This window comes from Mus pahari, chromosome 5 (assembly GCF_900095145.1).
Source record: "Mus pahari chromosome 5, PAHARI_EIJ_v1.1, whole genome shotgun sequence".
NCBI lineage: Eukaryota > Metazoa > Chordata > Mammalia > Rodentia > Muridae > Mus > Mus pahari.
In genome coordinates, this window is record NC_034594.1 from 104,990,118 (window position 1) to 105,049,506 (window position 59,389).

The following is a 59,389-nucleotide window of genomic DNA, read 5'->3' on the forward strand; positions in this document are numbered from 1 at the left end:
TCCACCAGTGAACTCCTCAACTTGATAAACAGCTTCCGTGCAGTAGCTGGATATAAAGTTAACTCAAACAAATCAACGGCCTTTCTCTACACAAAGAATAAATGGGCTGAGAAAGAAATTAGGGAAACAACACCCCTCACAATAGTCACAATAATATAAAATACCTTGGTGTGACTCTAACTAAGGAAGTGAAAGGTCTGTATGATAAAAACTTCAAGTCACTGAAGAAAGAAATCAAAGAAGATCTCAGAAGATGGAAAGATCTCCAATGCTCATGGATTGGCAGGATTAATATAGTCAAAATGGCTATCCTGCCGAAAACAATCTACAGATTCAATGCAATCCCTATCAAAACTCCAACCCAATTCTTCACTGAGTTAGAAAGGGCAATTTGCAAATTCATCTGGAGTAATAAAAAACATAGGATAACAAAAAGTATTCTCAACAATAAAAGAATTTCTGGGGGAATCACCATGCCTGACCTTACACTGTAGTACAGAGCAATTGTGATAAAAACTGCATGGTACTGGTACAGTTACAGACAGGTAGATCAATGGAATAGATTTGAAGTCCCAGAAATGAAACCACACACTTACGGTCACTTGATCTTTGACAAGGGAGCTAAAACCAGCCAGTGCAAAAAAAGACAGCATTTTCAACAAATGGTGCTGGCAAAACTGGTGGTTATCATGTAGAAGAATGCAAATTGATCCATTCTTATCTCCTTGTACAAAGCTCAATTCTAAGTGGATTAAAGAACTCCACATAAAACCAGAGACACTGCAATTTATAGAGGAGAAAGTAGGGGAAATCCTCGAAGATATGGGCACAGGGGAAAATTTCTAAACAGGACAGCAATGGCTTGTGCTGTAAGATCAAGAATTGGCAAATGGGACCTCATAAAATTGCAAAGCTTCTGTAAGGCAAAAGACACTGTCAACAAGACAAAAAGGCCACCAACAGGTTGGGACAGGATTTTTTACCAATCCTAAATTTGATAGGGGACTAATATTCAATATATACAAAGAGCTCAAGAAGCTGGACTNCAGAAATTCAAATAACCCCATTTAAAAATGGGGTACAGAGCTAAACAAAGAATTCTCAGCTGAGAAATACCAAAGGGCTGAGAAGCACCTGAAGAAATGTTCAACATACTTAATCATCATGGAAATGTAAATTAAAACAACCTTGAGATTCCACCTCACACCAGTCAGAATGGCTAAGGTAAAAAAAAATTCAGGTGACAGCCAATGCTGGCAAGGATATGGAGAAAGAGGAACACTCCTCCATTGCTGGTGGGATTGCAAGCTGGTACAATCACTCTGGAAGTCAGTCTGGTGGTTCCTCAGAAAATTGGACATTGTTCTACCAGAAGATCTAGCAATACCTCTCCTGGGCATATACCCAAAAGATGTTCCAACTGGTAATAAGGACACATCTCCATTATGTTCATAGCAGCCTTATTTATTCCACTATGTTCATAGCAGCCTTATTTATAATAGCCAGAAGCTGGAAAGAACCCAGATGTCCCTCAATAGAGGAATGGAAACAGAGAATGTGGTACATTTACACAATGGAGTACTACTCTCCTATAAAAAACAATGAATTTATGAAATTCTTGGGCAAATGNATGTATCTGGAGGATATCATCCTTAGTGAAGTAACCGAATCACAAAAGAAGTCACTTGATATGCATTCACTGATATTAGCCCAGAAACTTAGAATACCCAAGATACAATTTGCAAAACACAAGAAAATCAAGAAGGAAGACCAACGTATGGATACTTCATTCCTCCTTAGGATAGGGTACAAAATACCCATGAAAGGAGTTAGAGACAAAGTTTGGAGATAAGTCGAAAGAATGACCATCCAGAGACTACCCCACCTGGGGATCCATCCCATAATCAGACACCAAACCCAGACACTACTGCATATGCCAGCAAGATTTTGTTGAAAGGACCCTGATATAGCTGTCTCTGGTGAGGCTATGCCAGGTCATGGCAAATACAGAAGTGGATGCTCACAGTCATCTATTGGATGGAACACAGGGCCCCCAATGGAGGAGCTAGAGACAGTACCCAAGGAGCTGAAGGGGGCTGCAACCCTATAGGTGGAACAATAATGTGAACTAACCAGTACCCCCAGAGCTCGTGTCTCTAGCTGCATATGTAGCAGAAGATGGCCGTAGTTGGCCATCACTGGGAAGAGAGGCCCCTAGGTCTTGCAAACTTTATATGACCCAGCACAGGGGAATGAGAGGGCCAAGAAGTGGGAGTGGGTGGGGAGGGGAGCAGAGTGGTGGGAGAGTATAGGGGACTTTCGGGATAACATTTAAAATGTAAATAAAGAAAATATCTAATAAAAAATATAAAAGAAAAAAAAGAAAATTTCACTGTACCTTTTAATAAAAAATAACTTTATTTTATTACAAAAGCAGTATATGTCACTGAGATATTTCAGCATGGTTTTACTTATCGAAGAGAGAACTTTTTTCCAGAGAAATACATTTCTTGGTTTATAATAAAATTTATGAGAAAAAAATTAAAAAGCTACAATCATAACATAGTTACTGTTCTTTGACATATACAGACATTTATGTTCTACAAATTTAACTTAAGGTAATACTATGGACATTAGGCTCAAGGTTCAAGCCACCTACATTGCTAGCAGAACACAGATCAGAAATTGCATTCTGATTAAATACATGCAAACACACAAAATAAATAGCTTCCTAAAAATACCATCTGATCATCAGAAAGGAGTGTACTTCAATGCAGAAAGCATCCTATACCACAAGAAAAAAGCCCCGTAGTACAGTATGCTGCGATCAGCCGCGGAAAGAACACCTGCCCTCAGCAGAGGAAGGAGCCTCTCCAGGTGACATGCATCCATAGAAAGTCAGCTGCATCCTGGGAGTCACTGAACCGCCAGCAGTTCATCACACCCTACGTAGGTAACAGTCTCCAGGATTTTACAGTATAAAAGAACTATTTAGAAAAAGCACTTTTCTTGCTACTTATCTTTCTGCCCAACAACTGTGCAGCTCCAGTAAAAAAGAAATGAAAATAAAATGGGGGAAAAAAACAGTAACACTGAATTCTACTGGTAAGGTACAATACACTTTGTGGCTTCTGCACTCTTCTTCAAAAATACCACAGCAGGGGTGCATTCATAGTCACAGTGTGGATGCATCAGACACTCAGAGATCTTTGAACAACAATCTGATTCTTCTAAAAGAGACACCCACTCACTGATGCCCCAAGGCTATGTTGCAGTGGTGGGAGACCAGCTGATCACAGTAGTGACAGCTGGAACAGAGGCACCCAGCATGGGACCACTGCCCCTGCAGTTACAGCCACAGCTTTCCAGAGATCACATCAATTAGACAGATACAAGGGGCATAGCTGCTTCTGCCCATTTTGAAATTAAAAAAAATAAAATAAAAAACCAGTGTAATTTATTCCCAAGAAGTCACCTTTATTTCCTTATGGGTTGGAGATAGTCCCACCTAGCCTTCATTCCCAACCCCTCAGTCAGGAGGCACTGAATCAGTCCTGTCCAGTGTGTGAGGTACGAGCCTCCGAGAGAAAACAGTAGCTATGAGAGAATGTAAAGGTTGGTCCCCCTTGGAGAAGTCTAGCAGCCAGACCCTGTACCACAGAGCATGGAACAAGAAAAACCTCTCTCGATGAAAAGGGAGCCACGGATACTACACTCCTGCCACCAGAGAAGAGCACTTGAGAGCTTAGTTCCTGACACCCTCCATTTGCCTGGTGGTCTGTCTCATTTTCCACACTGCAAGAGGTGACCACTAGCATTCATATTGCACTTCAGCCTGCTCTCCTCCATCAGATGGGAAGAGCAGCTTTCAGTGAGCACAAGAGGATTCCTGCAGCTCATCCTCACCTAGAAACCAATTCTGAAACAGTGTGTTCGCACATTAGGCAGATCTCCAGCTAAGGATGCAGTCAGCCAGTCATAGGTAGAATACTCAATGCCTAAGTAGAATGGTATTTGCAAACTTGGTTCAAAAGAGACAAGAACTAACTTGTTCAGGCTGTTGAAGACTTTCTGAGGCACAATGTAGTACTATTCCTGTTAGGCATGAGGGGAAGAAATGTAGTGAAGGTTTTCCAGGCTGCATTTTTGGTAGCCTCAAATGAGAAGCTCCCACTTAACTTCCTGCTCTAGCCTCAGTGACGCTGGCATCCCAAGCTTTTTAGCAGTTCCAGTTCCTCGGAGAGGTCTGGCCTCAGCCTCACATCAGGAGAGCAAAGTGAGGGATGCCATTGAGGGGTGTCTATGCTCAGCCAGCAAATTCTCCACTTCCTAGGAGTCAGAAAGAGAAGCAAACCTGTTATACCACAGCCAGATGATGAGCAAAGAAAAGTTAAAGCAATCCATCCCCAACCCTGCCACTCTTACCGCATCCCCACATCCAAACGCATGTGAGGACACACTGCTGTGCCTGCACACACCTTGACTGTGGGGACTCGGGTAAACTTTAATGGCTTCTTTCCCCAAGAATGTGACATTATGACAATAATGGGGCATGAGTCTTTTTCAGAACTGGACCATAAGCTACGTGCCTAATATATAAAGCACAGGTGGGTTGGATCTCTGTGGTAATGCAGACTGCAACACCCTAGAGACCACACACACACACACACACACACACACAGAGAGAGAGAGAGAGAGAGAGAGAGAGAGAGAGAGAGAGAGAGAGAGAGAGCAATGAAGTTATGGGTCATATCGCTTCCAAGAAAGGTTCCAATGATATGGTTACCTTAATCCACCCTGACATCAGTAGATCAACTTCTGGTTGATCTACTTCTGGTTGGTCAATCTTGAACTGGTATTTAATGTTTACCTTGTAAGAAATTCTTTACCTTATAAAGTTTGTTTCTAAAGTATTAAATATACTTATGGATCCAACTACTTAGTAATTAATCCTGTTAAAATCCTGGTTTAGTAGTTTTTGGAGGAAGCCTCTGACTCTATATTACTAATAAGCTCTGGGTCCTTGCTAGCGCACTGTGGAATGAGAAAGAACAGTGGCCAGCCATCTGTCTGCCCCAGGAGAAGTCTCATACCATCAGCTGAAGTCTGCTGCTGAGAAACAGGCAGAAACAACAGCACAGTGAATTCTGAAAAGTCTTCCAATTTCTTCTTCACAATCGATAACAAGCTTAAGTGTTTTATGGTCTATTATAATTCTTATTTCTTGCACAGGTACCAGAAGGTGCACATGGCTACCAAAGTTGATATATTTACTACCAATAATGTCCTTCCCATCTTCCCCCAGAAGGTGGTGAGAGAGCCATGCCTATAACCCAGCACACCAAGCATTCTGAGAGCTTATGTTGCTTTGCTAATATCAGCTTGTCAGTTATGAGGCAGTTTTAGAAGACAGTAGATGGAAAGTATAACTGAAAATACAAAGCAAAAAAACGAAAAAAACAGAAGCCTTCCAATAAGTTCAAGTTACTCAACAATTTTATTAACCCATTCTATACAGACATGCACATAAAACACAGTTCAAATACAAATATATACACTTTAAATGGACCTGTTGCAATATTTCATTATCAATATCACAAGAATAAATCAGAATGCTACTAAGGATTAACATCTTCACTTTTCGGCAGAGCAGTGACTAAGAAATCTGCAATAAAACTCTGTTACTGGGCTTCCCAATTCTGCCCATTTCCATGCAAACAAGGACTGCTCAGCAGCATCTTTCCGCATCACACGCCACTTGTGATAAGCCCTTTGCATTTGCCACAGAAAACCTACATCTGACTAAGTTGACTTTGTTGCTTCAACAACAAAAAAACTACACACAATTCTGAATGTTTTTAAACCGAGTCATATGCGTATTAGTTACCTACCCAGTGAAAGGCTTATGGGAAGGAAAACCCTGACTCATAATAGGGTCCTATTTCCCTTTGTATACGATTAAGAGTAAAGGCTAACCACACAACAGATGGAATCAGCAGCCCTCTCTGTGAGCATGCGACAGCCCACAGCAGGGAAGCGGAAGGATACCGAAGGTTCAGGAAGAGATAGTAAAAGAAAAGTTCTACCCTGAGGCAGGAGACTGGATGAAATGACTTTAAGTAAAATCACAACTCTTCTGGCATTACCTTAGCTCAGATCACAAAATGCCACACAAGTAATCTACAACATCATCTTTTGAAAAGTAAGGAGAAATTGAACCACTACTTTACAATATTGTCTGTGAAAAGCCATGGTGTACAGAACTTTTCCATAAAAGAAACATAAAAAAAATGTTCAGTTTCTGGTAGAAATACTAGGCAAGGAAATATAATAATGTGCATATCCTACCAGTCAGCACAATGAGAAAGGATGGACTATATTGGCAAAAAGATCATTAGTCTTCTGGACACTACAAAACTAAATTCTTTGGCACACTTCTGATGTGTGTCCATCACCTCTAGGGAATAGCCAATATCTTGCATAGCAGTCCTGCTTAACTGTTAGGTACTTTTAAAATAAAAATGCCTTAAAATACAAACAAGTCAATCAAGGAAGGAAAGCTGGGTGATTTACTGAAACTTTTGTCAGCAAACACAACATTCTTCTGAGATGGCAGGGCAGTGGAAGGTATATGAAACCCATCACTCAGAGCTGCCTCAACTACCTGGCATGTCTCTCCTATCACCTGCCACTCCAAGCACTAATGAGCTCCTCTGGGACTTAGATCACACCTGTCCCCACAAGAATCATCAGGCAGATTTATTCCCTAAAAACTATACTCTTTGTTTTCTTAAATGAGATGTGTGGAGATCAACTGCCAACTTCAACAAGGACTATGCAGATCTTTGTCTGAAATGCTCAACCATTTGGTCTAAGAACAGAAGCATGTTGTATCCCTAACGCTGCCTTCGTAGGAACCAGAAATAATGGCAAGCACACAGCATAATGCATGCCTAAGAATGATTAAATGATCCATTTACCAAGAGAAAAAGCCCTACCCCAATGATCAGAAAAGGCTAAATTCTAGTTTGGAAACAAAGCAGGACAGTACTGGTTCTCTAAATCTCCTTTCAGTTGCTCTTTCAAGTCCATTCCCTGACTTTCTCATTCAGTGTTGTTTTGTGTTTTGTTTTTGTTTTCCCCAGTACTGGGGATGAAACCCAGGGATTCCTATAGACTAGGCAAGTACTCTACCACCAAACTATATCTCTGGGACCCCTCCCACCATTTTTCAGGGTTTTATTTTCCATTCAGTTGTGTGTTAAAAAAATAAATAAATATAAATAAATAAGCAAACTATTATTTTCTCTTCCCTGTTTTATACAGGTAGATTCAAGTCTTCACTTATTTTCCCCATGAGAAAACTGAAACTCTCAACTCCAGGTACTCTAGAAGTTAAATTCTCTTTGTGGGGTTTGTGGTCCAGAGACACAAGCACAGCCAGGTAGACCTCCTTCGGGTAAGTAACAAGGGCAAAGGGAAAAGGATGAATGTGGAATCACTTCTCTAAACTCTGGAATAAGTTCTCTCTACTCTGTGTCTCCCTGCTGCTCCTGCTCAGCTACTCTGAAGGACTTTGTTCTAAAAGCTGAAGGATGTTGAGACTCCTGCTGCTTTTCAGCTCCAACTTTTGTTCCTTGTTATGCAGGGGTAACAGGACTTCCTCCTATAGAAGTCCTCCTATAACATCCCTTCCTACAGAAGTGAACGGACACAGTGGGAATGAGAAGAACAAGCATAGACTGAGAGGCCACTCCTACAGATGGCAGGTACAACAGGCTAGCTCAATTCCAAGTGGTCAGAAAAGTCTCCTCTTACAAGCTAGGTCCTCAGTAGCTCTTGGATCAGTGTTCTTCCTCTTCCCACTCAGTAGCTCTGGACTACTCTTACCTTGCAGCAGAAGAAAGACTGAATGCCAATTTGGACCAGAGTTGCAATAACTAAGCAGTAGACAAGGCAACTGTGAAAAAAGTGCCAGACACCCCAAGCAGGCCGTATCTCATCCTCACGCTGTGATAAGAGGACATGCCACCCCCTTGGGTCTCACAGACACAGAACAAGGAAACAATCAGAGGACAAGCTATACTCTACTCTAATGTTAGCTCTTCTAGAATATTTGATTGTTTTTCAAATATTCATCTATCAATTTTATCTCCTGTCTTTTTTATTTTTGACAGAACACACACACACACACACACACACACACACACACACACACACACACTGTATTCTAGGCCTCCTGCTCCCCATCCAACTCTTCCAAGGTTTCTCCCACTCTCCCTTCTAGTTATTGTGGCATGTACATGTGTATATGCACACACACACATGTGGGTTTTTATAAAAATCCACTCTAGATGAAGAGCCACATGCACTCAATGGCTCCTGAGAGGAAGATGCAGTCTTCTCCAGGAACAAGTCCTTAGATATCTAACCTCAGCCTTGAACACAGGTACATGCCTGACCGCTCAAAGGTCATTTGGTGGTGGTCTCCTGTTTTGCTTGTAATCACCAGGTCCAGGAAACTGAATAATTTTGTTTTGTCATTTTACATGTGTTTTCCATACCATACCCAGAGCCCACCATCAAAGGCAAACAGGGGACAGTACACACTGCCTGACTGGATTTCCCAGTTACTTTGTCTTGGATGAGTTTCAGGAAGGTAGGCAGCATCTGTATGGATCAGTTGTCAGCAGCCTGTGATGAGAGCCCCCATCAGGCCATGCATGTACTCAAGGTGAAATGCCATTGCAGTGCACTTCACCTTGAGTATATTTTCAGTGCGCACCAAGATCATGTGTTTAAATAAGTAATTTGTTGCATATCCCCCTTGCAGTGCCAAGGATAAAAGATGGGACTAGAATCTAGAACACCTAACAAAGCAGCCTGCCTTTGAAGGGGTGACTTCTGTCAAAACTGTTCTGCCTCAGCATCTTTTCAGAACCAAGAATTCATAATTTCCAGTCTGATACTTTGTCTAAGATACCAATAGACTGAAATTTTTCTATTCAGCTTCATAAAGTAGGACTGAAAAAAAGATTTAGTTTTAGTGTTATTTATGTGTATATGTGTGCCTATGTGTATATGAGCTACATGTGTGAAAGTACCTGGAGCGCCCAGAAGAAGGCATCAGATGTCCCAGAGCTGGAGTTACAGGCTGCTGTAAGCCACTCAATAGGAATGCTAAAGACTAAGCTCTGGACCTCTGGAAGAGCAGCATTTGCTGTTGTAACAGAGCCATCTCTCCAGCTCCTCAAGTGGCCTTCTTAACCTGGGACTAACTCTTAAGGAAGTTATTTAAACACCCAAATATCAAGACCCCAATTCCATAGAGTTTGGAGGCAGCACTCAGTCTATCTCAAGGGAACCGAGGTATGTATGTATGTATGTATGTATGAATGTATGTATGTATGTATGTATTTCAAAAATTCTATGGCACAGTCTAAGGAGTGTTTCTGGATAAGAACCATGCAAAAAGCTTTCTATCAAAAGACAAAAACAAAGAGAATTCCTAACTTTCTCTCACCACCTGACTCCACATGACAAACTGAGAGGTAGGGAGTCAGTCACCTGTCTTTTCTGAAAAATCTCATGAGACCTTTAGATTTGTCCCTTAGAAATATGTACCAGAGTGGACTAGTATTGAGCTTGGCAGCAGGGTGCTTCCTTAGCAAAAACAGGCCCTGGGACAATATGGAGAATCCCCTTTAAGCAAGAAATAGATACAAATAAACTTTCAAGAGCCAAACCCCAGAAGACTTCTTAGAATACTGTGATATTTTCTTAAATAAACAAAATGCCCTCAATAAGTGAGGTTATAAATTCATCATCAAAACTTTTTTCATGACCAAAGAATAATTTTTCATGTAAAAACTTAGCTTTAGGAAATTATTCCAAAAAGTACTGGTAAACAATGAGCAGCTTTACTGAACTTATTGAAGACCTTCACTTTGCCTGGAGAAACTCGGGGCTCAATGGTGCTTTTAAAAAGCCCCAAAGGTCATGGGCTGCAGGAAAGTTACTGGACTAGCAAAGAAAATGAGAGCCATAGGACAAAAATTCTGAACTGTAAATTTCTAAGACCTAGACTTTACCCGAGCCCAGCCCCATTTCACAGCCAGCAAAGGACTGTCCGGCTCCTCAAGTTAGGAATAAAAACCAAGACACATCCACATTCTTAGAGCCAGCTCTCCAGGGCAGCAAAAACTTAGGATTGTTTCTCATGAAAAGAGGCAAGAGCTCTCACCCTATGTCCATTTGCAAACTCCAGGGTTTTCTGTGGATGTTCTGTAGCCTGGGCTGACCCTTGTTGGACCTGGCTGGAGAGGAAGGGAGAAGGGAAGGGAAAAGACTCTCCCAGTGCAGATCCAGACCCGAGTGCAGACAGCACCAATGGGGCTTAGAGACTTATCAACAGACCTTTACTTTAAGACATCATAATGCCATGCATCACACCAGACAACCCAAAGAGAAGCTATAGGACAGGGAAGTTAAGGATATAAGGACAGACTTAAAGGACACATGTGAAGGACAATTAGGTTGTTACATCTCACACTATCCAACATTCCCTCCCAACAACCCCCCTTCCACACCCACACCCACACCCACACCCACTTCACAGACTGGGTCAGACATCAGGTAACAGAAGAACCAAGTCTATGACTCATGCTTGGCTCCTCTTCTTTCAGATCATCCCATCTGGGGATATGTCCTAAAGACCCAACTTGCCATCTTGCCCCCGGGTGAGGTGTTTACACTAGAGAATGGCTGAAGCTGCTCTGCACACGCATGAGCTCAGATTCCGTTTTCAGATTAACATTGGGACAGGAGTGGGGGAAAGTTAAATGACTTCTTGGTTGATTAGTGGCAAGGGCAAGAAGCCAAAGCTGGAGGGAAACACACAGTTACACCACCGGAATGCTGACTTGGGTCTTCGGCTGGTCCGTCCCTTCTTGCATGTCCAGGGCACGGAGAGGGCTGAGGGGCTTGAGGGGTCGGCTCCCAACACTGTAATTTCTTGGACGCCTTATTGTGTTCGAACTGGACAGAGGCGTAAAGCTGTTCCTTCTCATCCTTACAGGGGTTTGGCTCTTGGGGAAGTTGTGCTGATTGGAAATGGAGGGACACCACATACGTGAAAGCCACACCCAAACCTTACCCATAGAGGTCAAACAATGCTCCTGAGCGTAACTGCTCTTCCTTCTGCTCCCCTGCACACAGGACTGAGCAGGTCATAGGCTGGGCCCCTAGCCCCCAGAGGAATAAAAGGTTTGTCACAGGGGAAGATCCTGGCCATCACGTTGGAGAGCAGTAAGGGAACCAACAAAGGGGTTTACTTGACCACACAGATTGCCAAGAACAGACCCTGGAGGTGACCTGCATCTGCTGACTATACTGGCAATGCCCTCTGGATCCTCTTTTGTAAATGGAGGCTTCCTTAGTGGTACAGCAGAGAATTTGTACATTTCACTTCTGCAAACACTTTCTATATTGAGCTCAATTCCCAGTTGCTAACTTTGAAGGCTAAGATTCCTAGAGAAGTATTCATTTAAAGGAACTAAAAATGGCTTCATCTTTGCCTCTTGGAAAGAAAGAGACATACAGGACATGAACTCTGGATTTGTTTTTGATACACAAAAGAAACCCAAGTCTCTTGATCCCAAAGATTCCAAGATTCAGGATGAGCAGAAAATACTTACAGCTGGCTTGTCACGATGCGTGTCTACAGCATCCACATTCAGTGTAATTGTTTCCACTTTGCAACCTGAAAAAACAGGGAAGAAAAGCCGTCAGGCCCCAGCATCATGGCTCACTCCCTGAAATCCCAGTGCTTGGAGGTGAGGCAGGTGAACTGTCATGAGTCCCACACTAGCTGGAGTTCCAAGCAAGATCCAGCTAGTATGAGACCCCCATCTCAAAGGCAAAACAAAATAAAACCAAGCACATGACATAAACAACCAAAGGGGGAAGGTTAGAAGGAGAGGAGGAGGAAAAGAGAAAAAAACACCAAGAAGCAGCTCAAAAGGAAACTTTAGTCTAAGCAGAGCAAAGCATACGCTGGGGCATGTGTGTACTCCCAGACTTGTGCACATGCCATTTCCACACAGAAGCAATGAATGGGACATCCCTTAGACACAAGTGACAACTTCTGTGTCCCGACAGTCCACAGTCCCCACCTCTCACCAGCTCATGCTCATAGTTACCATAGGCCACAGGAGTAAGTTTGAAGATGATGTGCAGGGGGCACCTCAAGTATGGTAACTCATCTGAAAGAAGGAAGACCCAGGGAGGAAGTCTTAGTATTACAGAATAAGGTCATGTGAAGAAGAGAGACTATAGGGGTCTCAAGAGGTTTTTTTTTAACCCAGACCATCACCACTTCTTCCCTAAATTCAGGAAACTATCAAGTCCAAAAGAGTCACCCATACTACTGAGTGATCAGGAAGGAAGGGCAATCTAGATCTGAAATGCAAGCAAAAAGGGAGGAGATGCTGAAGCCAAGGCCTCTTGGAAAGAAGACTATGGCCCACTGAGTGCTCAAAGCCAGTCAAAGGCTTCAAGTGGCCTGAGGACTGGGGAAAGAAAGAGCCAGAGTAGCACTTCCTACTGCTTTCCTAAAACAACTGCTCTACTCCCAACCCAAAGGGTGAAGACTGTTCTACTAAACCATCTGCAATAGCTAGAGAGACAGACTGACTGTTCAACCACCAGCCTTGATGCTGCTAGGAATGTCAGCTTGAGGCTGGCCCTTTAGGCAGATCAGGCAGCATCAAATCGGCCATCCTCCCTTGCCAGCTTTTGTGGCAGCAGACTGAAGGGAGTAGTGACTAACCAATGGCTGCTGGGAGCTCCTCACTGCTGCCTGAAGAATGTCTCTAATATGAGTGGAAGAAAGGGAGAGCCAGTAGTCAAGAATCCCGCTGCAGCAAGTCCAGCCTATCCCTTTGGATGTGCTCCCCGCCTCCCCCATTCCTTCCCTCAAAGGGCACCTGCGCCTTTATCCAAGAAGTAGGCCAGGAGGCAGCGCATGACAGCCTGGTGGGAGATAACGAGGATGTTGCCTTGGCGCTCTAGCTCCATGATGACAGGCTCCAGCCGCTGCACCAGGTCCTGGTAGGACTTTGAGGGGAAATAAGGAGAGCTGGTAAGAGGCCAGGAGCATGCTGGCAGTCCAAGTTGGTGGCCAAGTTCCAGAGTCAAGAGACTACTCATAGAGTGCTTCTATGTTGCCTAACTGCCCCAGCCCTGGTTTCTAAAGAATACTCAGATCTTTCAGAAGTAATATTTAGATCAAACACCACAGTTCAAGAAATGTTAAGTGTGAATTCAATTTATTTTTCTTTTCCTCACAAGCACTAAAAGAAGCAGTTTGTGAGGCAATAAAAGAGTTGTGCAGATTTCCTGAACCTCTGCCACTTCATTTATTTACCTTTGCCACACACATTTCCCTACAGTAGGAAACCACATCAATAGGACAGTGCCTCAAACATGGTGAGGAAGTAACTTGTCCTCACTCGGTGACTCTATCTGCTTTGAAGTAGAAGGCGCAGAATGGAAAAATGTAAGGAGATCATGTTCATTCTACAACATTCTCAACTCAGAAGATAGCTTCTCACCCTGTTCCCTAGAGATCTTAACCAATTCATAAAGTGTAAGGCACTGGTTGTCTAAGCTGAATTCAACAGTATGACCAAAGGCAGGATAGCAAATGATTCCTAAGTCACCCTTTCTCCTCCCTTTAAGGTCAGTGCCCAGCAAACCACTAGGCAACTACTCGGAGTGAAGACTCACCTCCCCACCGGGATAGCGATACAGATACTTCTCTTGATCTCGAAGCGCAAATTCCTCTGGATACCGTTGCTCAATCTCTGAATATGTCATCTCCTCACACACGCCCTGCAAAGAGCCATGCCAGAGTTGGGATGTAGGCCTCTCTCCATCTCAGATGAGGAAGATGACATTTCAGAACACCAGTGCTTTACTATGTGTTGAGGCTATGTGCTAAGTCCTTCCTTGTACTGTACCTATCTATGCCAGGATGTCAGGGTGTTACAAGGGGCCCTGGATAGGATAGGAGGTACTGTAGAAAGAGATGGTTCCTCTAGCTTGAGCTACAACTCTATCCTACTGCTACAAGGGAAGTCACGGGACAGGAAGAGTCTACAGGACAGCAGGAGCAGGAATCAGAGGAGAGGAGGAAACTGAGGGGAAGAGAAATCCCGTGGGAGGGATAAAAGCATAGAGAAGAATGGAAAGAAAAACGTCCAAGCTGAGCATGGTGACTCATGCCTGGCATCTCAGCATCTGAGACACTGAGGCAGGAAGGGCATGGGTTCCAAGCTAACCTGGGCTGAGAGTAAGCCCTGGTATCAATAAAACAAAAACAAATATATATCTGGAATAAGTGACAAGAATTGCCAAGAGAAATTAGAAGGACTTTCTCAGAACTGCTAACAAACTGATTAAAGCAAGTAATACAGAACTGAGTGACTGGCATTTCTTTTTTCAGGGAGGGAAGCAGAATGAGTCCTTATTAGCTCTACTCTCTGCAAATGCCAGAATGGCTCACATAAAGACTGGCTCGGGTCTCACAGTGGGTTCAGGTTCTAGAGAAGCCAGGAAGCCCTGATGAAGGATAGTTATCCCTTCCTCCTAGCCTGTGGAGTGGCAGGATTCAGATTCCCTGGTTTCTCACTGATGATCTGGTTTCTAAGTTATATAAATTAGGACTCCCTGATGGGAAATGCCCACTCACAGCATCAATCTCATTTAGGATCTTCCACTGCTCATAGGTCACCCCAAGAGACTCAGCAGTCTGAATTGTCCTCTTCAACTGGCTCGTCCACACTTTAAGATCCTGGATCTCCTGTTCCTCCAGAAACTTCTTCAGAGCATGAGCAAACTAGGGTTTGGAAATAAAAGCTAAACAAAGAAAACATACCACACCACACATGCAATACGCAAAGAGACTACTAGGCATGGCCAAATTATAAACCCAAGAGGAAATAAAGGTCAGTTAGAGTCCTTTCACTCTTATCACAAATGGTGCCCAATAATTTTCTGATGGCTGAAGGATCACAGCAGAAAGGTCTCAAACGACCCAAACGTTAATCCAGAGCTAGGAGCAGTAAGCAGAGAACATCTTTAGCACTTGCCTGGCTGTGTGAAACCCCAGCCTAAGCCCAAATGGGATTTAAGCAAGAGGGATAAAACAGATGACCTCCAGCATGCCCTTCTAACTCTAAGCTTAGGAAATCCAGCCTGCTGGCTAACTACTCACCTGCTTTCCTCGCAACGAAAGGCCAGAGTCACCCCCAATCTTTCCCAAAAGATTGAACTCGCTCTCTCCATGCCGGCAAAGGTAGATGGTGCGAGGATGGACATGGATATTCATCAGGTAGTAGACAATCTTACTCTGGATGTAGTCCTGAACTCTGTTGACCAGAAATCTCTGGCCTACATTTATCACCTTTATGAAAGAAAGATCCCTGGGATAGGGGAGGAGGAAATTTCATGGTAAGAAAATCTTCAAGTAGGTGTGAAGTGGGTGGGGAGCAAGGCTATCAGCACCTGCACTTAGGAGGCTAAGGGGGTGGGGGGGGAGGCTCCAGTCTGACACTCTCAAGACAAACAAGACAAGTCTAGAGAGAATGATTTGAATACTGTCTTGTAGGACCTCATCAATTCGTCCTCTGTCCCCCATCACTGCCACATTTATGGAACCAAATGCTAAGAGACAGTACATCTCCAAACCAAGATAGAATACAATTTCTTGAATTTCCAGCAAGAATGTACTATTTCTTCAGTGTCCAACCTGTGTCATGTAGCATATCTAAGCATGAAAAACAGAATTTCAGGCTTTCTAGGGACTAGACTGAGTGACCTGAAGATTTTGCTAAATTCAAACTTTTGTGAGACATCTGGGCCCCCCATGACAGGATCCAGACAGAACATGGCAGCTCAGGGGGAGGGGAGAACAAACCACACACTCACACTAAGGATGCCTGCTGTACCCTGACACCTAATCAAACTTTCTCAAAAACATCACTGCAAACTATCTTCTTTATAGCCATGGGGTTTTTCTTAAATTTAAATAAGAGCTTATTCAAAATAATGATCAAGGAAAAAAAGACACAAGGTAACTCATTATCGATCTCCCATCTGAGATAAAACCCTACATACATACATACATACATACATACATACAAATATAAATATCCCTCTGGAATTCTTTCCTACACAGGACTTAGAACAAACTAAAGATACCTCTTTATGCCATATCTGGGGCAGTGCCTTTCAGCCATTTATTATGGAAATGTTTCTAAATATAAGTATTAAGAAATCTAAATACAAGTATTCTGGGAAATCCATTTGAAGGAAATGCAAAGTTCTAAACATGAATGAGCTGACTGCAGTGATTTAGCACGTGCTTGCCTACCATGTCTTAGTAAATGCTCTACATGTTGCTCTTGATCATCAGCTTGACTGGACTAAGCAAGCAATGACTCGGGAATCAGGTTTGCACACCTCTGGGTATGTCTGTGACGGTGTTTCCACAGAAGACTAAATGAGGGAGAAACCCTTGCCCTGACTGTGGACAGCATCATCTTATGGCCTAGAAGGTTGTGGACTGAATAGGAGAAAATGGAGGCAGGCATGGAGCCTCACACCTCTCAGCACTTAGGAGGCAGAGGCAGGACTGCCCTGAGTTCAAGGTTATCCTAGGACACTAAGATCTTGAATCAAACAATGGGGGGAGAGGAAAGAGAAAGCTGGGTGGGCACAGCTTTTCTGCTATCTGAGCCTCTGAGATATGAACAAGCAGCAGCTGTGGGAGGACAACAGGTCTGCTCCTGTGATTTCAATGCCAAGGTTGCTGTGAAACCTGCTGAGCACTGTGCCAAAACAAACTTCTCCTGAGTAACTTATGTCAAGTGCTCTGTCACAATGGGGAGAAAACTAGTGACTATAACATCGTTTCATCAAGATACAACTGTGTAGCCAGTGTATCCAGCACTATGAAGTTGGAAGCAGGAGGACCAGGAGTTTAAGGTCATCCTCTATTATACAGTTAGTCAAAGGCCAGCATGGATTCCTTGACACTCTGTCTCAAAAACACAAAACAAAACACATTTCCTAAGGCAATGTCCCCACAGGTCTCCGTGCATGTACTCTCTTTCTTCAGCGTGGACTTAACATTTTACTATACCCCATACCAGGCAAGCCAATCTGTATTCTATGCCTCACTGTTATGAGATGCTACCACAGCCATGATGTCTAACACTGATCAGATATTTCCTCTCGAATGAGGCAAACTTTAAAATTGATTAAAACTGATGACATGTCTCCAAGGGATATCCTACAGCATTCTAGTTCCAATTTGCTAAATCTGGGACAGCAATTCTCACCTAGAGATGATTTGTGCCCCTAAGAGACATTTGGTAATGCCTGAAAACATTTCAGTCACCACAACTTGGATCTGTTCCTGGCGCCAAGTAGACAGAGGCCAGGGAGACTGCTAAACATATTATAATACACAGAGCAGCCCCTTCAACAAAGAATTCCATAGTTCAAAATGTCAATAATGCTTAGATGGAAAGCCTTGCTCCAGAGCAGAGGTTCTCAACCTTCCTAACACTGCAACCCTTTAACACAGTTCCTCGTGCTGGGGTGACTCCCGAGCATAAAGTTATCTTACTACTTCATTAACATTAATTTTGTTATTGTTATGAACCATAATGTAAATATCTGACATGCAGAATATCTGATATGTGATCCCTGTGCAAGGACCATTCAACTCCCAAAGGGATCAGGATACACACATTAAGAATTGCTGCTCTAGAGAATATAGCAACTAAATAGAAAAACTGATAAGAAAATATGGTTAAGCATGATTTAGTAAAATACATGGCCCAAATAAATATTTGTGCTGGATAGCTTTATGTCAACTTAACACAAACTTAAGTCATCTGAGAGGAGAATTATAAAATATTTTCTCAATTGATGAAAATGCTTCCATAAAAATCAGGCTCTAATCGAGCTGTAGGGCATTTTCTTAATTAGTGATCAGTGAAGGAGGGTCTAGCCCATTTTGGGTGGTGTCACCCTTGGGCTGGTGCTCCTCAGTTCTATAAGAAAGCAGGCTGAGCAAGCCTTGGGGAGCAAGTCAGTAGACAGCACTTCTCTGTGGCCTCTGCATCAGCTCCTGCCTCCAGATTCCTGCCCTGTCTGAGTTCCTGTCCTGACTTCCTACAATGATAAACAATAATGTGGAAGTCCAAGCCAGATAAATCTCCCCAACTTGCTTTTGGTCATGGTGTTTCATCACAGCAATAGTAATTCTAAGACAATATCACAATAAAAAACCCTGTTCTGTGAAATGATACAAATATCATAGGTTTAGATTACCAGAAGAAATTAGAGACCAAACAAGAAAGACAATTTTCCTTTTGCCTCAATCCTCAGATGATGGTGTTCAACCTTACTTATCATAGTTGTCTGGGTCAAGGGGCTGGTAAGTGACCTTGTAGCACTCAATCCTCTTCAGGAAGTCCTCCATCACATTCTCCCTGTTCCTTTCGGGGTAGTCAGGGCTTGACACCTTAACCTCCTGAAATCACATCAACAGAAAGGCCTGGTCAGAGTTCTGTTCTCAAGAGCCGGCCTACAAATAGCTTCTTCTAAAGAACAAAACAACAAGTCCTTAAAGCAGCTTTTCACCAGAGCACTGGCGTTCCCCAGTCACTGAACACTCTCATCCTGTCCTGTGACCCTGGCAACCAAGACAGGGAAGACAGTGGGGAGTCATGTGCCTTCCTTTGGCCAAAGGACAGAGGGAGTTATGCAGCTAATGCTGCTTCTGAGCCCAAGTCCCTTTATACATTTGCCTGTGAACACAGAATGAGCTCTAATTTCCCACTCTATTGCTACTCAGAATAGGGTATGTGACCCAGTATTTGACTTAGGAATCACTGCCTCTTCCTCAAATAAGATAACTACAGTTCCTATGATGTAAGGGCACCTCTAGTAGAGCATTCAAAGATACCTACTTGGCACACAACAAAACACAACCTACCCAACATACTGTCTGGTGATGTGTCCATAAGACTCAGAAGTGCAATACTCAATGCTGATCAGAACATTAGACAACTGAAGAATATATGACCTTCCTATGAGGTGGCTGGGCAGGAAAAAGAAGTCTAATCTGATGCAATATTTAGGTTTCAGTATCAGGTAATATCAGAACACAAAGCCAGGACTCCCACAATCTAAGCTGTTCCCCATTCCCCAACTCATTTTTACTGTATTCCTCAAAGGCACAGACTCTTTTCCCATGGAAAGTATAAAAGTAAAAAGGTACAAAATGCTCTCGAGTAAAGATCTCTATGATGGTAAGCCTGTTTCCTTCTTTCCCTACCCAGAGTCAACACACACACACACACACAGAGAGAGAGAGAGAGAGAGAGAGAGAGAGAGAGAGAGAGAGAGAAACTAGCTGACTATGACAGGGATGACACTCACCAGAATATTGGCAGCAATGACATCAGGATCATCACAGACAGATTCTACAAAGAATACCTGGGCATGGAGAGAAGGCATAACAAACCTGTCAAAATGTCAGGTTCTTCACTGAAAGCACAGGCTCATCTACCCTACCCAGCTGCCACATCTGCAGGATCTGCTTCATAAAGTGGCCTTCAAGGCCTCATCATTTAAAAACAGCTCTCATCACATCTCCTAGCTCTAGAATATACAGGCTAACTACAGGTCAAAGAAAGGATCTAAAAGAAAACCCTCAAGGATCAGGCACACCTAAGAGGACAAGCTCAGCTATCCAATCTTGAGCTTGGCAGAGTCAGAAGTTCTACACTCCTGTCTCTCCACCCTGCTTCCCACTTCCACTCCTCTCTTCCTCCAGCATGGAGTCAGAACCCACCTTGAAGGCATTCTGCTTGGCAAAGTTCAAAATCATGTCCCTCCTCTCCCGAGTGGTATTGGTGGCATCAAACACCTACACAGAAAAGCATACAGAGTAAGTGAATCAGAAGAAACACATGAGAGATCACCCAAGGCTGACTCTAGATGGGGCTGAGTAGCCAGGATGCTGAAGAGTGAACATGAAGGAGGAAAGGAGGCAAGGCTCACCGCAATCTGCCCACTCTCTTCAGTAAAATAGGCCTTAACATCTTCCAGTGCCACCAGAGCACACTGTCTGACATGAGAACAAAGAAAATCAGTGAAAAGAGCTAAGATAAAACAAGGCCAGAGATAAACGCAGTTGGAAATCACTTCACACTCAGTATCTTCCTGGTTGTAATATTTGCCCTAACTAAATCTTCCAATTTTCCCATGGAGTTCATACACCATCCTACAACGTCCCCCTGTCCAATTCATAGGACTTATACCTCTTTAGGCATCACATGAACTCATCTTCTAGAATCCTGTCTGCTACCCACCCAACCTTAGGTGGCCTTTCAATCTAATAGCTTCCCTTATAATCCCCTCAAGATATTTCCTGAGAAAAACAGGACCCTAACACATTCATCTCACAACTGCCTAAAAACAGTTGATTTAAGTCAGGCCTTTAAAACAAGACTCACTTGCGGATCTTCATAGCCTCTTCATTGTCATGTCGAAAGAAGTCATAAGACTGATAGGACTTGACAGCTTCACGTCGATATACCCCAAGATTAAACACTGCAGCAAAAACAATACGATGGCCCCACTAGAGGGGACTTCTTGGCCTACGAGTGGCCAGTGGGATGGAAAGAACACCATGGATGTTGGGAACAATACCAAATTAAGAAAAGGTGGGTTAAAGTCCTGACCTATGAGAAGAGCTGAGGTTCTACTTCCTCAACTACTGTTTCACCAGAGTGCCATTAAGATTCAAAAATATGACACATATGCCAAGGGTTTTGAGATACCACCTTCTTAATTCTGAATACTTTTACCAATGGTATTCTATCAAAACTAATATGATCTGCCTGGGCCTGGAGGAGACAAATCTAGGGACAGGGAACACATTCAGCAAATGAAGAACCAATCTTCATTTTTATCAGAAACATTATATGACCTTGATGCTAAGAGGACTAAGTCTCTCAGAGACCTGTGGGGCCCCATAACTGATCAACTCCCTTCCCAAGGAATGGCCTGCACCTACCTTTGGTGGGTACTCCAATCCAGTTGAGGTAGCGTGTTAGTTTCTTAGACACATAAGTTTTACCCCGAGCTGGCAAGCCAATCATAACAATGAGTGTTGGGGAGTTGGTCATATAGGAAGCCCATGCTAAAAAAAAAGAAAGAAAGAAAGAAAGAAGTAGAGTCATAAAATGACGACACATCTCATGAGAGTTACACATGAAATGGGAAGTTTCACAGCCATCAACTCATTTAATCCCCATAAACCTAGAGAGGAAAGAAGGCAGACTGAGGCTATATTTGGCATATTCTTCTGAAACACAGTTAAAGGATCATGCAGACTTCCATAAAATGCCCACACTAAGGCATTTCTTTCCCAAGTCTTTAGAGAGATTCTCAGGATGAAACGAAAAAGTATGCAAGATTAGGAAGAGAGAAAAGGCCTAACAACACTGTAGCTATAGTTCTACTTACCCCAGGCTGGGATGACTTTAAAATAGTTCCCAGAGTCTCTCAATTGAGGATTCTAACCATCCCCCCAGAGCCTCAAACAAGATTCTGATGGTCTTTGCAAAAAAAAAACCTACCTCAAATTATTTTGGCCACAACACTCAGGCCATAAGCTCCTCCTTTAATTTAATTTCTAAACTACAGTGATAGTTGGTAGGCAAAGCCTACAGGGTAAAGGTCTGACTAGACTCCATAAAGGTTCAGGATCAAGCACAGGGGAATGGAGGGATGCCTGTCTCAACAGCTCATATAAAAGCAAGATGACTGGTGAGCAAGATAGTTGTTTGCTTACCTTTCTATAGTTAACTAACTTATCTCAGCATTGTTCATTTACAAATTTAAGTTTCACTGGGTTGGTGGGCTTTGAGGGCTAATGACTTGTACAACACACAAATTAGTCAAGTGTCAACCTAGCATTGGAAGTACACCCGTGCTTCCCAGCCAGTTTTTCTCCTAACAAGAGGCCTTTTCTATCTGCTAAAGGAACTGGTTCCTCCCTGTCCATGGTGCCACAGAGCAGTGGTAGAGAAAGGACCTGCATTTGTGCCTGGTCACCTCTTTTCTTTAAGTCAAGACGGAAGCTGAGGTTATCTGGAAGAGCTCAAGCTGGAGGCTCGCTCCATGGGGAAAGACTATACACAGACAACAAAGGGAAAAAAATACACGCTGAACGGCTGCTTCCCAGCACCCTTTTGAAAAGGGGCCCTCAACATGTGCCATGAGGGTGAAAATGTCACTCTAGGTTAAGCATCTCTAAAGCTGAGCTGAGACTGCTCTCACCAAGCCAGAAGCTAAGGCAGCAGGGCATTTCCCATACATGTGCACTACTAAGGGACTGCATTTGCGAAAGACCCGGATCACTGTATCATGTGCATTGCTGTTGTGATACCTCCCCTTCTGCAGGGAACATGGGAAGAAATAAGCCAAAAAGGAAACGTGGCCCACTACAATTTGGGAGGAGAAAGGCACCCACCTACAAGATACTCATAAAAGCTTCTTTAAAACCCACATTTCAGAACCCACCAGGCTGTTCCCTGCTTTGAAGAAGCATACTTCAATTTCTTTAGGTAGTTTGTTTCACTTTGCCAAATAAACTTCTGATAAATAAATGTCTCTTGACTGGATTCTTTCCTTCAAAAAGAACTAAGAAACCCCTTAGGGAGAGTCGCACCCCTGTGGCATGGGGGATATTGCTGACACTGGCTAATTTGTTCCACCAAGACAAGTAACGGAGCAGCATAAGCAGTTTTCATCTCTGTGCAAACAAGGAGCTTTGAGAGAGTAAACAGCACCATACAGCCTCTGTGGCCTAAGTCGCTGAGCACTGACACCAGCAGGCAAAGAACCCTACCTGACACCAGGGTGGGGTAGGAAAACCCGAGTCTTCATGTTCCCCGGTTTAATGCACACTCCATCAGCTGCACTTAAAGGCCTCCCTGCCACCTCTTCCAGGTCATTAGCCACTTTCCCCAAAGGTGCCATTTCCCTCACCAGCATTTAGAAAGAAAACATGCTTGTGAGCTGCTCTAGCAGAAACCAGGGAGTGGCTGCTCTATGTTCACCATACTGGCCAAAGAAAGCTAAGTACTAAAGAAAACACAGGGTTGTACCACAGGTACTGCATACCCCGATTCTTCAGCAACACACCACCAGCCTCATTCTAGAACATGCATAGAACACACACACACACACACACACACACACACACACACACACACCTGCTATAACCAGAGCTTCTCATTTTCTGAAAAAAAAAAAAAAAAGAAAAAGAAAAACTAAACTAAACTAAATAACACTTGCTCTCTCAAACTGCCACACTGGTAAAACGAGGAAGACGGTTTCCTATCTGTTAAAAAAAGCAAAAGCCCCACCTAAGTTTGAGTGGAAGAATGGAAAGTCCTTCATACTGACTGACCTGTGACACTGGGACAGAATTTCTTAACATGAAGAACCGTTTCAACCCTGAAATTCTTTTTGTATCCTGCATTTGAAATTAAACTGCCTTTATTCAGCTTCAAATCATTTTCTCTTTATGAACCTGCTTAGTCAGAATGAGAGCTTGACAGTTTCTTTCATATAAATGGGAAAACTAAAGCCCAGAGAAGGGAAGAGCTTGGCTCACAGGACCACAAAAGACAGTCAAGGTCAGGCTTCTTAGCCACACTGCTGATCTCATGACTGCCTATCCAGCCCAATCGGCTGCTTCTTGGCCATCACATTAGCACCTGACAGAGGTTCCATGGAAAACACAACTGCGTTCTCTCTACGCTTATCTGAGAGGAGAGGAATGGTTCCAGGTCTTCTCATGGCCAAGGACTTTTCCCATTACCAACATTAAATGGGCACAGCATTTTGAAATATACAATCCATAAGGCATATATCATTAATATTATCTTAATTTTTTTATTAGAAGTTTCAAAACCTGATGGCCTTTTGCCATCTGACTGATTAAGCATGAAATAAGCTCACAGAACTATAGGCACATACTAGAAAACTGGTAGTTTTGTTTGGCAGTGTAGCTATAGTCAGAAATACCCAACCTCCAGCAAATATCTTGAGGCACTGAAAATTCAAAGAACACATTGTCAATGTGGATGAAGATTCCACTGGGTCTATCACACTCCCTTTACTTCTGTAAGAAAAGCTGTTGATATGAGCATACAGAAGTATCCTGTGTTCATTGAGGTGCTCTGTAGGAGAGTGAACAGTTTCACAGTTATTGGCTGAAATTCACACAGTGTAGAAAGGTAAATCTGGATTTACCAACATGAAAAAAATAAAGAGTCCAAAGTAGAGTAAACACTTTACAAGGAAATGGCAACAGAAGAGTATGTATATCATGAGTACACCTATGCTTGTTAATGGGACACCAGAATTACATATCTAAAGGAGGTGAATCTAGCAGAGACAGGAGAGACTGGAGATATTTCACTCTCCATGTTTGCTTCGTGCATTACTTGAGCTTTTCTAAACTTGCACTGCTTCTGTATTTCGGGAAAATTCATTTGTCTTCTCCAAATCCAATAGTGATATTTTTAAAATAAATAAAAGGAACAAAAGATGAGAAAGAGAGAAAGGACTTAGCAAAGAAAGCATGTAAGACCTTACTTTCAGTGACCCCCCCAAGACCCCTCACCTGGGTACCTTAAAAGTACCCCATCCAGCAGCACCCCTGCAACCCGATCCCTGAAACAACTCAAGTCCCCAAAAGACACCTCTGAAGGTTCTGGCTCACTACGGCCATCCTTTTGCCTGAGGTGAAACCAGTCACTTCTCAGATTCAGAGTTAGCAAGCAGGTGTAATAAGCAGCAAGGGACAGGAGTTGGGCTATAAATAAAGCAACTCAGGCAACCAGGGAATCATAACAAGGCACCTTCTCCACACATGCAAACCAGGTGAAGCTGGGTTTATCAATGTAGAAGATACCTACTCTGAGTGAGGTTCCTTAAAAAAAAAGGACACAGCAGCAAAGCAGAGTAGGTGCCTATGAATCTGCTCTCCTCAGTAAGATGGATGAGAACAAGATGTCTGTAAGAATCAAACGGCCAAGTCTCTGTGCACAGCGGAGAAAAACAAACCGTATTCTCCTAAGGATCTCACAAGCTCATGGTCTAGCCATGACATAAGAAAGACTGGGTACAGAAATGACAACTCAGAGTCCTTAAGTTGGGTAGAAAAGGCAGTTTTAAAAGAGTAGAGATTAGACAAAAAAAAAAAAAAAAAAAAAAACCCTCAGAGTCTGGAGCAGAGATGAGAGTAGAGATTATGCTGCAACTGAAAGCCCTCCGAGAGCTGTGAAAGGGTTAGGAAAGCAGGCAGGAGTGGCTAGCTGAGAACAACGCAGAGCCAGAAGTGCTGATGATATGAACTAGCTTTCTCAAGTCCACTCCCACCCTTCTTTGCTGTCTTTTGGACTACATACCTAGTAACTGCGCACACTCCTTTTAAGAGGGACACACTGGATCAGAACAACTGATCAGAACACTGAAAAGATGATTCTTTGCAGGGCTCTTAAATTAGGAGACGCTAATTGATTTTAAATGGTAAGTCTACTTATATGTAATGTTTCAAAAGTAAATACAAAAAGTAGAGTCACTTGTGAAAAATGACAGCAGTTATGTCCAACATTCACCTCAGCACTTGTCTATATATACTTATTTCTCACATCATTCCTGGGAGAACGATTTACTTTGTTATGAAGTCTAGAGCATCTCCACTTTATAATGGAGTGAACTAGGTTGAGTGACAGTGCACACCTGTAATCCTAGCACTCTGGGTCTCAGGGGAGAAAATGATGAGTTAATGCCAATCTGGGTTACAGAGTGAGACACTGTCAAAGGAAAGAAGGGAAGGAGAGGAGAAGGTAAAAGGGCAGAGAAAGGAGGCTTGCTTCCTTACAGGGTAAACTGAGGAAGAGAGAGGTTAAGCAAATTGCTCAAGGGATAGCTAGGAAAGAGCAAAACCACCACTCAAATCCCGGAAGTCGGACCAAAGGGACTATAGTTAAGCATCATGCTGGAAGTTTACCTACGAGACAGTCTGCCTTGGGTGGCAGCTTCTTGCCCTAACAAGAAAGGGAGACCCTAACCACAGAGATGTGCCAAGCTCAGTATTCTAACTGCATCAATCCAGCACATGCCTCATGGATGCCAGATAAAAGAACATGAAATAACAAGAAAGAGTGTGACGCCATAATGCAGCTCTGAGATAACTGAGATCCCACACTACCCGCCTCCTTCTACCTACACACACACATAAGCACTTCTCCATAGAGGGAGAACTGGCCAGGGGGCTCCAGAAGGAAGAGTGCTAGAAGGCTCCTGAGGTTTCCAGAAACATCTGAGGACCAATGCCCCAGACTTCTAGGGAAGTGTTCAGCCTTGCTTAGGAATGCAGAGTCCAGGGGACTTCTAGGGAAGTGTACAGCCTTGCTTAGGAATGTAGAGTCCAGGGGACAAGAAATGATGCTTGATTCCCCTGCCACCATTTCTGCCATCTCTACATTAAAATGCTTGTGTGAAAGAATCTGCAAAACCCCAAAGCTAACCCTGTAAGAACTTCAAGCACCCAAAACGGAGTCACATGTCAGAGCTCATTCCCCTCAGGGCGGGGAGGAACAGGACAAGTGCTGGCTCTCACCTACAAATTGTGTTTGTTTTTTGAGACAGGTTTCAAGTAACCCAGGCTTACTCTGAACTAAGTTTGTGTGGTTGTGCACACCCTTAACCCCTCCTCTGCCTCCACTTCATCAGGGCTTAGATTATGGGTGGGGATCACCATGCTGGACTTCTGCCTTCCAAGGACACAGTCCAAGTGATAAAAAGAACTGAGAGAGTGACAGCCCCAGGTTACTTGTGTACCGTGACACTTGGCCATCCTATGTATAAAATAACTTGCTCTAGCTCCCAACATATTCCTAATGAAAGCATCAAGAAGCCCCAAAGACCCCAAGCCGACATGAGACAGGGAACTGCTCACTGTGGACTCTGTCTTAAGTCCTATGCCATGTGTTTCACACATCTGTTCAAGAGGTTAAAAGAGGAAACTTGCATGATGAGTCAGAGGGCAGCCTGGGTCACCAGCAAGTCAGGCTTCTGTGCTAAGATCCAGGCACAAAATAAATAAAACATAAACTGCCATGCAAAGAATTACTCCCCACCCCCACAGAGAAAAGGAGTCTAGGATACAAATACATTTTTGGGACAAAAATCCCAAGAGGGATCGGCAGTCAGTCAGCCACTCTTTACCAGAACTCACAGCATTTCTTCCCTGCCCTTCGGAGATTTGAGGCGTGGGGTTTATAGCTGCTGTTGCAGTCTTCTGAGGAAAATGTACTATTCTCAGACATGGTAGTTCTTCAGGAGGCACCTGGGGAAAGAGAGAGAATAAAATAGAAGGAAGGGAAGGAAGGTATCCCTAAAAATGGTGCAGAGGATTAGTGTGACAAAAGGAAGAAGCCCCTACCAAGATCCAGGTCCAGCCTCTTGCTCCTACTTCACAAACACTTGTTCTTAGGGTAAGTCACAAACCTGACTCCTCACTATACAGCTGCACCCCAACTTTGCAGTTCTTTGCTGACTTGATTCACATTCATACATCTCAAACACAGCAAGCCTTCCAAAAGGAAAGGAGAGGGAGAGAGGGAAGGAGAGGGAGGGGAACAGGGAGGGGGAGGGAGAGAATGAGAATGAATTTGGAAACAGGTGAGAGGGACAGGGATGGAAGCACACTCTAGGAGGAACTGAACTGTAGTGGAGCTGAGATAGCTCTAGCAGGTTTAGTGGAGCTGAGATAGCCCTAACAGGTTAGTTACATTCTCGGACGTTCTCCACCCTCCCTGCCCTTTCCTATCCATCCCCTAGGACGCAACGGAAGTAAATGACTTATGACATGTTGGGACCTGATATCAACTAGGGTGAGAGGGACTGGGACGCACTACTCAAACCCCGATACCAAGGAGCTCAAGACAAAAGATTCTATTTAAAAAAGAAAAAAAGAAAACCCGTGCACGGCTCCTGGCCTGACAGAGCCAATTCTCCAGCCCTCACTCGGCAGCTGCTGCTGCGGCTCAGAATCCCTGAAGGGCTGCACGCCCAGGAGCGTCACGGGAGCTACACTTCCCGAAAGCACGAAGCACCGTCGCTCTGCACCTTCCCCGCGCCCGCGCAGCACCCCAGCCCCGCGTCCAGACTGCTCAGTTACCGCTCACCCTATGACCTGTCCTATTCGTCCTCCCTGCTGTAGAGCCGGTGTCGCCACCGGAGCACCGGGTACCAGAGCTGGCAGACGGGCTGAAGAAATCCTGGATCCGGGGGTTGGGGCGAGTCACGTGGGACGCTTGGCCCCGCCCACGCTCGCGTCAGCCCTCACCTGGAGGCACGCTGGACCAATGAAGCACCTGCCGGGCAGGGGGCGGGCTCCTGGGGTCTGGGAGGACCTGTGTCAGCCAAAGGCTGTCAGCTCGCAAAGCAGCCGGCCCAGGGGAGCTTGGTGGCATTGTTGCCTGGAAACAAATGGAGCTGGAGGCGGGGTTAATTAAAAAAACCTTCCTTTTTTTTTTTTTCTTTATTCTCGCGAGACCTGTTTGGCTGACATCTTGCGTGGGAGTGAGTGGTGAGAAGTGAGGCTTAACGCCTTCGTTCCTGAATCTCCAGCTAGACTAGGTTCTGGAAGGTTGAGGGCGGCTTGTAAAGATGCCTTGCTGGCTACCAGAAGGCAAGAGCTAACTAACTACAACTTATGGTCAGCATCCTTGAACCTATGGATCCGGGAGCTTCCCGTTCACCAGACAGGTGACTCCAAAGCACGTTCCTTTATTTCCCCCTCCATCCCGGGACCCAGGCTACATATCTGCGGCCATCTGGAAGAGCCTAGGAAGAGGAGACGTGCACCCGCTCCTGGTGTGAGGGTGCAGAGGGGCAAATTCGCTGTAATTGATTCACAGTAGAGGCTGTTGCAGTGGGGTTTACATCTTCCAGAACTACTTTTCAAAGTCACTCCCCCCTGCACACCATTGATAGCTGACAGTGCTTGACAGTCCACAGTGGGGAGGGGGACTTGTTTGCTGCTTTGGCTAAACGATGGGGGAGGAGGGGACCCTAGAACTGTTTTTTCACTCCTTGCTTCTTGACCCGGGAGTCAAGTCATCTTCCACACCATCCAAGGATGCGTTTCACACACCCCCGGCGTGTTGCAGCGTGCTACAAACTGTCATTATTCGGCGTTTACTGCACACCTTTATTACTATGGTCAAGGCAGTCTCGGGCTCCCGGCCTACAGAGTTGGAAACTGGCTAGCTATCTGGTCAGGTCTCCTCTCTGCCCCGTCTGTCTTCTGTCTCTCAGCCACCACGAGGACTGCGTCGCCACGATGAAGTGTCTTCCTACTGGGATACGAGGAATCGGACTGGAATCCGGATGACAAGAGTGAGTCCTCTTGAGCCCTGCCACCACCGCGGGAGTGAGGCGATCGCCCCAGGCACGGCTGCTGACCTCACACAGTCTTTCTGAGGTGGCAGGTGGACGCTTTCAAGTTCGTCTCACGGGACTCCCCGCTCGTCCGGTCCACTTGGCCTCAATGAATCAGTTCGGCGCGGCCACGAACCCCGCCAGCGGCGTGACAGTTTGGCGGGTCCTCTGACCTCTCTTGGCATTTGTTTACCTTCCGGACGATGAGTCGGCTCTGCCTGGTGTTGGGGAGGCTGCTTTCATCATTGGCGACCTCCCTGCAAGGTGACACTCTGCTCTGCTAGACTCGGGAACTCCTTCCCCGCCCTCCTCCCTGGAGCATAAATGCTGCCGACGCGAAGCTCGCCTCACCGGAGCGCTCGGGAGAGCGGGTCGACCCCCAGCTCTCACCCGCGGCCGCCCTTTCCACTTTAAGAGTCCGCGCCGTTTTGGAAGGACCGAGGCCGAGTCCCCCCCCGCCGAGGTGTCGCGAGAAGCGCCCCAGCGGCCACCTCTCGCGATGTTTGGAGGCGCAAAAGGCGGCCATTTTGGGGTCCCCCCCGCTGGTTACTCCGGCGCTGTCCCCCAGGCTGAGGCCGGGACCAAGGCTGGCCCCGCAGGAGGCCGGCCGGCTGACACTATGTGGCGGCTCCGCTGCAAGGCCAAGGGTGGCACCCACGTTTTGCAGGGTCTTTCCAGCCGGACCCGCTTACGGGAACTGCAGGGCCAAATCGCCGCTATCACCGGCATCGCTCCGGGCAGTCAGCGAATCCTCGTCGGCTACCCGCCCGAGTGCCTGGATCTCAGCGACCGGGACATCACTCTTGGGGACCTGCCCATTCAGTCAGGTACGGGCACCGGCCGGGCCGGGGACGTCTTGGAGGACGTAGAGGGGAGAAGAGAGAGGGAGAGTGCCGATGTGACGGCTAGGGGCTTCGAGGACCAGAACACCAGGAAGGCCGGGGCAGGTGTCAAGTCCTTTACTTGTGATTTAGAGACCAGGCTGGAGCCTTGAAGTCCCCTGTTCCCCAAGCCAGCTGCCAGGTCATTCGTTTCCTCTGCTTTCCCAAAGGTCAGCAGGACCCTGGTTCCCTGACAGGACGGTTCTTTTTCCCTATCCCGATCAGCAGGTCAGCAGTTGAGATACCGATTTTTTTTTTTTTGTCTTAATTCGTTTTCCCTGTGTGTTAATTTGTTTTTAGTTTGTGTCGTATACACTTGGACGTTGTGTTTATTACTGTAGAATTAACCAACAGCAGTTACTTGTTCCCAGTTTTAGAACTTGAACGGCAGTGTTGACCATTCAAAGCTTTTTCCATTTTGTGGCAAGGACCCTCGAATCGAACTGTCAGATGGTATAGTCTTGCAAAGTGCAAGAACACCTGGGTGACCTACCTAGTCTGTGGAGAACATCTGAAAGATTTGGTTTTTAAGTTGAAGTGCAGCGGGGAGCAGTTTGTTCTGTTTGCCTCTTTCTGAAGAAACTGTGAACTAAACGCAAACAAACTCAGTTACTGGCCTCTTGTTTACAAAGTTGTGTTTTCCTTGGTAACCCGCTTTATACTTTTAATTCCTTTGCTTTCTAATTTACTGGGTTGGCTAATAAACACCCAATCTATAATTTCTCTGCAGTTCTGGATTTGTTTTATTTTTGACAGGTGACATGCTGATTGTCGAAGAAGACCAAACCAGACCAAAAGCTTCCCCTGCGTTTTCAAAACATGGTGCTCCTAGTTATGTCAGGGAAACTCTGCCTGTGCTTACCAGAACCGCAGTCCCAGCAGACAACTCTTGCCTCTTTACCAGTGTGTACTATGTCGTTGAAGGAGGAGTCTTGAATCCAGCTTGTGCCCCTGAGATGAGACGCCTCATAGCGCAAATTGTAGCAAGTGATCCGGACTTGTATAGCGAGGCGATACTGGGGAAGACAAACGAAGACTACTGTGACTGGATCCGAAGGGATGATACATGGGGGGGAGCAATCGAGATCTCGATCCTGTCTAAGTTTTACCAATGTGAAATATGTGTAGTGGATACACAGACAGTCAGAATCGATCGTTTTGGGGAAGATGCAGGGTATACCAAAAGAGTTCTGCTTATCTACGATGGCATCCACTACGATCCGCTTCAGCGTAACTTCCCTGATCCAGATACCCCTCCTCTGACCATTTTCTCCTCAAATGATGATATTGTTCTCGTACAAGCACTGGAATTAGCTGATGAAGCTAGAAGAAAGAGACAGTTCACTGACGTAAACCGCTTCACCCTGAGGTGCATGGTGTGTCAGAAGGGCCTAACCGGACAAGCCGAAGCAAGGGACCATGCCAGGGAGACAGGGCATACCAACTTTGGAGAGGTGTGATCTGCTCATAAGAGTGGGAGCCTACTACCTCACAGATCCAGAAGGCTCTGGGTTTTCCAATAAGCTATTAATAACCCTACAGAATAGAACACAATGCTTGGACCATCCTTTTATCCTAAACTAGTATGACTGACACTGAAATTCCTTGTTAAGATTAAAATCAGTGTGCAAGTTTACAGACGTGTGTCTACACTAGTGGCATGCCCTCTTTCTACTGGGGTGTCGGAATAGGTGGTTTTGGCTACTTCGGATGCTAACCCGAAGACTGGATTGTATTATAAACCAGCACCTAGCAGCTTTAGCTTATAGAAGAAAACATCATATTTTAGGTAATGTGGAAAGCCTTGTGGAGGCCACTGGACATATAACACAATGTCTCTCTCCAGTAGTTGATTCCTTTAATAACTTTGAATGAGTTAGTAGTTTCTAAATTCTGAATTGATTCATCAAATGAAGATACTCAGAATTGTTAAAACTTTTTATATTGCAATTGATAGACTTTATAAGTGTATCTAACTACTTACAAGTACATTAAAAGCAATTTTACAGGGATAAATATGTCCCTTGAGAATGTTATCTAAAACAGGGATTAATATGGTCCTGTTGAGATTTCTAGTGTATAAAAGTAGAATGTATAAGGGGAAAAGGTGCCTGAAGCAGCTTCCTGAAGCTTTAAAAGACTGTTGGCCTCATGTTTTAATGCAATTCATGTATTGGTATTTGTCACATTAGGTTTTGTTTTGTTGTTGTTGTTTTTTTTTTTTTAATGAAGCAGGGTATGCCTTTTAAATTGCTAATTTAGTTTAAAATTCAAGAAGTATCTTGAAATTTTGAGTGTTTAGTTCTTTTGCTTTTTTAACATAAATTTTTCTGGAGGGATTTGATTTCCTCAGCTCTTCAGCTCAAAGCACTTCTTACTAACAAGTCTTCCTCTAAAGTGTCAGTGGTATGCTTTGGTTTCCTGAAACTTTTCCATAGAGAACAATACTCATTGATCCACTCTGATCTTTTGGATATTCCACATTTCTGCAAGTTAGTACTTTGTTCCTCTGTGATCTTTGACTTTCAGTTTTTGAATAATTGATTTGGTTTGTTTCACTTAGAAAATATACAAAGTTTTAAAATCCTTGCCTTATACAGCTCTCTCAGAATATTGCTACCCAGTGTCAGGTATGCAGCCATTTGCTTGATGGAATGATCCTCAAGGCACTTGCTCTCAAAACTTAGCTTCACTATAGAATCTTCCAGGTAAAGTTTTCTACCTCTTAATTCTTCTAAAGATCAGGGATGCTAAGTTATAATTTGTTGTATATTCTGTCATTACAGTGTATAGAGGCATAATGTTGTGAAGTTTTGTTATCTTGATCTCATTTATTAAATATCTCAGAGAACCATTTACACCAATGTGCTTTAAAGCACTTAACATCTTTCCATGATTCTTCATAGCAAATGTTTTAAAATCAAAGTCAAACCTTAGCCTTTTACATGGTAATGGTGGCCATGTCAAACTAAGGAATGTTAAAGTGAACAATTTAGAAAGTTCCTTTAAGGACAATTGAACAATTCACAAAGTATGCTTCAATCATCAAATGAGATTCTCTCTTGTGTTGAGACAAAGTCTCCCTGTGTGTTTATTGCTGGCCTGGAATTTGCAATATAGACCAGGCTCATCCAACTCGAAGTGATCCTTCTGCCTCTGCCTTCTGAGTGTTGAGATTACAAGTGGGGGCCACCACACCTGGCCAGATGACTTTTCTTGAATGCCCTTTGTGCACATAGCCAGTCAGGCAATGGCACTATTGTAGTCATATAAGTTGAAAATGTTTTTCTTTTTTGAACTGAGCCTTAAAGATAGTTCTACTGAGCTTAGGATGCCAAGCACTTGGCGTTCATGACATGTAATGACTGTCACAAAAGTCTCTTCTTATCTGTCCTCTGGGTTAGATTTTTAAAATCTCTTTTGTTTTCTCTATAAAATATTTAATTTAAAGCTGTACATTAAAAATGTAACATTGGGTCATGCATCGTATTTATAAAGCTTACCTTCCTTTACCACTTGAGCATCCAAATTCAATATTTCTAAAATTTTGGATCCAAGTTTGTCCATGCAACAAGTATTTATTGAATAACTTATAATGTGTCAGGCATGTTCTATTTTTTGAAAATAAATTCCTGTCACTTTAAAATTGAGTTTATATAATGTACAAAGGATTTGTTTAGTAAATGTAAAGAAATAGAATGAGCACTGGTATCTTCAAAATCAAATCTTTGTTCTAAGTGTTATTTGTATGTCTTGTTTAGTATTTATTTAGGGGATTGTTTCTCATTCTATTTTATCTTGCTTGGTTTGTCAGGTTGCCAGGTAGACACTTGATAGTAAAATGGCTTTCGAAAAGACATTTTAATCATTTGCTGAGATGAGGACTGGTTTGAGAGTCATGTTTTTGTTGTGAAACATTCCAGGTGAAGCATTATATGCAAAGTATTTAATTATTAATTTCATTCCAAATTCAAGTTGTTATGCCTCATAGAATTTAAAAGACTTGTTTTATATTTTTTCCTGTATTAAGCTCTTGAAATTATTGTGAGGAAACTCATTTTTAGAATTTTGAAAAATCTGTGAATTTAGTTGCAGCAAAGCTAAAAAAAAAAAAAAAATCCTATGTCCTAATGAAACCCTTTCTGTCCAGTTTTTGCCTGTCCTACAAGAATTATTTTTAATTAAAATGAGTCAATTTGCATTAGTGGTAGAATATCAGTGGTAGAATAAAAATTATGCTTTGCCCCCACTTCCCTAGTACCCCCCACTCTTTTTTTGGATTAAAGATTCAGTGTGTTTTTATAAAGATACCCTAGTCACAGCAGTAGTTCAAATTAATGTCCCTGGGAATTTTATGATATGACACCACATGAAGGCATCTAGATGCTACCACATCTTTTGCTAGTAATTCATGGTTGATTTCTTAAAGCTCTCCATGAATGAAGTCATAGTCAAGGGGTTACTGGCCAACCTAACCTTGTTGTTAGGAACCAATACCATTAATGCCATTTGAATACTCTATTGAGTTCATGTCCCAGAAAAATCCGAATCCCAAATTAGCATCACTTCCCTACCCAGCTGTGCTCCTAACTGCTCCGCCTAACTTTCTTGTCTGTCTAGCTTCCTCCCTTCAAACGGCCCTAGGTGAATTTTCTGTCATTGTGGAAAAATTACAGTAGGATGTATGTGAAATTAAGCAACAATAATCCATGCACACACACACACGTTATATATTAAAAATCAGGTGGCCTTCTGAAATTTACATATATTAAAATTTACATTTTTCATGTGTTGGAACATCATTTGCAGCACTTTAAAAATTAGAGAATAAAAGTTTACATAGCTCTCTAGAAGATCTTGAGAGCAGTAAAGATTCAACCCCAAACTGCTAGCTAGCCAGCAGCTCTCATATGCTATTGCCATCAGTATTTATGTATCTTACGATACAGTCTAATTTCACTCACTGTTAGGACCATGGTCTATGTCCTAACGTAAGGAATAATAATTCTGTAATGTGATTTTTCTGTAATGTGATCTCTAAAGAGTAGACTCATCAAACCTTTTATTCATTTTAAGCAAGCTTATTTTGGAGAAATTGATTTTTGAGTAAGATATGCAAGCAATATTTACAGATCTAAAGGAACACTTTATTTGAATAAGCTAGTTTGTTACTCATGCTAAGCATCGAACCAGGGCTTTTTGCTGCTAGGGTAAGTGCTTATCGATCAGCATTCCACCCCAGGATGTTTTCTTAATACCTATTGTAATGTGCAGCACATCCAACTCAGTGAATATAAGGCTGCCTTGGCTGTGGGAAAGATTTGGGTTTTTGTTGTTGTTGTTTTGTTTTTCTTCAAAAGTTAGCTAACATTTTGTTTACAGTGCTTTGACTATTTTATTTGGAAAACAAAGTATTATGTTTACTGAATTATGAAGTGTTTGTGTCTTAATTCATTTGATTTAAGGTAGGGTGCTAGCCTTCCCATGGCATTTTAAAGTGAAACGGATGAGTACCACTAAAAAGGAGATGTATAAGGCCCTGAACACAAGCATCTTACATGGTATACCTTTTTACTTTTGTTTTGAAACACATGAACCTGTATATAGGAATTTTAAGTATAGTGAATGTATGACGTGGTTAAGTTATATAGGTAAGGAGGCTGAGAATTTCTACTGAGCTGATGTGGCTTGGCTCCAGAACGCATACAGAATGTTTAATTGAGTGTAACCCATCAGTTACTTAAAGGACAAGGGTTGCCAGTTCACGTTTGTGCCATTCAAGGTGCCACAGGAAATGCATTTGTACCAAATTATTTGTTTTCTTTAAGAATGCCTAATAAGTACATACAGCTTGTCAAAAGGTTAAGAATGAAAAATAGTCTTATTGTGGCTGTACTAGCACAGTATAAGCAGAGTTCCTTAAATAAGAAAATCACCAGTAAAACCTGAAATACAGAGCTCAGAACATAATTTCAAAAGTATAAAAGGGGGCCAAACAGAAAGAGTTCTTTTCCTGGCATATGAAAATGTGTTCTTAGTGCTGAATTCAGAGTGTTCCTTTGTCATTTGCCAGCAAGTTTCCAAGGTTGATGTACTGCTGCTCTCTGGGAGATGTCTAACTTCATTTTATACAACTCATGATTTTGCCTTTGTTATTAAGATACATTCATTTTATTTATGATACGTGATTTTTCAGTATCTAAATGTATGAAGTGACTTGTTTTAAAGGAATAAATGAAGTGAAAATATTGTTGTGCGAGCATATTTTGGGATCAGGACAAAGGGCCAGTAAAGAATACTACACTCAAGTTACATATTACCAACAGACCACAGCATGGATTTGTGGAACTGCTTCCCACGACCTTCAAGTAGTTAAGTGTTTCTATTTACTGATGCCAGAAGACACTCAGAATTTCCCTTCACTGACTAAATTTCTTTCTAAAACTCCTGAAGTTTAATTCAATAACCTTTGCTGATGAATTGTTTAATTGGAAAGGTTGGGTGTTCCTGGTTTTAGTAGAGTAGAATCTGGGTGGGTTTAGATCTGTTTGAAGATGGTGGCTTCTCTGACACTGGATAATGTTTCAGTGTCAGAGGTTAAACACTAGAAACCATGGAGTTGTTAGAATTGGCCAGAGTTTTCTAATAGACTTAAGTCCATAAGCATACATAGCACACAGAAACTAACAAGAATAGAAAGAAATGGATACTTTAATATTTTTTAGATTCAAATCCTGTCTTATGTCTTCTGCATTATGAGTGATATAAGAAGTAAGTTGGTCTCTGCCAATCTTGAAAAATATCTTAATACTAGCCATAAAATAATTACAAAACAATTTCTTCCTCCTTTCAAATGATATTACAGTATCGCATGCTCACACAGAGAATCGGTGATTTTTCCACTTATTCTGTTAAAGTTTGGGGAAGAAAAGCTTGGATGTGGGAGAGGCTGCAAAGCAGGGCATCCATTTGTGCCAAATGCATACTTTCCAAGTTGGTGAAGATCCTACATCTCCAAGCATGAAATTCAGTGGTTAAAAAAGGGAATCCACAGATAAGCTTTGTTTTTGAATTTGTGTTCTGATCTGGATGCCTTTTTATCTGTTGTAGCAGCATCAAGTGCCAGGTTACACAGAGTAACTAAATGTAACAGAAACTACAAATCAAACAAGAGTTGCCACTCAGTTGAAAGTGTAGTGCACTGGGGTGCCAGCATACACTGGCTATAGTCCTTGTTCAGTTCAGGTGTCAGAAGTACCATTCAGCTGTTCAGCATCTCAACTACCCAGTCTGAAATGGACAAATTTCTCAGATGTTAGGCATACCACACCATGCCTACCCTTTCCCTGTTCCAGACCTAGTAATGTACCAAATTCTTTATTGCCCTTTTTGTTCTTCATTACTGCAATAGAAGACTCATCTGAATTTCCTGGTTCAACATTTGTAGGAATGGATGTCTGTGACACTTACCTGTCCTGTGAGTACCAACAGACTACTACTACCATGAAATTTACAAAGGGGGAGGGTATAACTTGGAAGTGGCAGATGGAGGAGGAGAAGAGGTCAAAGCAGGTAGCATGAACATTTCTATCAGTTCCCTTCCTCCTTGCAGATATTGTACTGAAATATTCACCCAAATTGTAGACCTAACTGTCAACATTTTGTTTTATGACTGAAATTACTTCCTACTGAGGCTAGGAAATCAATGTTCCTTGTGGTCTTTATTGAATTACTTCTCCTACAGTATTAGTATTACAGGAGAAGCTGATCAAGTTCTTAAACCTCCAAAATATGGGACAGACTGAATGATGACCTTTTGCAAAGGTGACCCTCCCACTATGTTCATTTAATATCAAAGCATACGATTTGGGGAATTGTTTGTGTGGGATGGGTTTTGTTTTGTTTTTCCTTTAGCCTGTCGCTCAGTAATCTAGGTAGGCTCCGGTTTGCAAACCAGATTGAGACGGTCCTCCTCATATTTTCCAAGTGCCAAGATTATAGGCATTCACTAATGTGCCTGCCTCCAGTTTTGTCTTTCTTAATCGCAAAATGAAAATGGAGAAAAACGTTTTACTTTCTCTAGGAGCAGCTAAACTATTTCAGGTAAGCTGTTAAGCCCTTCCTAAGATCTACTTGTGGGGTATGCTCTCACCTATCTCAGGGTTACAAAACTACAGATCCCCTCAGTGAGCAATTTTTAAATGGTGCCATTATGTCAGGAACTGCCTTGTCAGTGCTCTATGCACTGGAAGGAAAACTGCATGCAACGCTGTAAAGAAATAGTATGCTGTGGGTCCATGGAGAGAACAGTAGGGGTGGGGTGGAACAGCAATGTAAGATTCTTGAATCTGGGAGAGCCTTTTAGAAAAACTGGCATGAAGGATGGACACTAAACTGCAGAGGAATTAGTCCTTAAAGAGTGGTAAGAGCATCCCAACCAGCAAATGCAGCATCTATAAACTCAGTACTACGGGAAGTGTTTTCCCAACCAGTCTGGTCATAGTACAGATGAGGGAAGAGAAAAATAAGATGCTTTGGGAAGTGGGCAGGGACCCGGATTTCTGCTATCTTTGGCTACCTTAAGGCCTTATTACATGTACTTGTGTGTGTGCAGATGAGTTCATGTGCATTTATCTTCCGTTTACTCTGTGTGGGCAGAGCCAATTCTGTTTGCTATTACAGTGCTCTCAGCTCCAAGGAAAAGGCTGGGCATGTAACAAACATCTATATCTGAATAAATGAATACGAATAAATAAATTCAGAGTATAAGGAACTAGACATTGACCTTGATGTTTGTTGTAGTCAGTGAAAGGACATAAAAGCATTCCAATGAGTCCTCAGATCTTTGTCTCAAAGGAATTTTATTAGCTGTTAGTGGGAAGTCCAAGAGCTTTTGATATGACTAGAACCAGAGCTTCAAATAAAGTCTTTGACTCTTAAAAACACATCATCATTGTTGTGTAAATTTCTAAATACTAGAAACAGAAAAGGGCCTAAAATTTATAATCAGAAATACTTTGGAGGCCTTTCTTCCTTTCTTTCTTCCTTCCTTCCTTTCTTTCTTTCTTTCTTTCTTTCTTTCTTTCTTTCTTTCTTTCTTTCTTTCTTTTATTTTCAATGTTTTCTTTTTTTTAGATATTTTCTTTATTTACATTTCAGATGCTATCCTGAAAGTTCCCTATACCCTCCCCCTACCCTGCTTCCCTACCCACCCACTCCCACTTCTTGGCCCTGGCATTCCCCTGTACTGGGGCATACAAAGTTTGCATGACCAAGGGGCCTCTCTTCCCAATGATGGCCGAATAGGCCATCTTCTGCTACATAAGCAGCTAGAGACACGAGCTCTGGGGGTACTGGTTAGTTCATATTGTTGTTCAGCTAAAAGATGTAACTTAAAACTCTGTAGCTGGGCCAGGAGTGGTGGCGCATGCCTTTAATCCCAGCACTCAGGAGGCAGAGGCAGGCAGATTTCTGAGGTCAAGGCCAGCCTGGTCTACAAAGTGAGTTCCAGGACAGCCAGGGCTATACAGAGAAACCCTGTCTCGAAAAANAAAAAAAAAAACCTCTGCAGCCACTCTCAATCAAATACAAGGATAAAAAGAAAGATATTTTCAGACATACAGGAGTTTAATTAAGCATTTGTCCTTAGGAAATTAGTAGAGACTGCTCTGCCAAAAGAAGAGAGCTAACACAAGAAAGAAGGTCTACACTCCAGATAACTCAACAGAAAAGGGATTTATCCCAGTTATTGATGAAGATACCAAAATGAGAGCCAATGAGCAGCCTACAGAACAATCGGCCCCAACTGCTGCAGGTCTGAAGCCTGGAGGAAATTTCTCTTCAGGATGGAATTGATAGAAAACATGAGGTATATGCTACTGTACTGAGGGAGAAATTACATGATGGGAGTGAAGGGTGCAAGGATGCATAGAAATGAAAGAGTGACCATATTCTGCCTAATAGCCCAACTGCCAACATTTGTGTAATAGAGACAGAGACAGAACGGACATGGGGGTGAGAATGAGGGCACAGATGTGATGGGAACAGAGTAGTATAGAAAAAACAAAGCTGTTGTTTTGCTCAGTAGAGAAAAGATACCCAAACCCACCCTATAAACTCCAGATTTCCACAGCACATAGGCTAGAGAAACTTCCAAAAAGAGATAAGGAAGAACCTACTCCTGAAAACTACTTAGCAATTAAATAGTGTCAGGAACAAAGGTCTATTTTAGTATATGGCTTAGTTTCCATTCACATTTGGCTTCAGACTCATATACGTTGATGAAAGCTTGGTGGTTTGTAGCCAAATTACAATTACTCTCTTGAATCCATCCCTAACTCCGCTTTACTTAAAGTCAGCACTTCATTCCCCAGCCTCTACTTGAACTGAAAAAACTTTCCTGTCAGCAAGAATTTTAGGGGTCCCAGCACTTAGAGACCCAGTACATATTACCATGAAGAGAGAGGGCACCAAGTGTTTCCTGAGGGTAAAGAAAACATGTTTCCTTTAAGAGAAAAGGAAAGGCCTGGTCAGTATGATGTATGTCAACCATGAAGAGTTTGGATGGAGACCCACAGTTGTCTTGCAGTCTGACTTCGTAAAGTACCCTAAGGAGCCAAAGCTATTTCTTTTGATTTAGAATGAGTGTGGATGTGTGTTCAGGCACACCTGCCCATACGTGGGTCACTTAAGTGACTGCCTCGCTCACTGACTGAGGGAGGATATAGTAAACTAGCCTTTAACTTGAAGGCGATAACCATACCACAGCAGTGTACCAGCAGGAACAAGGACTGAAAACAGGAGTCGTGGAAGCTGATCTGTAATTGGGCGTCAGAATCAGATCATCAGACAAGAATTCACTTCCAACTATCAGCGATACCTCTCCCCAAACAAGGGCCTACCTCACCATCAAGCCTTCTTCCTGACTTGGGAAGTCTTCCCTTGTCTGTAGTCCAGGCCACCTTCGTAATTCACTTGGTAATTCATAATTCAAAGGTTTGTATTTTTCCAGACAAAAAGTGAAGCAAAGAAAACCATGCTCAATTCCAGGGAAAGCAAGGGAATGGAAGGCAGGAAGCATTCAAATTAGAATAGTGGTTATTTCCACCAGGATATATGTGTGCTTTGAGGAATGGGGAGAGGAGCCAAGGCTTATGCATAGCTTCAGCTAGAATGCTAGTGTTTTATAACTGAGTGGTAGATGGCAGAGTGCTGTGCCTGAGTAGCTGAAACATTTCCCAAGGAAAATGTCTAGGGTAAAAGAGAAAGTCAAAGAATTATTTAATGTAAGTCGCTTACCTGGGAAAAGATAGGGGACCCTCCTGATTATTCTAATTTTATTGGAAGTTGAGAAAGTGTTCAGTTTTTTTTTAAAGATTTGTTAAAGTTTTGCTTCTATTTTAAATAAATGTTTAAATTACTCATGTATATAAACCTGGATCAATTCCAGTGACCCCAGCCATAAGTATAGCCCCAGTTGCAGTGAATTGATGTAGAGATCCCCTTCCTGTTTTCTTAGTATTGTGACATCACATATATTTAGATGATGTATTAGAAACAGAGATCATAGTCCTGAAGTCATCTGTGATCCACAGGATGTTGATAGGATACGGGGTTGTCTCACGCTTTCTCAGATTTTCTTCCTCATCTTGGTCCCAGGATAATGTATTTATTTCCCTTCCACCTACAATCACAGAGAAAGGATGGAACATGTGTCTTAGTTGGGGTTTTACTGCTGTGAGCAGACACCATGACCAAGGCAAGTCTTATAAAGGACAGCATCTAATTGGGACTGGCTTACAGGTTCAGAGGTTCAGTCCAAAATCATCAAGGCAAGAGCCAAGCACCAGCCAGGCAGGCATGGTGCAGGAGGAGCTGAGAGTTCTACATCTTCATCTGAAGGCTGCTAGCAGAATACTGACTTCCATACAGCTAGGGTGAGGATCTTAAGCCTATACCCACAGTGACACACCTACCCCATAGTGACCACACCTCCTAATAGTGCTAAGCATATACAAACCATCATTACACCATGTGTCTGTCTATAAAACATGTAAACAGTTGCAGGCCAGAAATGAAATAGGGAATGAAGCAAATTGTTAGAATTAATTATACAAGTTGTCTGTGATGTAAACTTTATGCTTGCCACTGGGAGTTTTTTTTTTTCCAAAGCATAGGCAGACTGATGCATAGCAGCTATGATGGTTGATAGTGATTGTCACTTTGACAGTGTAGGGAATGAATGGTTAGGCTCCTCGTATGCAGTGAGCTCAAGACTCTAGTGCATTCACAAATGAGCAGAAGGCACTAGGCCTGTCCTCCCCTAGCTGGCCATTGGTGCCTACTTGTCTCAGAACTCTGAGAACTGAAAGATGGCAGACAGCTATATGAGCATGGCTGAGTCTACCAACAAAAAAATGAGACATTCTCAAGCCCCAGGATGTTCATTTGGTAAGGCTTTACATCCTGAACCAATGTAATGGGGCTTTGAGAAGCGAGGTAAGAAGAAATCAAAGATAATAGTACTCTAGGGAACTGGCCTATGAGGAAAAGATGGCCAGAATTTCTCAAAATTAGGGATTCTAAAAACCAGTTTCCTGCCAAAATGCCATGCCAGCTATTCTTGGTGTCTCTAGTGTACTTAAAACTTACATTTCACTAATCATGAAATTGTTGCTACCGAGTGATGGTCTTGCTTCTTGCATCAGGATCTAGAAAACATGTTTCTGGGCATGCCTGCAGACTAGGTTAATTGAGTTGAGCCCCCCACCCATGCACACAAATTCTAAATTCCAGCAGGACATTTCCATGGATGGGGCCCTGGATGACTGAATATAAGGAGGAAGTAAGTTGGCCACTAGCTATCTCTGCTTCCTGACTAGGCACACAATGTGACCAGCTGGCCAGAGCATCTACCTCCAGGACCGTTGAGCTGAAACCCAAACAAGTCCTTCCTCCTTTAATTGCTTTCACCAGAGCATCCAATCACAGAACCAGGGCCAGTAACTATGAAGCAAGCTGGGAGTGGACAATCTGGATTAAAATAACCGCTATACTACTCACTTGGGAAATATCAGGCATGTTGTTTAAGCTCCTGGTGAAGTGTGGACTTTAAGAATGGCAGTGCTTCTAAGTTGGAGCAAAAGTTAAATATGACATAGAAATGCTTAAGGTAATAACCAGCATACAGCAGGGCTTAAACTGAGCGTTGTGGTTCTTGCATGAGGTTTTGTTTTTTTGTTTGTTTTTTTTTTTTCTAATTTTTCTTTTCTTTTTGCTTCTGGCAAGTGATATACCTTTAAAAGTTGAAGGTTACTGGGGATGGCCTATATTCAGGGAAATAGCAGAACTGCTGTCTGGCAAGTGGCCTCTATACCTGGAGGGTGAGTTCTTCCTGGAAGCAGGAGGCTCCCTGACCTACTCTTTTCTATAAGCACGCCAGACATTTCCCCACAAAAGAAGTACTTGCTAAACTGGTTGGCAGCTGACTTTATTTTTATTTAATATCTATTGCCACCTTCTCTAAGCAGCCAAAAGGGACCAGAGACCCAAATGACAGAGTTCAAGTGCTCTCTCCCTTCTGGCTGATCTAGCTTTAAAAAGAAAAAGAAAATTTTTTCTGGAAATTACCTCCTATAGGAGGGAGAGAGAAGTTAGTTTTATTTCCCCAGAAACATAAGAGCCAGGACAGTTGTCAGCAAGCTCTGGGGACTGGGTGACTCAGCTACATCCCTAACCTTGAGATCCTTGAACCTCTTCTGGATATGAAACTGTCAATGACTGAGCAGTTAGAAAGGCTGGTTACAAAATTAGGCACCAGAATGTCAGTCTGGAGAATACGCTCAGCTTCAAGTGGAGGAAGGCTAGTCTAAACAACAAATCCGGTTCTCCGCGGGTCCATAGAGCGCAGCCAGACTGATGCCTTCCTTTCAATCGAGCTCCATTGACCTGCCTCCACCTTGCCAAACTCTCTTTACTCTCCTTCTACTCAGCTCAAACCAGCTCCTGCCTTCTACCACGCCTACCCTTTCTTTTTAGCAGTTCATTGGCTCTCTAAGTAAAGAGGGGGTGGGGTAGGGAGGCGGGGGCAGGAGGTGATTGACCAAGACAAAGAAGCACCTCCCCGCTCATTGCCCTCCTGAGTCCTCCCTGACTGAACAGCTGGAATGAGGAGTAGGGAGGGAAGCGAGGATTGGCTTAGAGTCAGCAGCAGGGTGTGTCCCATGCAGCACGCACCGGTGAAGCTTTTACCTGTCTAGGTAAGTCAGGAGGAGGTCAAAAGAAGAAACCAGTAGGAGACACAGCCTGAGAGGCAAGCCGTCTCCAGAGGCAAGCCGTCTCCATCTCTGCCCTCTGGAATAGAAGGGCGTTACTTTCTTGTCTTCAGACCCCAACCCAGAGAAGGTGAGTCAATCACTAACCAACTATTTCTTACTCTGCAGCAAGGGAAAAGATTTTAAGGGAAGGCAAAGCTATAGGGCTGTGCTGGGGAGTGCGGCAAGAGTGTCTGACACTTTACACCGGACCTGGGGGGTTTTCATCTCTGTTGATCAAATCTCTCCATCAGCCTGAGATTTTCCAGAATTGGAATATTTTTATGGAGGACCGGGGGACATCTCTCCCGTTTCTTTATTTTACTTACATAATCATATTGAACAAACAGAAGCCAGAGCCAGGCATGGTGGTATCCACCCATAAGATGGAGGATGGAAAGTTTGAAGCCAGGCTGCTGGGCAATACAGCAAGTTCCAGGCTAGTCTATCCTACCTGCAAAGACCTGACTCAAAAAACAAAAAAACAAAAAACAAACAAAAAAAACCAACCACCTTTGCCTAGAATTTGGAAATTTCCATCTCTATGGCACTAAGATGAAGTAGTGATTTCGAAAGGGATTGAGTGACTGGATAATTGGAGCACAGGGAGTCAAATGGGGGGGGGGGTGTCATGTGAGTGAGCCAGGTACCTTAGTTTTCCATTCCATTTGTGAAAGGAAATTCTCCATGGCTCAGTATCTACCTTTATTTAAATAAGGGGTGCAGTGTGTGTGTTAGTTGATAATGGCATACTCTGTGCAGATATGTGAAGTCTGAACCAAGCTAGATTATTTGCAAGGAGAATTGAGGCTTGGAAATGTGGAGCAAACTCCAACTCAAGCTAGCATTTTATCCTTGGAAAACCCATAAATATTCTAACTCTGATCAAATTTACTCAGGGTCTACTAGTTAAATCTCTGACTTTACCTGTTGATAGATGTAGACCTCCCCCCCCCAAAAAAAAGTTACTTGGCCATGCTGGGCCTCAGCCACATTTCATTTCACCTCAGCGTACCAAGTCTAGCCAGACTGCCACCTGGGTCGCAGGTCAGAAGGATGCGGGCGGCAGAGTCCTTAGGAGAATAGGCTTGGGTGGAGGCTCTACTCTGTGTTTCTTCAGATGTCCCTGTGGACACAAGAGTGCAGCTGAAGCACCTGTCTAAAGAAGCTGCCACAGAAGGGCTGTCACGGGAGCAAGTAAGCCCGCTACCATCAGCATGGGGGTCAGCACACAGCAGCTAACTTTACCTCTGGCCTTCTGCAGAGGAAGAGGAACATGGAAAGACATCAGCATGTAGCCCTAGATGACAGCATCGAGCTTCTGGTCCTGAATGCTGGAGCCTGAAGTGTTATCTTTCCCCGATTCCACAGAGCCAGCCCACTTCACTTGCTAGCATGGATGATAAACTCATCAGCAGGGGCCACAGGAGTCGCCGGCAATGTTTAACAAGGCTCTGCTATGCAGAGGGTATTTTTGCCAAGTCCCTCCCCACAAAAGCACTGGTAAAAGAGAGGCTTAACACTGTACGCATGGTACAGATTTTAGTCTTTTGGAGCTTTTGTTGGGGTTTCTGGGTGTTCTCCAGCCAGGGCTCACTCTGAGTCAGCAGCAAACCGAGCCCCTTACCTAAGAGCAGCTGTCCTGTGACTCTGGGATGAGTCCATAGGAAGGCGGGCTCGTAGGAGAGGATGGCAAGGAGGTCTGATTCACATAACCCAGAATGGCACTCCTCCACACCCACTGCTCCAGATGCCAGGGCTCTGCGTGCCATTTATTGACTCTCTTGCAAGGCTTGGCTAGTTTCTGAGTTGTAGTTAATATTTAATGCATCTTTGGTTAGGTGGCCCTGACTATAGGCTGTGCACATTTCTTAGCTTGTTTCCTTTTGCCCTTAAGTCTCCAAAAGAGGTCAAGGGTGAAAAGAAAAGAAACCCTTACCTTGACTGCTCTGCTTGTTTCTCAGGTTTCTTATCTGGCAGAAATGCCTAGGGTTTCGATTGCTGCCCTGACACAGCACACAAGTTTCAAGGTTATAAATTTGGTAGAAGGACACAATGCATCTAGGTTAGGCCAATCCAGGGGCAGAGAGTGAGAAGGTGGTGAGAAAAGAAAGATTTTTTTTTCTGCTCAGACTCCTTGTATCAGAAGACTAGGTGTGGAAATCCCCACTCACCCCGAGACTGGGTGGTGCCGACAGCATCCTTTGCAACTGCATCTGGTCAGAATAACCGACCAATCTGGAAATACAAAACTGAACCAGAGAATGCACAGACTTTAAGGCATGATATCGAAGACAAGGGGATCTGGGCTCTCAATAGCAGAGTGGCCCGTGATCCTTATTTAAGTATGCTGGCATCTAGTCGATGTCTTGAGATGTCCTTTGTGGGTGTGAGTCATTCCTACTTAGGAATTTTGGAAAGTTGCCAGTTTTCTCAGACGTGAAATGAATACAATACAACCAGATTCTACTGAAGATCTTATTAGCAAATCCGAGAGCACTTTGTAGCCATAGCATGCAGAGAGTGTGAAGCAGAGCTATGCCCACTGTCTGAGATCTCTTCAGTTGCTTCTGGCTTAGAAGTGAGAGATCAGTGATCTTCCCGGGAGGAACGAGAAGCCAGCAACCCACAGTACAGCCCAAAGCACACATGAAGGAACAAAGGTAGTCATTTCTCTCTGAAAGTAAGAGGCCAGCGCCTCACCCACTGGAGGGAATATTACATTAATTGTAGTGAGTCACCTTCAAGATGTATTACTCCGGTTGTACATGGAATATTGAAGCCAAAAAATAGTCCCTTGAATCCACACTGACACCTTGAAAATGATGTTTTTCTCTTATGCAGTGTTAGGCCCCTAATGCCTATTAGGTGCACACAAATGCTAATCTAAACAAACGTTCCCCAGATTCCTTTTAGTGGCTGACTATACAGGAAATAAAGTGGTATGAAGTCTCCAAGTAGCTCACCCAGTAGTCTGATGATTGGCTTTCTCAGACTTCGCTCTTTATTAAGTTAGCTCTTTGACAACTTCATGCATGTATGTAATTCATTCTGCTCACTCTCTCCCACATCCTTACTGTCCTCCTACCCCGTCACCCTTTCCTCCCGTCTACCTGTTCCTTTCCCAGATTCCTGACTTGAGACTTTGTTATGGGGTCCATTTAGTTTATCCAGGGCCATCTTTGTGACCAGTGGTGAGGTCACCGGGGGGTACATTGAAGTCACATTCCCCCTTTTCCTGAATCTATCCCTAAGAAGTAGTTCAGCAGTTGGGGGGGGGGCTCTCTGGGTCCCTCCCCCATCCTTCCTTGGCTGCTGGTGGGTGATTCTTGTGCAGATCCGGTGCAGTCTCGAGAAGCTGAGAGCTCACGATGACAGTGGGTGTGCCCTGCCTAGACTATGACATTTCTGAGCTCTCCCCGACCCCACTGCCCCTTCTGGCTCTTTAGTCTTTCTATCTGCTCTTCTGCTGTGTCCCCTGAGCCTTGGCGAGGGCAGTATAGGACTGAGAACTCAGCCATTTTCGCCTCAGACCCTATGTACAGACGACAGTTTCTCGGACAGCAGTTTTGAGTGGCCTTAACCTTGCAGAGGGAAGGAATGGGTTAGCACTCTGAACCAATGAAGTGTGTGGCTGGGGTGAGCGCACCTAGTGTGGAGGCTTCTTGAGTTTCTGTTTCTTTGGGTTGGGGATATTGAGGAACTGACCTCTTGCAGAAATCCTAGAGCTACCTCACCCCATGTTCATTATCATAGGGCTTCATTATTGTCCCTTCCGTCCTGGGCCGTCCTTATCGCTTGAGAGGCTCTGAACTCATGTGTCTGGTTCAGAACCCTGCCTTTTCTTTCCCTGGTGTTTTGCTCACCCTTCCCTGATTTATTTAATGGTCTCTCCTAAGCAAGAGGGGAGCCCTGTGAGGCCTTAGGCTTGCCAGCACAGCCAGGGTGTAAGACAGATTCACCTAACCTAGCCCAAACCTCACACTGGCACTGGAGCAACTGTTAGCAGATGAATATGTATGTACCCTGGCGTCTAAGCTCCAGGTCCCCATATCTCAATATTGTCCCAGGACTGTTTACCTTCTATGAGGAGAGTAGCAGAAATGATTTAAAATATAGAACAGTGTTACAGGCAGAAAATGAATTTGAATCACATAAAATCTATCTCTCCCCTATGTTTAGAATTCTTCTAAACTTTCATTTTCCATGAAGAGATTTACTCTTGACCTGCCCAGCTCTCGTGGGCTATTTCCCACAACCAGATGTGAAAATCCTTGGGAAGCTCAATAGCAGCAATGAAGTTGGTTTTGGTTGGTTGGTTGGTTTGCTTTGTAGCTATTACTGCTTCTGAAATGAACTTGAAATATTACACCACACACACACTCACACACACTGAAAGAAGCTAAACTAGACATCTTTCTTGTTCATCTGATGTAGTCTAAGGAACTTCACTGGGAATGTAAACAATGGCAGGACACAAGTTTTACTCAGGGGAAACAGGACGGCTCTCAGCCGCTACAGGTGCCATGCTCAGATGGCCCAGGGCAGAAAGATGACCTGAGCCTTATTGGTGGCATGTCTTGTTTATGATATTATTAACAATGACTGCAACTGACATTATTGGGCATATCCTATACAGTGTGTTCTACATAGGCTATTCCACTGTACCGTGGTCTCATAATAACTTTAAGAAGTATGTTGTGAAGGGCCTGGAGTCTCCCATCTGGACAGAAACCCTTCTCTTCAAAACCCTCTATCTTGCTCCCTGTGCTTGGGTTTAATTTGGTGTGAGATGCATCTTGTCTGATTTTTGGTACTTACCTATTAAATTCACTGGATGGTTATCTGCTACCAATGGAGCTTTGTGTGCTGACTGGCCACTCATTTAATCCTTACATTAGCCATAGTTAACAAACAATTTGCCTCAAATCAAATACCTAAGTGGCTCAACTGGAATTTGAACCCAGAACCCAAATTCTCAACCGTGTAATATGTATTGGGTGGGGTAATGAAAATATAAGTTAAACTCCTTGCTTCATAATGGAAGGAAGCAACTAAGAGAAAGACTAGAACCTCTTGTCTGACTGGCCTGCCCTCTGCTCCCTGAATCCATCTTTCTGCTTGCGTTTGAGCCAGCTTATGTGTCCCTCCATGCAAACTGGAGGTGGAGTTCAGACATGGCCGGTCCACAGCCCCCTTCCAGCTCCCTGCTTCCTTGGTATCTTGCCATCATAGAACCCCAGGGCCTGAACAGAGCTTTGCAGAAGCCTCAGCTCACACGTGGCTTTGATTGTTCTCTTTTCAGGCCCAGCTTGGGACATTCTTCACTTCCATTCACTTCCCCTCTGGGAGCCCCTTTCACCACCCCTGCGCCTTGCTTCAGGCGATGCCCAAGAGGGAGCTTTGGCCAGCAGGGCTGTGCTCAGAACCTGTGACCCACATCGGCAGCTGTGGCGACATGATGAGCACCACCTCCACCCACTCTGGATCTGTATGTACTCTCTCCCTCTCACAGCCTGGTCTGCTCTGCACACTGGCCCTGCCCCGCCCCGCCCCACCCTGCCCCGCCCTACCCGGCTGGGCCACCCACTGTCACTCAGCGCACCTTCTCTTTCATCTTCTTCACCAGGGAGTGAATCACTGGATTCCTGTCTCTGAGTCACATCTTCTTCTGTAGAGAACTGGGTGGGACAGCCTCAGAGCAATAGGATCGATACCTACCCATTCCCATTTTCATTAGATCAAAGAGCTTAGGTGGAGAAAAGGAGCAGACTCTTAAGTCGGGCTGGAAACTGGAGGGTAGATCTTTGTAGCACACAGACTTTTATAATTCTCAGTGATGCCCAGGCATAGTGGTGAACACCTTTAATCCCAGCACTCAGGAGGCAGAGGCAGGTGGATCTCTGTAAGTTTGAGGCTAGCCTGGTCTACAGGTCAAGTTCCAATATAGCCAAAGTGCATAGTGAGACCAGTCTTAGTGGAGGGAGATGTGAGGGTTCACCGCAATGAATAGCATGGCTTCAGTTTCCCACAAAAGTCAAAGAGAACAGAGTAGAGCCCTTATGAAAGCAAACACGTCCAGATTCTTTACTTAGAAGCCATACTACCTTGGCATATCACCAATTTCTCTAAGCTTCTGTCTCTTCAGTTTGGGAGCTGTCTGTCTGTTTGTTTGTGGTTTGAGACAGGGTCTAACTATGTTGCTCTGGCTAGCCTGGCACTCACTGTGTCTACCTGGCTGACCTTCAACTCACCGAGATCCACCTGCCTCTGATTCCCAAGGGCTGAAATTAAAGGTGTATACCACCACTCAGGCAAGTCTCCTCAGTTTCAAAATAGGGAAAATATTAACACCCAGTGATGATAGTTTTCGAGGGAGTAATAAGATGTGTGTGATGTCTGACTTAACCTGGGGAGGCTCGATAGGGCACAAACAGACCGAAGACATGGTCCTAATATGGAGCTTATTTACAGGAGCATGTGCGACTCTCAGGCTTTGCCAAAAAGCCACCAGCATGGGTGACAGCTCAAAATCTGTTTCTTGTAGCTCCCTGACCAACTTGCAAAGAGTCAGTCTCCCTCTCTCTTTTTTTCTCCCCCCTCTCTCTCCCTCCCTCTTTCTGTGTCTCTGTCTCTGTGTCCCCGCCTCTCTCTGTCTCTCTTGCTCTACACACACACACACACACACACACACACACACACACACACATCTGTTTACTGACTACATAACCTTGAGGAGGGGCTATGTGAACCTTGTGACTTTCTGAGATCCCTGAGCAATCTAAGTTTTATCAGTTGAGTCTTAGAAGTTCCCCCCAAAAGGGAGTGTCTGGGGCTAAAGGACAGCAGCTAAGCAGCATAAAAGAAAATCTAGAAAGCTAGGCTGCGGCCCAGTGTGTCCATCCCCAGTGCCTTATGAAGTAAGAAAAAGGAAAACAAGAAGCTATTCTTACTGAGTCTGTTGACACACATCCAGTCTCAGCACATAGAAAGCTAAGGTGGGGAGACAACATATTATCAGCCAGGCTGGACTGTACACTGAAACCTAAATAAACAGAGTTCACGAGATGTCTCAGGAGATAAAGATGGAGTCCTGTTCTCAGAATCCACAGGGCACAAGGGCACTAACTCCTTCTGATCTCTACACATACAGTAGCACACACATGCCCACAAATAGACATGTACAAAGTAATCAAGATTTCTAAACAGTATAAGAAATAAAGTCCCTATGTAGAAAATAAATGGCCCTCTCTGAACAAAAAACAGAAATGTCCAAAATCAATGCTTAACTGTTTGTGAGGGCATGGAAGAAGCTATTCTTTTTCTGGACCTGAGATTAAATTTGGGGTGTTATAAGGTTGGAGTAAAGGAGGAAGTGTGCCTTACATCCAAATGTAAGCATTCCTTTGCTGCTCGTCATTCTTACACACAGTGTAAGGCTGAGTGAAGAGCTCAGACTTTACTGTTTTGTGTCCTGAAGAGTATCTGAGAATGTAGCCTGTGGCTGAGGGGTACAGCTGGGAATAGGTGGGGACAGTGCTTGCTCTGCATGCACAAAGGCCTGGGTTAGATCCCGGACACACACAAAACCTAGTTAAATACCAGATGGAGGGAATCAAATCAGAAATTCAAGGTCAGCCTTGGCTACTGAGCAAGTTCAGGCCAGCCTAGGTTACAGGAGATGCTGTCTCAGGAAAGAAAGGAGAGGGAGACAAGAAAGGAAAAGACAATCCGAGGTTTATGACAGGTTTCTACCAAACGTTAATGTTTAATCTAGTTAATGGGTTTATGGGTTGTTCGTTTGCTTTGGAGATAGAGTATTCATGGAGCTCAGCTGTGCCCACCACACCTGGACGCCTAGATAATAAGTTTTGATATATAAACAGGGAGCAGAAAAGCCAATGCATGCACATATAAATCCAAAGTGCTTGCAGGATATGCACATCTTCCCTTTGACATGAGAGGTTGGGGACACAGAGACATCATCCTGTTTCTGACTGGAAGACACCAGTAAGAATAGTCACGCCCCATTGGCTTGTCTGTGAAGGAGAGATGCAGAGGGCAGTGTTGAAGATCTTTTAATGACAAGAGCTGTCTGGGGGGACTCTCCCTTGTGCAGGCATCTGGCAGATGACTTATGGGGCCGGCCCGACTGGAAGGGTTGTTTCACCGCCTCTTCCCAGCTCCCCAGGAGAGTTTAGGGCTGTCTGGCAACCTTCGCCAGCAATCTTAGGGGGTCTGCATCATCAGTCACAGTTCTGAAGCATCACAGACATTATGACAAGGAATGGAAGTGCCCAGCAAAAGCTCAGGCCAAATGCCATGTATCCCCATGGCTCCTTTTGGGATGCGCGTAGCTGCTGTTGGCACTGGCCTGCCTGCCAGGTAATAGATGAGAGGAGGCAGAAGTGCGTTGAAAAGTTAAAGGAGCTACCAGATACCAGCCAAGTTTTAGCCGTGCTGTTGGCCCTTACAATTCAGGGTTAGATGGAAGACATACTTCTTGAAATAGTAAGGTCACATAGGACTAGAACGAAAACCTGGGGCCCGCTTCTGATCTGTGCCCCCAAATAGTCTACCCACTCAGGACTAAGCAACAGAAAAGTGCCCTTGCCGCCTGCCTAGCCTTCCGAACTGAGTCCTGGTGGGCTTCAGCCTGCCAGTTCTCCTAGGTGCCTACTGTTGCAGGAAGCAGCTTCAGAGGTTGGCAGAGCAGAGCCAGGGAAAGCTTGCCAGCTTCCCCCCCCCCCCCCCCCCCCCGCAGCAGGGTGAGTCTCAGCGCCCCCATCCCCACCCCCAACCTCATAGCTCCTTCTTCCAGCAGAGTGACAGCAGCTACGACTTCCTGTCAGCTGAAGAGAAGGAGTGTCTGCTCTTCCTGGAGAAGACCATTGGCTCCCTGGAGGCCGAGGCTGACAGTGGGCTCTCCACAGACGAGTCAGAGCCAGCCACCAGTCCTCGGAGTTTCCGAGCCCCACCAACCGCCACCCAACAGGCTCCCCAGGGTAAGAGTCTGTCAGGGATGCAACCCTCAGAAGCCCTGAGTCTCCTAAACACTTCCCACCTTGCTTGTCCTCTGGGACAAGTTCCCAGGCAGAAAAGGGAGCCCTGTGCTCTCCTAGCCAGATTCAAGCTAGAGGAAAAGAGGCTTCCTGAGAAGCCAGCTTCCTGTGGTTTTATGTGAAGTAACAGAGGCCTAGGAAGGAAAGGAGTTTGCCTAGCTCCCTTCCAGTCAGGGATGAACTTAAAAAGAGATAGGCTACCTCATGTAGGGAGGAGTCAGGGAGGCCTAAGCAGTTGGCCCAGGAGACAATGAGTCAGCATGGCAGCTAATCTAGGTGAAACAGAGAACAAGACTGTGGGAGATAAGAGAGCTGTTCAGTGGTGTGTGGTACCTTGAGGCCCCTGTAAAAAGATAGCAGAAAGCCCGCAGAGTTCCAACTCAGTAAAAGAGCATGGGGTGGCACACAAGTGTGTGAGAATGTGTTCTGGGGTAAACAGAAAGCACTGCTACTCTGGATGTCAGACTGGTATTGCTTGCTAATTCAGTACATACTTATTAACATGGCCTTGCCCCGCCCACATCTAGACAGAGTAGAAATGGAAACTTCATTGTGCCCTGAAGCTAATTCACTGGGCCCAGCGGGCCTCACATACCTTCCAAGATCACTAGGCAAGATACTGTGTCAGTCACTGGTACAGGTCACTGGCTATCACAGAAACATCAGGCTCTCCTAGGAATTGACAGTAAAAGGCCAAAGCTCATCAGGTTTAGATCAGGCACTGCCATGGCTCTGTGACCTGGGAGCCATGATAGCTACAAAGAACATCTTAACGTCTCTCCCTGACTTTGGTGCAGGAACAGAGGCCTAAGTCAAGGATTGGAAGCAACTCAGAAGTGATGTCTTCCAACCACTATGAAAAACCAATTCTCAGTCAAAAAGAACCTGCCATCCTTTATCCACTGGTCTATGTGACCCCCAGAAATCAGAGCTGCCCTGTTTAAAGCAGACCAGCAGACCGCAGTTGGGGAAGAGAGCTGGGGAAGGATTGCTTTCTGCTCGAGCAGCATTTTCAGTCTGTTTACTCCTTCTTTATGTTCTCCTTAATCCCCACAGGAAAGCCAGAGGCCACAGACATTCAGCAGGTGCCCGTGCCAAAGAAAGTAGCCCAGTCCTCCGGTCCTCCCGAGTCTCACAGCCTGGGTCTCAGGGCTGGTTCCTACAGCCTTCCCAGAAACCTTCATCTTGGCAGAAGCCAGAACCTCAGGGAAAGCGCCACCCAGACTAACAGCCCCGTCCCTGAAGCATCTGAGGTGTTCTTAGAGGAGCCTGAGAAAGGGCAGAGCAGCCAGGGCGCTAAGGCTAAGGCCATCCAGCCACCAGCCCCATCCCAGAAGGGTACCCTTGACCTGAACACAGTTCTCATACCCCCGCCAGAAGCATTCCAGGACATTAGATCAAAGGAAAGTGGGGAAGAGAACCCACCTAAAAAGCCAGGAGAACAGACACACACACCACGGGTCCACTCTCTGGAGAGAAGTCCACCCTCCCAGAAGAAAGTAGAAATGTCTTCTGAGACCGTGTCCCATAAAGCCACTGAGAAAGGCTGGACAGAAGGGCCGCAGCAACCACAGCAGCCTCCGGCCCAGTCATCTCAGCCCACGAAAGCTGAGGAACCTTCCCTACCTTCAGGGGCCAAGCCAAACATCCAGCAGGCTCCCCTCACAGCCTCAAAAGCCCGTAGGCTGCCACCTAATATCATCCTGAAGAGCAGCCGAAGCAGTTTCCACAACCATCCCCAGAACTGGCTGTCGAATCACACTGACGCTACAGATTCTGTCTCTTCTTTGCAAGAACAAAGGAAAGCCCGCAGAGAGGCTCTGGAAAAGCTAGGGCTGCCCCAAGACCAAGATGATCCCAGTCTGCTTGTAAATAAACATACCAGTACCCTCAAAGTCAGGGAGGCTCAGGCCCAGACTCCTTCCCAGGCCCGAGCTCCTGCTCAGCCAGCATCTCCAGCTCTGGTCTCAGGAACTGCTTCTGCAGCAGGGAAAGCGTCCCCGATGAAGGCTGTCGCTCCTGTGGACTCTCTCAGCAAGGGTTGGATTCCTACCCAGGAAACCCCTCCAGGAAAGGTTGCAGCAGCCAAGTCTATGCCCATTCCTATCCCTAAGGCCTCAAAGGAGAACAGTTCCCGGACACAGCCCAAGCCTGACCCACGGCTGACCCTCCAGGAAAGTAGCATTCCTGGCCTGAGACAGATGAACTTCAAGTCCAATACTCTGGAGCGGTCAGGCGTAGGGCTGAGCAGCTATCTCTCAGCAGCTGAGAAAAAAGACCCCAGCTGCCAAACTAGCACATCCCTGGGAAAGAGCCCCTTCTTGGACAAGGTTTCACCCAGTGTCTTTCGTAATTCCCGGCCCCGGCCTGCCTCTTTGGGCATGGAAAAGGATTTTGCAGGAATCCAGGGGGGCAAGCTGGTTGGTCCGGAGCAGGACCAGTGCTCCCAGCAGCCATCCTTCAAAGGACAGAGTCATGACAAGCTTCCTCGACCCCCCTGTGTCAGTGTCAAGATCTCCCCAAAGGGCATTCCTGATGGGCACAGGAGGGAAGCTCTGAAGAAGCTGGGACTGCTGAAGGAGTAGCGTAGGCATGTCATTGCCCATGCCAACCTGCCAGAAGAGACTGGCTCTACCTGGAGCCTTTGCAGCCTCACAGCTCAGAGCTGGCTTCCTTCCTGTCTGAGGTGAAGAAGGAAGAGGCTTGAGGCCAAGGATGTGTCTGTACTCAGGCAATTGTGCTATTGAGTACATGCACAGATCATTCTGAAGCTTAGACTCACAGAAGGAATGAGAGAGAGAGAGAGAGAGAGAGAGAGAGAGAGAGAGAGAGAGAGAGAGAGATGGGGGGGCTTACATATCACTGACACTATTTATATAACACAAGGAGTCCTGTTCAGAACTCTGTTCTTAGTTGAGATTTACAAGTGCAAAGTTCAGCCTGTCTGAGAACTGAGTTGAGCAGAGTGGCCAAACCTGAGAAGCAAAGTCAGACGACACAAAGAACTCAGAAGCAACTTAAAAAGATGAATTACACAGAGTGCGGGACTATGGTGGCATGAAATATGGGCTGAGTTTCTGCAGTAAATAGAGTTTCTGCAGTTTCTGGAGACTGGGTTGTATTTGCTGTGCGCCTCTCTCAGGGTCTTCCAGACATATCCTGAGGCCAAGGGGATCTGGTTTGGTGTCTTTACCCACTGCCTTCCCTATCATTTCTTGTAGGCTAGGACATGTGCCTGTCTCTAGACCTCAAAGCCCATTCATTGATAGCAGGGGGCCACTCCCTGGTCTGAGAAAGCTGAATACAGGGCCACACACTCCTCCATTTCTACCTGGAAGGATTCTTGTCGTCAGCTTGAAGAATACATTAATAAACTGTGCCATGGCCCATGATTCTGGAGTCCTTGTTCTTCCTGCTTTCTGTCTCCCTGGCTGGTTTCAGGGCAAGTCAGCACTGAGCGGGAAGGCCAGCCCTGCAGCTTTATAAACACACAAAGTCATTTCCAAACTTTTCCCTGCTGTTCAAAAGTGTTCAGGTTTCCTGGGGGCTAGAGAGGGGGCTCCATGGTTAAGAGCTTTCAGAGGACCCAAGTTCAATTCTGAGCACCTACCCACAACTGCCTATAACTCCAGTTCTAAATCCAGAGGATCCAACACTCTCTTCTGGCCTCAAAAGACTTCTGAACTTGTGTACACATACACACATACACAACTAAAAAAAATAGTCTTTTTTTTAAAAAAGAAAGTGTTCGGGTTTTCTCAGTTCTGATGACGAAAACCCAACACATACACATGTTATTGGAACTTAGAGAGATCTTAAAGCTCCCTGCTTTAAGATCACCTGCAGCCACCAGAAAAGGAGGTGCTACATCAGTACACCTGCCATTTAGTAACAGCTAAAGCTGAAACCAGGACAAAAAATATACATATGATACAGCTCACCTAATAGAGTTGTCAGGTCGGTCAGGTTGCTACTCAGTCGTGCCACCACTGCATTCCTAGTCAATGTTCTTGTACACAGCACTTCAGACATCCATTGTCACTATAATAAGATACCCAGCCTTAGAATCTTCAGAGTTCTAAAGCACCTTCCAAAGCACTGAGTGAACTATTGGGAATAATATGTGATGGCGTTGATCCTTTTTCTTTAACAAGGGTGTATATCGTAACTCTTAGTAATTCAGAACAATTCTTCCTCCAAATACTCCAACAAGTTCTATATGTCTTGAGTGACTTGGATAAGTCTTGTGGCCTCAATGACCAAGCATGGCCAGACGTGACTCTAATTTCCTTTCAGTACTATATGCTATGATAGCTGTGTGCCAGCAGTTATGGAGATGCCCAAGAGGAGCAGGTAAGCAACTGCTGTGTAAAGATGCTCTTTAGGTCCTCCGTTCATCTCTGCTTTGTGTCCTTAGGGACCCATTGCTGTCAAAAATCAAAACTATCAACAATGAGACGGTTAGGATTATGGGTTATGCATGACTCCACCCCATCATGGTATGTGGGGTATGGGTGTGGCAGTTTCTGTGTACACTCTTGACACACCCCCACATACTCACACACCCAAAATGTCTGCTACCTGTTTCCCAGCCCCAGGTGAAGACCTGATCTCTCAGAGCTGGTGGGGACTCCCACATTGGCCAAGCTCCATTATTACAGCCTCTCAAAGCACACAAGGCCAATTCTAGATGACTGACTTGGCTGGCTCTATTGGGTGCTATTTTCTATGTGTATTTCAAGACGCAAGTTGGTTCCCTATTCTTTGCATGATTAACAGAGAACTCTGAATAAAACCTCAGTTAGTACTGAGGCTCTGAGAGTCTAAGAGCAACACAAGAGTAGCCTTGTGTTAAGTCAGAAGTGCCACCGGCTACATCTCCATCCATGAGAAAGGAAAGCTCTCAGTCATCTAAGTCACTCACAGCCTGTGCCTGCCTCTCTGTATCTTCAGCAGTGTCTTGCTCCTCCCCATCCCCTAAAGGGCATCTTTACACAGCAGTGTGGATGGCACCTTTCTGTTGTAGCTGAAGATCCACGTTTCCCATATGTTTGTCCTTCTGAGAATAATCTGCTTTAAAAAGTTGAGGAGAGCAGAAAGCAAATGTTCACCACACCAGTATGAGGATATGAGTTCAGTCCCCTGCAAACATATTTAAAAAAATACAAAAATGAAAAAAAAAAAAAAACTAGGCGTGGTAGCACATGCTTAAAATCTCAGTTCTCTGGGGAGACAGAGCCAGAGGACGATTTCTGGAGCTTTCTGGGTGATGCTGTCTCAAAAACCAAGGTGGAATCCTTCATGTGTACATTCATTCATTCATTCATTCATTCATTCATGTTCTTTCTTTCTCTCTCTCTCTCTCTCTCTCTCTCTCTCTCTCTCTCTCTCTCTCTCTCTGTGTGTGTGTGTGTGTGTGTGTGTGTGTCTATACTATTTTCTTTATTTACATTTCAAATGTTATACCCTTTCCTAGTTTCCCCTCTGAAAATCCCCTATCCCATACCTCTTAACCCTG

The 59,389-nt window shown here is 44.4% G+C and overlaps 3 protein-coding genes across 8 annotated transcripts; 2 read left to right on the forward strand and 1 right to left on the reverse strand.

Moving 5' to 3' along the window:
* Positions 1-2,395: 2,395 nt before the first annotated feature.
* On the reverse strand, positions 2,396-28,647 carry Pfkfb2 (6-phosphofructo-2-kinase/fructose-2,6-biphosphatase 2). Of its 6 annotated transcripts, none has more exons than XM_021199289.2 (17): positions 28,520-28,647; positions 27,407-27,517; positions 21,161-21,286; positions 20,598-20,694; positions 20,143-20,209; positions 19,934-20,008; positions 19,519-19,575; positions 18,483-18,607; positions 15,278-15,485; positions 14,753-14,899; positions 13,789-13,893; positions 12,987-13,116; positions 12,201-12,263; positions 11,697-11,761; positions 10,923-11,102; positions 10,244-10,312; positions 2,396-4,329 (listed from the first exon to the last, which is right to left on the reverse strand). In XM_021199289.2, the coding sequence occupies exons 2-17, from the start codon at positions 27,495-27,497 to the stop codon at positions 4,264-4,266; spliced, it is 1,671 nt and encodes a 556-aa protein (XP_021054948.1). In that variant the 5' UTR covers positions 27,498-27,517; positions 28,520-28,647; the 3' UTR covers positions 2,396-4,263. The 6 variants fall into 6 exon arrangements, with proteins under 6 accessions (XP_021054948.1, XP_029394096.1, XP_029394098.1 ...); XM_029538236.1 differs by lacking the exon at positions 28,520-28,647 and adding an exon at positions 28,359-28,456; XM_029538237.1 differs by lacking the exon at positions 28,520-28,647 and adding an exon at positions 28,359-28,456 and having other exon boundaries at positions 4,254-4,329; positions 10,244-10,316.
* Positions 28,648-28,750: 103 nt separating this feature from the next.
* On the forward strand, positions 28,751-34,618 carry Yod1 (YOD1 deubiquitinase). The gene is made up of 2 exons (XM_021198475.2): positions 28,751-30,443; positions 31,254-34,618. The coding sequence occupies exons 1-2, from the start codon at positions 30,116-30,118 to the stop codon at positions 31,955-31,957; spliced, it is 1,032 nt and encodes a 343-aa protein (XP_021054134.1). The 5' UTR covers positions 28,751-30,115; the 3' UTR covers positions 31,958-34,618.
* A 10,096-nt stretch (positions 34,619-44,714) lies between these two features.
* C5H1orf116 (chromosome 5 C1orf116 homolog) lies at positions 44,715-57,219 on the forward strand. The gene is made up of 4 exons (XM_021199421.2): positions 44,715-44,900; positions 50,115-50,300; positions 53,634-53,814; positions 54,928-57,219. The coding sequence occupies exons 2-4, from the start codon at positions 50,196-50,198 to the stop codon at positions 56,454-56,456; spliced, it is 1,815 nt and encodes a 604-aa protein (XP_021055080.1). The 5' UTR covers positions 44,715-44,900; positions 50,115-50,195; the 3' UTR covers positions 56,457-57,219.
* The last annotated feature ends 2,170 nt before the right edge of the window (positions 57,220-59,389 follow it).

Excerpts from the sequence above, each read along its gene's own strand:
- Yod1 (XM_021198475.2), top strand. The coding sequence starts at position 30,116 with ATGTTTGGAGGCGCAAAAGGCGGCCATTTTGGGGTCCCCCCCGCTGGT. Across the intron at positions 30,444-31,253 it reads GGACCTGCCCATTCAGTCAG|GTGACATGCTGATTGTCGAA; the intron begins GTACGGGCACCG and ends TATTTTTGACAG.
- C5H1orf116 (XM_021199421.2), top strand. The coding sequence starts at position 50,196 with ATGCCCAAGAGGGAGCTTTGGCCAGCAGGGCTGTGCTCAGAACCTGTG. Across the intron at positions 50,301-53,633 it reads CCTCCACCCACTCTGGATCT|AGTGACAGCAGCTACGACTT; the intron begins GTATGTACTCTC and ends TTCTTCCAGCAG. Across the intron at positions 53,815-54,927 it reads CACCCAACAGGCTCCCCAGG|GAAAGCCAGAGGCCACAGAC; the intron begins GTAAGAGTCTGT and ends TAATCCCCACAG.
- Pfkfb2 (XM_021199289.2), bottom strand. The coding sequence starts at position 27,497 with ATGTCTGAGAATAGTACATTTTCCTCAGAAGACTGCAACAGCAGCTAT. Across the intron at positions 11,762-12,200 it reads ACTTACTCCTGTGGCCTATG|GTTGCAAAGTGGAAACAATT; the intron begins GTAACTATGAGC and ends CTGTTTTTTCAG. Across the intron at positions 10,313-10,922 it reads CGGACCAGCCGAAGACCCAA|GTCCAACAAGGGTCAGCCCA; the intron begins GTCAGCATTCCG and ends CTCTCCAGCCAG.